Source organism: Corvus kubaryi, unplaced genomic scaffold (assembly GCF_017639235.1).
Source record: "Corvus kubaryi isolate FWS band 111438036 unplaced genomic scaffold, C.kubaryi_AGA036_p1.0 137, whole genome shotgun sequence".
Lineage (NCBI taxonomy): Eukaryota > Metazoa > Chordata > Aves > Passeriformes > Corvidae > Corvus > Corvus kubaryi.
In genome coordinates, this window is record NW_024580671.1 from 23,669,309 (window position 1) to 23,731,692 (window position 62,384).

The 62,384-nt window shown below is 39.5% G+C and overlaps 4 protein-coding genes across 12 annotated transcripts in view; all 4 read left to right on the forward strand.

Moving 5' to 3' along the window:
• The window catches only part of MAPK12 (mitogen-activated protein kinase 12), a 32,740-nt gene extending 31,458 nt beyond the window's left edge, over positions 1 to 1,282 (forward strand). For all 3 annotated transcript variants that reach the window (XM_042018207.1, XM_042018210.1, XM_042018208.1), the window contains one exon: positions 1 to 1,282. This exon is cut by the window's left edge and continues 1,391 nt beyond it. The gene's annotated coding sequence lies outside the window, so the exon portion shown is untranslated.
• A 13,683-nt stretch (positions 1,283 to 14,965) lies between these two features.
• LOC121659457 (secreted frizzled-related protein 2-like) lies at positions 14,966 to 18,596 on the forward strand. The gene is made up of 4 exons (XM_042017560.1): positions 14,966 to 15,265; positions 15,800 to 15,969; positions 16,859 to 16,951; positions 18,025 to 18,596. Exons 1-4 carry the CDS (start codon positions 14,979 to 14,981, stop codon positions 18,333 to 18,335), a joined length of 861 nt encoding a protein of 286 aa, XP_041873494.1. The 5' UTR covers positions 14,966 to 14,978; the 3' UTR covers positions 18,336 to 18,596.
• A 1,139-nt stretch (positions 18,597 to 19,735) lies between these two features.
• Positions 19,736 to 36,263, forward strand: HDAC10 (histone deacetylase 10). Of its 5 annotated transcripts, none has more exons than XM_042018211.1 (21): positions 19,736 to 20,057; positions 20,400 to 20,473; positions 20,987 to 21,121; positions 21,429 to 21,525; positions 22,170 to 22,267; positions 22,345 to 22,449; positions 22,648 to 22,716; positions 23,348 to 23,474; positions 23,946 to 24,011; positions 24,373 to 24,432; positions 24,817 to 24,906; positions 26,135 to 26,241; positions 27,830 to 27,897; positions 28,384 to 28,654; positions 29,286 to 29,376; positions 30,779 to 30,864; positions 31,350 to 31,403; positions 32,032 to 32,116; positions 32,550 to 32,735; positions 34,521 to 34,680; positions 35,391 to 36,263. In XM_042018211.1, the coding sequence occupies exons 2-21, from the start codon at positions 20,409 to 20,411 to the stop codon at positions 35,414 to 35,416; spliced, it is 2,046 nt and encodes a 681-aa protein (XP_041874145.1). In that variant the 5' UTR covers positions 19,736 to 20,057; positions 20,400 to 20,408; the 3' UTR covers positions 35,417 to 36,263. The 5 variants fall into 5 exon arrangements, with proteins under 5 accessions (XP_041874145.1, XP_041874148.1, XP_041874150.1 ...); XM_042018214.1 differs by having other exon boundaries at positions 28,543 to 28,654; XM_042018216.1 differs by having other exon boundaries at positions 20,400 to 20,469; positions 21,429 to 21,529.
• A 351-nt stretch (positions 36,264 to 36,614) lies between these two features.
• Positions 36,615 to 60,503, forward strand: TUBGCP6 (tubulin gamma complex associated protein 6). 3 transcript variants are annotated; one of them, XM_042018217.1, is made up of 27 exons: positions 36,615 to 36,701; positions 37,308 to 38,119; positions 39,611 to 39,774; positions 41,170 to 41,380; positions 41,920 to 42,093; positions 43,149 to 43,270; positions 43,593 to 43,668; positions 44,134 to 44,243; positions 46,062 to 46,153; positions 46,248 to 46,387; positions 47,991 to 48,140; positions 48,777 to 48,858; positions 48,934 to 49,022; positions 49,197 to 49,312; positions 49,930 to 50,068; positions 50,155 to 50,271; positions 50,512 to 51,823; positions 52,247 to 52,302; positions 52,563 to 52,755; positions 53,032 to 53,200; positions 54,522 to 54,663; positions 55,639 to 55,833; positions 56,084 to 56,216; positions 56,444 to 56,657; positions 57,747 to 57,946; positions 58,735 to 58,897; positions 59,676 to 59,762. In XM_042018217.1, exons 2-26 carry the CDS (start codon positions 37,373 to 37,375, stop codon positions 58,884 to 58,886), a joined length of 5,295 nt encoding a protein of 1,764 aa, XP_041874151.1. In that variant the 5' UTR covers positions 36,615 to 36,701; positions 37,308 to 37,372; the 3' UTR covers positions 58,887 to 58,897; positions 59,676 to 59,762. The 3 variants fall into 3 exon arrangements, with proteins under 3 accessions (XP_041874151.1, XP_041874153.1, XP_041874152.1); XM_042018218.1 differs by lacking the exon at positions 36,615 to 36,701 and adding an exon at positions 36,961 to 37,205; XM_042018219.1 differs by lacking the exon at positions 58,735 to 58,897 and having other exon boundaries at positions 59,676 to 60,503.
• Positions 60,504 to 62,384: the final 1,881 nt, after the last annotated feature.

Sequence of the window (62,384 nt, forward strand, 5' to 3'; positions counted from 1 at the left end):
AAGAAGACATTTGATATTAGCAGGTAGTAACTGGAAAAAAAGAAGAAATTACTTGAGGGTTTTTTGCTTTAATATCCTATATAAACCATAAGTTTAATAAAGGCACAGTTACTTTATTTCTTTCAATGAATGTTTGAATTAAACACCTGTAAATATTAGTGTTTGTTTAAAAATTGTTTGTGACGAGCGTTGATTAGCTGAGGTAGACACCTAGAGAGACTAAATAGTAACAGAAACCTTAAATTCATGTATTTGACAAGTCATTAAAAACTACAGTTTCAGGAATGTGTGGAAAAAAAGGCAAAGAATGTGAATTGAATAAAAAGGTTTTTCCAAACTACAGGTTCCTCACAGAGGAAGGCACACTTGATAGTCATACCCCATTTTGCACTATGGACTATGCTTGGTCTACACTTCTATGTTAAATAGAAGCTTTGATTTTTACAGAATAGATGTTTTCTCTTAGGATCATGCTCTGTGGTCCTCTTAAAAGTCATGGGAGAAAAGTGCCTATTGGAATTAGTGGTGTTGGCAGACCCAGTCAGTGGGAAATGAAAAATGTCAAACACTTACTTGAAAATGCTGCCTCTGTATTTTAAATGGATTTCAACATCCTAAATTGTAGAAAATGCCTGAAGTCTGGAGATAATGCAGATGGCTCAAATGTTACTCAGACTCAGAGGGAGCATTTTTTTAATTGAAAAACTGCTTTGCATTTTCTTCCTAAAGGCCAACACTTCAGTGGGCATTTCCACAAAGTCAAGCGCTGAAATCCTCCATTGGCTGTGGTTACCTTTGCCCTCTCTTGATTTTAACTTAGCATTGGAGAAGCAGCCAGCACACGTGAGAAAGACATAAGAAGATAATAGTTTTTCTTGGTAGTGGAGAAATACAGAACTCTTAAAGTAACTGAAGACCTTGGTGCATATGTCAGCAAAGACAGAAGTACTGCTGTGCCATTAGCAAACAGCAAAGGCAACTTCAAGTTGGTCAAGCAGTTTCTCTGAAGAGATTGAATTCTGCAGAAATGGCTCCGGATGACAGTAGAGCTCATTAAAAGAACTGTGAGGTGAAAGCAGAAATAATTTGCAGCAGAAGCAGCTGCTACTCCAAAGGGAGAGAGCAATTCCTGTGTTTTTATTTGCTATTCTTACTGGTGCTAAGCAACTCAGGTATAAGAACTCAATTTCTGTTTGCCTTAAAAGAGAAATGTAAATACATTCTGCATGTACATGAAATGTGTTGTGACAAATAAAGGTTGGGAGTTTGTTTTTTGACACAATAATGGTCTTATCTTCCCCGTATGTACTGCCAAATGTATAGTCAGTACTGAAAATATTATTTTTGGTAAAGGGTGCTATATGAAGTAGGGTATGAAAGGGTACCTACTAGTAGTGTAGGTACATTTCATGCAATATTGGCTGCTGACGTAGTTTCTTTTGGAAGTTAGTCAGATGCTAATCTTTCTCTTATTTTCCAAACTTGGGAGTTATCAAAGAGCTGATCTGACTGTACTACTGCCACCAAATTATTTCTTAACAGCTTCTTGGATTTCACCAGGCATCTCTGCTTTGTTCTGAAGGACAGGATTTTGGTCCTTAAATGCAGTTGCATTTCTCAGCCTGATTTTAAAAGCCAAAGATTGATGGTCATCAAGCATGTACATCTTTGAGTCGGACAGCGAAGTTTGAGTTAACAGTGTTCCAGAAGGATATATGAGGCTCACGTGTTCCCTGACTGTTTCAGGGAGCAAGATTGTCCCCTTAAGTATTAGTCTTTGTTGCATTGAAGACTCACCAAATGCCAAATTTTGATAATGCGGTGTTGCGGGCCAGATGTGGTTCACAACTTCCTTTCTTGACTATTTTCTCTTGTTTTAAACAGGATATTACTGAGGTACATGCTAATGTGTCCTGCAAAATGTGCTCAGAAGATGCACTTTGTTCTTGATTTGGAATTACTGGGCATATGAGCTGGGTGGGGTTCTTTGAATTTCCTACTTTCTGATCTGCTGTTCAAAAACGAATACCAGATGCTTCTGGTCTGTTTCAGCTAAGGTTGTCAGAGAATGAGGCATCTGTTAGATGCTATCAGTCCCTGGATCTTGGTATAAAATAGCCATGTGTTTTGACAGTCCCTGTAGGTACCACAGAAAAGAATAGGGGCTCAAAACACCTGCTGTCCCTGCTGATTAATTCTCCATCTCCTGCGTACTCTGGGGGCAACTGGTTGTATAAGTCAAACAATACCAGAAGCAGTTTCACGCACAGCCGTATTTTAAATCTCCTGTCTTCATAAGAATTCAGAAGCCTGAGTTGGAGAAAGATCAAGGGAGGAGGACTTCCACCATACAGATATTCTTTGAAACTTCATGGACTACCACTTAATGAGCAGCTCTTGTGCACAGGTCATTTGCAGCCTGTGGAATAGTAACATCTGAAAACTGCATTTTCACTTAGCAACCACCTGCAGCTCTGAGGCGTGGAACTGATGTATGCTTTTTAGCTACCAGAAACAGCATCCCACAAGGAGGTGAGTGAGGACAAGGAAAGTGTTTTAATGATTCATAATTTTTGTCTGCTGCTGTTCTGCTCTGTAATGGGAGCTCCTTTATGCTTAACCTCGTTACTTTTCCAAGCAGGAGTTTTCTAGTTCGTGGTCTGCTTCATCAGTAAGCAACAAGGTGCATTTTCCAGCAGTTAGAGTGATCCAGGCATGCAGCTCTTACACCTTCCATTGAAGCTTTCTGAATATGCTGTTATCTTTGAGAAGTAAAAGTGACTGCCGGTGAAACAAATGAAATGCAAGGAAAGAAATTGCTAAGGTCCTGTTTGAAAATGCTCTCAAGTTTTGCCACGCAATGTCCTGGGAGCACTCGCTCCTAGGGAGCAGGTAAAGTCTGCTGTGTTTGCGTGGTACCAGCAGCCATGAGGCTCTTGTCAGAGTGACACTTGTAATACCAACACAAGATTGCCACCTACTCCAGTTCAGTCTGATACTAATGGGAAATTCATTATTACTGTAACATTATTATATCACTGATAACAGTAAAATTTTACTGCTCAGAAGACCATGGACATCTAGTCCACAGGGGCCTGGACCATGGCAGCTTTTTTTTAGGTATTTTTAAAGTCACATTTATACATGATAGTTCCTGCTGCCAAGTAGTACTACTTTGGTATGTGCCCGGACATTTTGCTGTTCCTAAATGTAACTCCTTACGTTTTTGGGTTTGAGTCAAGTTTGACTTTTCTTTTTCATAAAAATGGCACTACTGTAAGGAGAAAAAACACAGCCAAGAAATGTAATCAGAAAAACATTCCCTCAAGTTTTCTCTAAAGCAGTAGATCCAGCAAAGTGCTGCAGGCATGGTTCATTTACTAGCACTGACATGGCCACAGAGCCAACAGTGCCTGGAAAATTGTGCTCAGCCAAACTGATGGGTGAATAGGCTGTCATCTCTTGTCTGTTGTTCTCCAGCCGTAAAAGAGTAACAATACAGCCTTTGTGAAGTAGTTGTTTGGGAAAGCCTGATGGTGAGCTCTGCTTGTAAGGGTTATGAGAGCATCCACAGGAGCTCACGAAGCTTGGGCTGCTGGGACTGGGGGCCAGCTCTGAGCCAGTGCAGCCAAGGGTGGCCCCTTTCCCATAGTGACCTTGGGGGCAGGCTCCCAGGCGCTGTGGGGCCAAACCCTGATGCAGGGAGCTGCTTCCAGCTGGTGCTCTTGCCTTGGCCCTGCCTGAGCTGCAGCTCCTCACCACCCCACAGCTGTGTCCCTGGCCATGGGTCCTACCAAACCACCTCCACTCACAGGCTGATGTCCCAGTCTGGCCTGTCCTCATCCCCAGGGAGGTGCCCCACACCCAGGGCTGGGGTTGTCCCCAGTTGCCCCCTGCCATCTGCCCTGACCTAGATACGATGGTTTATATTAAATTAGGTCAAGCTGTAAAGATTTATTGGCAGTGCTCCATAATAAATGGAATGAATACATATTTCTGTGCCATTGGCAAAGCTACTGTAAGTTGCTGTGAGTCTCCATTTGGACTAAGTGTCAGGACAGCATCATAATGAAGTTTTTCATACATTATGCATTTATGCAAAAGGTAAGGATTAGATAGGAAAGAATTACTGCACAACAGCACAGATTTCCTTTAAAGAAAGAAAAGACAATGCAGGAAGATTTTCTTGAAGGCATTACTAATGTTGTAAATAAACAATTAGACTCATCAGAGAAGTAGAACCACAGCAGTGAGAATACTGTGAATGGTGAGATAGAGTCCTGCATGCTGGCAGAGTGGGAGGGCTAGGTCACCAGGCATACATATAAACTCCAGGTCTCATGTCACCTTACAGACTTCAAACATGACTCCCCCATGGCTTTCAAGCACTCTGGTAATGCTTTACATTCAGGCTGCTGAATTTTCAGAACAGATGTGAAATTACGGTCATACAAAAATGAGTGAGTATTTGGAGATTCAATGACACAAGTGTGATTCTCTTAATGAGCAGCTCACTATAACTATAATTACTTTATCTACTCAGTATTGCCATTGCAAGTCTTTAAAACAGAGCATTAACTGTGTTTCCTTAGGTTTCTCAATGGGTTTTATGGCCTTTTATGCTTTATGGCTGGATTAGTGGTTTTGATCACCTGGATTTGATATGATTAATGTTATGAACTTGCTGCATGTCTTCCAGCTTTTGAATTGCTTTCCATAACTCGTGTTTGGTATCATTAGAGTAATTTGAGACATAAATTATTTATGTACAGGGAAAATTCCCTTTATGCTGTAACTTCAGATCTTAGCAGTGGGGTAAGCATGACTTCCCATGAGAAAATGCTCAGGAAAGGCTGAAGAGCTGAGCTAAGCAATCAGAGAGCATCGCCATGTCCCAGACACTGGCTTGCCTTAATGTACCCAATTCATACCAGTGGATGCCTGAGGGCTCCCTTAGGGTTAATAAAATCTTCTCTAACATGGTAATGTGACATCATCAGCTGGTTCATACATCCTTTGTGATCAACTAGGAGTTTTAAAGAAGACTAAATCTCTCTCTTCTTGTCCAGAAACATTAGACCTTAGCAAACATGGGCATGACAGTAGGGCTGGTTGTGAAGGGCCTCTACCACAAATGATCCTTTTCCCTTGGAAAGGAGAAAAATGAAAACTTGGAAGTAGGCAAAATTTGAAGCACTATTTCCCCTCATTTTTCTGTGTTAGTTTTATCTACTCAAGCAGTGTTCTTACCAAGCAAATCAAATACTGATAGTCATCAAAGAAAGAAGTAGCCAAGTGAATGTCCTTGCACATGTGGACATGGACCCAAGCTGGCTTTTCCCACTGGAGTGTTGGGACAGAGTGGCTAAGGACTTCAGTAAGCACAGGGGCAGAAGCTGTTTGTTCTCTTTAAAGATTGGCATATGCATCTGCAGCATCCCTTGCTGAAACCAAGATACTAGAATAAGGTTGCTTTATTGGGCCAACCCTATGGCAGGGAAAGTACCGCCCATATTGAATGCTTTTTCAATATCATGGACCAAAACCAAACATTTTATAGAATGTCCTGAAAGATAATTCACCAAAAAGAGTGAGTGGCCTGTGTACGTTGGCCACCTTTGTCAGTTTTGCTCACATAAAGGTCTGCCATGAGACACTGACATCAATAGATATATTCTAACACTCAGCATAAGCAAAACAGGCAGAATCTTGGCTTCCAGGGTATAGTCATGGATTATGGAAACTGCATTTGCCTTCCTTGGGTACAGAATCTGTCAGTAATTCCAGTATCTGTTTCATTTTGCTGGAATACCAGGGAGAAAAATGCTACTCAGTATGAAGAGAAACACACAGCATTTTCTCTGGTTGTTTCTAAAAGTAGTTTTCTCTCTCACCAAACAATTCAAAGGTCTCCTGTCCTAATACATTTAACATTAGTAATGCTGTAGTATAGATGTAGATGTAACAAGGCTTATGGGGAGTGGCAATATCTTTTATCACTCTTATCAGCTAGATATAAGAGCAGAGGAAAAAAGCTAAGGAAGCTGTCAGGCAAACATGCTCCTTTTATGGTGTGAAAGTAGACCTGCAATCACAAATCCTTTCTCTCTGGATCCTCCAGAGTCTAATTTCAAAATACATTCCCCTCTAAACTATTTGTTCCTCTATGGTTTCCATAATGAAAGGAACCTCCTGTGGAGACTGTTATCAATCTTTGATCACTGCAACCAGCATGAAACCCTTCCATTTCATTAGAGAATGAAAATGGATCCTAATACCAAAAAAACCATCAGCCTGTCCTGTCTAAGCTTAAATTCAATTATTTCTCTGGTTGTGCCTCCCTGTGCTTCATATTCTAATTAGAAGTAAACCATAGTTTTAGAGATCATTTAGGTTCTGTTTGATTTTGAGCTATTTCTAAATGATTGCTCTACATTTTTTCCTATTTACTCAGCTCTTCTTGTTGTGTAGCTATTTAGGATGGACTCACCCATTTCATTTCCCAGTAGCTCCACTGGAAGAAAATGGTTGCCCTGGAATGAAGGTAAAGGGCTGTGAAGACCAAATGACATAACATTTCACAGGCAGGCCCCACAGTCTGCACCCAGATTAGCAAATGGGCGCTGAAGTCTCCGACCCTCTAATCCTGGCCTCCTGGCTCAGCGGCTCTGCCCAGGTATTGAAATCCAAATAGGGTTTAATCATTAGGGTGGAGACTCCTTTATCAGTGAATTTCTCTTCAAGATAGGGTAATAGAAACCAAATGTCTTTGATGTCAACAGAGGCAATGTGTGCAACATAAGCCACCACAGAGAAAGGGAAGGAGTCTGCCATCTGCCCTGAGGCTCAGAGGAAGACATTTTTTCTTCCCCATCTTTTTGTATAGCATATTGCATCTATGCTTTCTGTTTAAAGACTGATGTGTGGTTTGTTTGGTTTTTGTTTGGGTTGTTTTTTTTTTTAAATTGAATCCTCCCCCTTTGCAGAGGATTTAAAGCCTTTCATGAATATCGATGGAGCTGTCGACAAAACAGACGGGAGGGGATGAAGTGGTTGATTCTGTAACTCTCAGGCCTGCTGTGGAAATGGTTGTGGCAATATGAATCTTCTTTATAGGAACAACTGCTGAAGTTTTGCAGATTTTGTGGGCCCAGCATCAGTGTTACAGGAAGGCACTATGCATTCACCATTAAAGTGCATATAAGAAGATTTAATAAGTATACAAGGTGCAGAATCTATTTACTTTTACAAAACTGTTCTAGATGTCTTCTCAGGCAGACAAAAAGACTTACACACTATTTACAGAGATACCATCCTTGTACGATAACAGAGAGAAAATCATAAAGGTTCAAATCAAAAAGCAGTGTCTGTGAAACCCTTATCTCATTTGAAGTCTAGACCTGCCCATGATGATCCACCTAATGGCTGGCATGGTCCTGCCAGTCGTCTGCCACAGTGCTGTGCTCCTGCTGTCTCTCGAATTCTTCACTCCTCACACAGAGGTGTGATTTGGCTAAGCATCTGTAGTCAAAACAGGTTACACAAAAGGCTGGTTGCTTCATTAATTGAACCTTGAAAAATCTTTTGAGTTTCTTGATATATGAGGAATACCGAAAAAATGTAGATTAGTGGCAGCTGCAATAGCAAGTGTGTCTTTTATCAGGATAGGAAGGTGCCTTAAAGGCTCCAAAAGGCTCTTTTTTGTGGTCATCCTTGTCCAAAAGGTGTGTGTAAGGTAATGTTTAAAATAGGGAGAGTGAAAAAAAATATTCACACTGTCCACACTGTCAGTGAGTACTCCTTAGCCTTTGAGCACATATTCATGGCGCAGAACAGAAAAGAACTATTCCCATCAAATATTTGTATAGCTGTCAGGCAAGAATTATATACATACCCTATGAATGGACACACTGATTTGTGAAGCAGTTACTCTTATAATTTGTAATTGCCACAGTTAAAAATATTATTTTCTCAAAATCCCGAGAAATTTTGGAATATTGTCTATGTACACATTAGAGTTCAGGACACAACTGTTTGTTTTTAATAGAGTTTAGTATGCACCTCTGTACTCGAATGAAAAAGTTTGCAAATTATTTTAGTTAGAAAGGCCAAAATAATAAATCTCTTTCCAAAACTATGGTAACATAGAAACCTAAAGCTAGGATTTATCAAGAAAATATATTTTCTTTTTGTAATTTTAAAATTCCATGCTACAGCCTTAAAAACAATATGAATCATGGTTTGGAGAGAAATCTGTAACACAAAAAAAAAGCTGCCAGGATTCTAATGATCAGAATCTCAAATTCATGTCCAGGGTGTAACTTTGACTATTTCTTGACAAGTCTTTGGTTTCACCAAAAACATTTGTAACAGGAACATTTGCTTTGATTATTTAGATTTAAATACATATTCAGTGTCTGGAATGAGATTACATTTTACCATCAAGGTGTGCCAGAGTAGGTTTACACTGGATATGAGGAAATACTTCTTCATGGAAAGGGTTATCAGGCATTGGAACAGGCTGCCCAGGGAAGTGGTTGAGTCACAATCCCTGGGACTATTCAAAAGACATGTAGATGTGACATTTAGGGATGTGGCGTAGTGGGACTTTGCAGTGTTAGGTTTATGGCTGGACTTGGTGGTCTTAAAGGTCTTTTCCAACCTAAATGATTTTATGAATCTATTCAAGAAAAAAATTATGCAAATGCCAGAGGGAATCTTGCTTAGAGGAGATTCGGCCATAATATCTAATTCAGATATTTGAAGCACATCTATGTATTTGTGAAAAGTTACAGAAGTTATTTAAATTTTGCTTATTCAAAAAAGTATTTAGGCTGAAGTTTGCCTTCTAAACAGGAGCTTCAGGTCTGCTGCTTCCCATGGTGTTAAAGTGAAGCAAGGCCTGCCATGTGTTGTGAAAATGTCAGATGCCAAGAGCATTTCCTGCGGGTGGCTGGGATTCATAGAAGTTAAATGCGAAATACTGCCAAGCGACTTAAAAGGGATGGGCTCCAGGCGTGCTGGAGTCAGCAGAGCACTCTCCCGGAGTTTTACTTGCTTAACTGATAGAGCTATCTCTAGTGGCAGCTAGAAGCCAGACACAATTTTCAAGACTTAATGTGTTTCTGTCTTATCTTGATGATCAGTAGTTGGCTACAGGCCACAGACAAAGAAAGATTCGAGAGGGGGAATAGACAAGGTGACGGTGTTTACTTTGTCAATGGACTACAAATAGTTGGTATGTAGTGTTTACTTGTAGCCCAAACAGCTGGTGCCCTGTCTCCCTATGAAACAGCTCGAATCTACTTGTATTCCCTTCTGTTCACAGAGGTTTAGAAACAATTCAGTGGGCTCTGTGTTTAGCTTCACTTTTTATTTCATTTGGAGCTATTTGTGACAGACAATACATGACAGGGGACTCAGCTATGGCAGAAATTTGATAGAGGGAAAACCAGCATCAGCCCCGTTGCCAAAAGACTGCAAAAACCGCTTAAGTCTAAAAGAAAAGAAGAACTTTTCTGTAGAGCAGAAATTGTGCCTGAAATACATGATATTCCATTTGTCAAATAGTCCTTCTTTCACAAAATTAAATCAAAGCAAAACTAAATTGAAATTCAGTAAAGCTGACTCAAGACTAGAAAGAAAGATAGGCAGTATTAGCCAAAGCAGCAAACCAATACCAACCAAGGAATAAAAATATCCAAAAACATTTAATTTTTTACCTGGGGGAGAACAGGGAAGAGGGGCTATTACTACTGGCTGTTTGTGGAAGGTGCTCATCTGGTACACGATCAATAGCGTAAAACCCTAAATTCAGACAGACTGTATTTTGCTCCCACCTGAAAGCCATTATTTGGAATTTGCTTACCCCTGGAGCAAAACCAACAACACTGGTGATCCTGCCATGGTTTTTATGGCTGAAAAACAAAATTCCACTTTCTTAATGACAACTGTGCCAGCATTTCTTTCCTCCTTTCAGCCTCCTTGAAAGCAAACAGCTTCACACAGCATTTAACCTATGTGGTGTTCACCATAAGGCCCTGACATGCAGCACACAGGACACGGCCTAAATGCAATTTTGTGAGTGTGCCACTAGTAAGTCAGTACTGGATTTCAGTTCTTCATCTAAAATCACTTTACACAAATTATCCTGCTCTGCAGTGACAAAAATATTGCTGGGCAGGACCTCCAGAAGCTGAATGGGTCAATGAACATTGTGATGTCAAAGCTCAGATTTGTATGCCTGAGTTAGCTGCTGGCTGGTTAGCAAGTCACCTCATCTTCTTGTGTCCTTTTTTTGGTCCTGACTGACTTGGCCTACTTAGAAAATGCTACTTACCCAATTTTTGTATGGTATTCAGTACCCTTGTGCTTTGAGTGATACTCTTGGGATCTGTGTGGGTATTTACATGCCCCCTCCCGACTCTTGCAGCATCTGACCACTTCATATTTGAACATGTTTAACCCCAGCATCCCCCCAGCATTGTTAACCAGGACAATCTGTGTGTGCAGGAGTACAGTGCAGCAGGGTTAAAGATTCCAGAAGAAATGTGGCAGAGTCAGAAACTAAGTTTGGGTCACCCAAAGCATCGAATTTCTCTTTCACTATTAAAACAAACTTTCCTCTGATTTAATCGACTGACAGTAAAAAGGGCGGTGCTGAGCATGCCAGAGCAGTGAGCCTGTAACAATTTCCATTACAGACTTATAAGGAAATACAATATTTCTGTCCTTTAAAAATTGAAGCAATGCTAAAGCCATTGTGACAAATAAATTAATGAGGCCTTTTCAAAGGCATTCAAAGGCATCCATGGCTCTGTCTCTGCTGTTTTACAGATACCATATGTGGCCTAATTATTTTTTTAATAAAGCAATGGAAATGTTACGAAGTAAATCCTACCCTGCAGAGTAAAGATGTTAGTCCAGCAAAGCTTTCATCAGGGCAAGGACTACCTCTCCCCTGCCTCCTTTTGCCACTTGGGGTGCATGGTTACAGGCTTTGATCTTTGTCTGGGAGCCTTGCATCTCTGCAATTGACTCCAGATAAAAATGACTCCAGCCAAATATTGCAACAAATGTTCAGATTAAAACCAAAAATCCCTACATCTGCAAATTTGCTCTCAGGCCCCTGCTTTCTTTGAAGAAAATGTCAGTCCTGTTTCTCACTGAGCTCTGATGGGTGGCTCCTGGCTAATCTCTGTCTGTCTCCCCGGTAACAGTCAAAGGAGAGGACACAGAGGTGGGCAGGGAGAGAGCCTCCAGCCACTGTTCCTCTTATCATGGTCCATCAGCAGGTGTCCCTTGCTCATATCCAGGAACAATAAATACAGCCTGTAGCTAAGGGAACCACCACACAGCTTTCTTCAGAAGTCTCAAAGAGCAGACTCCAGATTGTGACATCTCTAACTGTATGCAGGCACTGCAATTGCCACGATCGTTTGTTAAACTAATCTTTTTTTTTTCACTTTAGTCAGCCTTTGTTCAAGCACCTTCTACAGACATATATCACTACAATCAGAAATACTGAGCCACCAGTTTTTGTGCAATCTGGATGTTTAGCTGGTGTGGCAACAGTAAAACAGTTTACTGTGTTCATAAAATCAATCTGTGTGCATATTTGCTTGATGTTTTTTCCCCACCATGAAATGACCAGCTGAGTGTTTGCAAAATAAAAGGAGAATGTATGACAGAGCAACATGGGTGCCACAGATTACACTTCTGCCAACATCTGACTGACCTGTAGCACTCTCCAAGCAATGGCAATCTACTCTGCATGCTCACTTTTAATAACTGTTCTGCAGGACTCCTACTAAAAATTAAAATTATAACAGCTTGCTGTCAAACCAAGTTCAAAGGTAACGTGCTCATGAAGAACATCAAAATAATTGAGTCTGAACACAAGCACTTTCCCCTACTTAAAAGTGACCCATGAGTGTAGTGAAAAGGATGTCAAATTGGTAAATTCCTTAGTAAATGATGATACTGAAAATGGCACAGGATAAGGAATTTGACCCACTTGAACTAAGTCACTTCCAGAAGAGAATCAGAAGCTCCCATAAATTATTCTCTTTCCTGACAGAACATGACTACCAAAAATTACTGAATTATGGATAATCTGGCTTCAGAACCATCCTTGGACCCAGTGCAGTCACAGGTGTCCAGCAAAGGCCTTTAGGCACATTTTTCTCTTGAAACTGGTGGCAATTCTTCAGCCCTCGAGTCTACCAAAAGTCAGCTCTTCAAAAGCAAAGCATCAAAAGATAGTTGGATGCCTCTAAGACATAGCTGAGACTAAAAGAATCTTTAAAGCACGGCTCCGCAGTGGCTCATAAATGACCTACTCCCCGGGAAGCCTGGCAGGAAACTGACTCAGGCAGTGACAATTACTCACAGTTCACAATTATTTATTTCCAAGACAGCTCCTATGGAGACTAAGTTTGCCAGGATAGGTATTAGCTCTTATTAGATGATCTTTGTCTCACACGCTCTTGTGACACTTGCCTCTGTTCTGTCCATCAGTCGTGGCTCAGAGGACCTCTCAAATCAGCCCCGCTGGCTCACAAGCCAGCACACGTGGCTGTGGGTACAGCCAGAGCTTGGCCCAGCACAGGCCTGGCATGGGCTGGTTGTAACGCAGTGGTGGGAAGGGGCACAGCAACCCTCTCTTACTCCATGTTTTATACCATTTAGAAATCTGCACGTAATACCATGCTCCACATGCAAGAGAAATGCTTCTTTCACCAGAGATCTTGCCACCTCCTTTCAGATAGCAATCAGATGAAGGAAGTATTACAGAAGAATATAATTAGAGACAGAGAGGAATTTGATTAATTTCATAAAATTACAAAATGACTTGGTAAAAACATCAGCAACATGGACAGGTGCAGAAGCCTGCTGCATAAGGGGGACACTTGTCCAGTTTCACTTCAGTTACTGAATGCCAAAGAGACTCAAGTGAGACATTACAGTGTCTGCAACCTCTCTGGAGCCTGTGTGAACTGAGCTCTGTGCATGGGGCAGAGGTGTCTCTGCTCGGGAGGTGGAGCTCACGGTTTTGCTCTGGGCACAGGTGGGATGCACAAAGCACTGGGGGTTCAAAGGGCTGTGCCGCTGGCTCTCCTTGGGTTAAGCAGCTTCGTGCAGTCGTTTCACTGCAAAATGGTAGCAGGAGCAGCTGTGTGAAAGTGTGGCCCGCAGACATACCTGCCCAGACTTAGCAAGAATGGGACTTTTACTGACTTTTAATAAGGCTCTAACTTCTTAAGAAATACATGGAGCACCTGTCAAAAGGAAGCTTTTGTCAGGCCTAAATCAGCCTGGTTAGGTATTCAGTTCCTGTGCTTTGAGGTGCAATAATGGATACAGAGAAACCACATTTGCTGGGAAAAAACACCATTCTGGCAACAGGGCATGAGAAGAGGAACTGAGAGTTGTTTTAAATACATTTTTAGTTCCTGGGACCCTGCCTGCTGTCATTTTTTTCTACCTATTTAAACAGATACTGTAATTTTACCAGTAGCTTAGACTAAAGAAGGCAGCTAAGGAAGAATAAGTAGGGGGTTGTCTTTGGCTTCAAAGATGCTAGGATTAATAACCTAACATTAAAGTATAAACATGTAAATTATATGTAATGCATTGTCTAAGTGTGCTACATCTCCATATAAGCACAAAAAGCTATGGTTTCTGAAAAAACGTATTTCAGTCAAGCGTCAGTAATACTGGATGACACACTATTATGAACATACTTATTTTAGCCTAATATCCAAGACAGATATTTTACAGTAAATCCACTTGCATATTATTAATAGCTAAACATTTCTGCTGGTAAATCATGTAACCAGATGTGGAAATAAAAATCAACACCAATAACTAATTGGAAAAAATATTTTCATCAAATAAAAAATTTCCACGAAATGCTTTGTTTAGATCTTCAGCTTTTAAAATTCATAATCTGACTCTTCTATTCATAATAGGTAAACTATGCATTACTCAGACCCTCTTTCATCTTAATTGGTTCCCAACTTCTCTATAACAAAGGGCTGTACTAACAGTGATGAGGTACTCATTCAGAATCCTGTTACTTTTAATGTAAGAAATTTAACACCATTTTTTGTGCTATGGACAGAAAAAGTACACACCTGGTATCATTTCCTTTCATATGCCTTAATGTAATTATAATTTATTAATAAATAGTTGAAATGCTGCATTATTTGAGCAATTTTAAATGTAGACAACTTCATTTAAAATAATAAAAATGTGTAACTGCTTTTTTCCTGAATAAATACTGATAGCCACAACAGTGCTACAAATTCAATTATGTATTTTCAGGTGTCTATTAAAATTAATAGAAATCGGGACCTTTAGCATGTCACAGAAAAGGAATTCAAATTTCCAGTCAAAATACTTGGTTAATAGCAGATGTCTGTCCCTTATATAGTGCTTGACCAAAGAAAGTGCCTCTTCTACATTGTAAAACAGTGGAAGAGACATGGGCCATTAGCACAAGCAAAACATTTTCACTTGATAAGTCAATCTGGGCTGTTTTTTTCTGTCACATCAGCAGTGTCTGAAAACAAAGGAGACACAGAAGCCCCAGGAGACAGCATGTCTGCCCAACCCTGTTTCTGGGGGATCTCTTAATTTGTTTTAGAAAGCACATAGTGAACCTTCCAGGTGTCAAAATTTAATATGCTACATAGCATGCTGCAGCCACTGACACTGTGGGACATGCGAAAGGCTGTTCCAAATCAGTGTCCTTGGGGAACATACATCTATACTTTTTCTCCACCTCCCTGGCTGTCACAACAATCCCTTGATTAGGCAATAAGACCTGGTCTTGTCTCAAGTGATTTGATAAGCAGTTGATAACCAACAGCTCATTAAGCTCCTGGGATATATAAGCCACAAGGTTTTCAGCATGCCTCTGCACTTGAGGGGTTTGACAGCTCCCTGTTCAGCAGCCCAGGAGTCGCTGGAAGATGTTACTGACTGCAAAAATACTTGTTTTTGCTGTGAATGGTTTCCTAAGAGTGGCAACAGGCTTGGACATTGGATTATCCACGAAATGTGTAGTGATACCCAAGGAGATGGACATGTGCCACGAGATTGGATACTCTGAAATGAGACTTCCCAACCTGATGGGACACACGAGCATGGCAGAGGTTATCCAAAAATCCACCACCTGGCAGCACCTTGTACACACAGACTGTCACCCCCACGTGAGGACGTTCCTGTGCTCCCTGTTTGCACCCATCTGTTTAGATACGTAAGTATCACAGCACAGTACAAATCTCCAGCCTTTATTTGCCAGAATAGGAATGAAATCAAAGGCATGTTTATCATAATCTAAAGGTGACCTCCACTTTGTCCAAAGTAATTCTGTTAGCTTTTTTGTATTCATCAGGAAAAAAAGTACTGAAAACTTGTTCCACTTCAACTTTAGTTTGCCTTGGGAACATGATTGGTGTTGTCAAAAGATATAATGTTTTATTTTGTTACAGCTGAACTTCACTCATTCATTTAGGGTTGAAGCACCTACTGTGAACAGAATCAGGCTCATACTGAATCTTTTCTCAGGTTGTCATAAATGCATTTTTAAAATCATAGCTAAATCTTGTAAGCTCAGTCTGTACACAGACCGCTTGCATAATTTGCACAGCTGCTGCTTCTGGAATTGTATTACTGTTGAAGGATGTTAAATATCAGCAGAGATTATGTACTTTGCAGAGGAATCACTGTTGCAATAGTTTTCCTTAACACTGAGCTGTCTGACTCAGCCTGGTATTTCCTCCGACAACAGGTTTATCCATCCCTGTAGGAGTATGTGTGTTGCTGTCCGTGACAGCTGCGCCCCCGTGCTCCTGTGCCATGGACACCCCTGGCCTGCCAGCCTGGACTGCGACCGATTCCCTGGAGATGAGGACATGTGCCTGGCACCCCTTACTAAGGACTATAAATACCTGCACAAAGGTAGCTCGAAGGTGGCAGAGGGGAGGGTGGCCATATCCTGTGTTCCAGGAATCGAGGAGATACAAGGGACATTGTTCCCAGACATTCTATGATTTTGTAATGGAGTCAGGTCTACCTTTACTGCTTCACGTGTTCGTGCAGATGGTGGAACAGTGCCAGTGCTGGCAGTGCAAGCTGCAGCAGCCCTGCGGTGCAGTAAGCCAACAGTGCAGCAGGCTGTGCTCTAGATCGTGGAGGAAGGCAATTATCACCCTGCACAGCTGTGGGCACTGTCATACCCACAGCAGCGCACATAGAGTTTTGAGGTCTCTTTATAGACTTATCAGTGGCCCTCATGACAGAGAAATTTATGTATACAAGTTGGTTCTCAGATCAGCTTAGGAAAGTTGGGATGATTTTATCTGATTTTCCTTAAAGAAACATGAGCTATCATGGCATAAATGTTCAAATCTTCAAATGCACTCACACTTACTAACTTCTGTGAAAAACAGTAGGATTGAGTTGCTGCTAGCACACACAAATTCATATATATTCACAGTTGTACCACAGCTGAACCGAGTGACTGATAGAACCAGCCACCTAACCCCTTACCACCCACTGTAGCTGTGTTAAAAATAATACTGTATTTGTTACTTTATTTGTTGCTGATAATCGATCTTGTGAATCTGAACAAGGGCTGAATGTGCATGGAAAATGAAACTCCTTTTCATCCCTAGCCATGTTTTCAGAGAAGTGTGTTGACTTTTTACCTATTATCACTGGCCCTGTCTTTGATGTGTATTTTCTCTGTCATCCCTGTGGTTAAACAGTGGGTTCTTAGCTTTGACAGCCGAAAATTAAAACAAATTATTCAAAAAGATAACAGTGAGACTTTGTTATTTCTTATCAGTCCTACCAAAGCCTACCTGCCAGACCTGCCCAGCAGTGGAGGAATTCTTTACACACAAAAGAGTTCTTGAAGTTTTCTGTGACAGTAACTTTGGTAAGTCCTTGCTAATGTAGCTAGTGTTAAAGAGACTAACAACTCTTCTTCTAAATGCTTTGAAAGTAGGATTACAATTAGTGACAGTTTCTCCAGGGATTTCAAAGGATTAAGAGTTTGGCTGCTAACTTAGCTTTAGGTTGGTTTTCAGAATATGTTCTTTCTAATCTAAATACAAGGAGGATTTATTGTGCGTGAAAGATTTATTAATGATCTGGTTTCCAACCAAATAGCTATTCTGGTCTAGTTGGCTACAACATGCTTTATGGAAAATATTTCTGTCAAAAGCAGCCAAATAAGCAAGTTTGCCTTTTATTAGCATTTAAACACAAAGTAAAGCTTTGGTGTTTTACCAGTGTACGGTGTATCTTTGCTACTTTTGTGCACGAGACTTTTGTGATACCTACCTTACTGAAAAGGAGAATCAGAAAATCATGTCAGCAAAAGGAATTCTTACCTCCTATTGTCTTGTTGGAGTGATGAGTGGAGTTTGCCCTAGAGACTTCCTGGAAAGCCCTTTGATGTCAGTGCAAAGACTTTCAGCAACTTTGTCTAGTGTTAGATCAAGAAATACAGAAAAATGTCATGCTGAAAAGTGTTGGTGGAGTCATGTGGGGTGGGTAGATGCCTATAATGAAAAGGGAATATCTAAAAGGGTGGTATCAGCAAGCTATTTTTGCCTAGGGATTCCACACATGGACAAGGTGAGTTTCAGGAAAATTGCTTGGGCAATTGCTGGGCAGCTTTGTGATGCAAGAACAACACCAACAGCTTACAATATGTAATTACCCAAAGTCTGACATAACACAGTGATGGTAAAAATAAATTACTCATGCTTGTGAAAATATTTTTTCAAGTCACCTATTTCAATTGAAAAAAAACCCCTTTACTACATAAAATTTATTTTTCAAAAATGTTTTAAATTTTAAACTGCTGCTGGAAAAGGCCTCGCCATACTCTGTCAGCAAAAATTGTGAAGATATTTTTAAAGAATTATCCTGTTTTCACCTGTAATGTTTCTTTCTGCATTTGAGAAATGGAGTGACTTGCATTTCCTTTTCTTTTTTCCTCAGCAGTGAAAGTAAAGCTGTCCAAGAAGAGAACAGCATCTGAGGACCAAGAGTATAACATTGAATGCCAGGTGGAATTCACTAGCCAGGGCTCGCTCTTGCCTTATGAAACTCAGAGTATGATACAACAGTGGCTGCTAATTAATGAAAAATGTATAGAGAGGATGTCTCCAACCCACCGTCCCATGGTGTATCTCCTCGTGGGGAATATTGAAGAGGGCATCATTTTAGTAAACCAGGTTTATCGCTGGCAGAGGAAGGACTCCCAGCTGACTTTGGCCACTCAGAAGTGGAGACACCATAAATGCTTGTAAATATTTATCACGTTATTTGTAGAAAGATGATTATACTTCTCATCCAAACCTATCTTGTAAATAGGAATGTAATATAAGTTGAATATAAAGCTTTAATTTCCTTTTGAATTGTATTTTAAGTTGAACTCAAACCCCAGTGTTATCAGGGTTCCTTTCGGTAGTGTTACAGCTACTCTCATCCAGTTTGAACTTGGACAGCTATGGATAAATGTTTCTTTGAGTTATGATTAAAACAAATTGTAATATGTGCAAAAACCAGCACAAACCAGTTTCAAATCCAGCTGACTACTTTTAATGCGTTTGTCTATACCCCCCACTCTACCATTTTCTCCAGTTATCTAAACCTTCCCTTGCCTAATATTTCATGAATCCACCTCATTTTCTCCCGTTGGAGTACTTTGAAAGGAGGCAGCCCTCTGCTGGTCGCTTTTGCCGGAATCAGAGCGGAATAAAGAGAAGACTAAGTATCTGTAAACACGGTATGGCTGGCCCCAATCGCAAGAAGATTTGGTTACTGGGTGTCATAAATCAGATCCCTGCTACTGAAAAGTCCCTTTTCATTTTCACACTCATTAAAAAGGTCAATGTATAAACTTTATTCATTCTCTAAAAGGTCTGCAGGGAACTAATGAAGTCAAAATATTAAAAAAAAAAAATTACAGTAGGAACATGATTAGCATCCTCATGGTCGGTGCAATACACTGACATTAAAGACTACATGAAGGTGGACAGAACCAATTATACAATTTTAGTTGTATAAATGCGTAGAATAAAGACAGTAACAAGCGGAAACACATAAATTAGAAACTATTTCAGTAGTACAGTGCCTATTATTGTCCTATTTTTTGGAAACAAATACAAGGAAAGTTTATGGGCAGTAGATTTCTAGAATTCGCACCTGTAATGATCTGGGTTTCTGATACATTCCCCAAAAGTGCAGGTTTGTATCAGGTTATCGAATGTGATGACACCTGTTCCATCACTTTCTACCATGAACTGGGAAACTAGTAGAAACCGAGGAAAAAAGCGGTCAGTAATCGAAGAAGCTGGGTACCCACGCGTGCCGGCTGCCCCGGCCCGCCTCGGGCGCGCAGGAGAGGCATCAGCCCCAGGCTGACCCGCCCGGCCACATCACTGCGGAAATGAAGGAGTGATGCCTTTAGTTCAGGTTCTTACTGTATTTTTCCTTCTGTCAGAGGATGCCACACGGCCCGGGGCTGTGGGTTGTTTTGCTCTTGGGTCAGTTCCACGCTAAAACCCTTCCAGCGGCTGGACTCCCCGGGCACGGCCCCTGGGCCTGCCCCGCAGCACCGCCCAGCGCGGCCGGCGCAAATCCCCCAGCGGGATTCAAAGCGCGCTCCAGCGCGCCGGGGCGGGGCTGCGCTCGGCTCGCCCACAGGAAGGCGTCGGCCGGGCGGGGCCGGGCTGGCTCCGTGAGAGGCGCTCGGGGGCTGCCGCGCTTCGCGGGAGGCGAGCGGCGGAGCGGAGCGGGCCTGGGGCCCGGGAGACGCGGCCCTGGGACCGGCAGTGCGCTCGCATCCGCTGTCCGCGCGTCGGCTTCTTTATCCCTCCTCAGTGTCTCTCTGGGGCTTTTGAAAGACCGATAAAGTTCTAAACCAAATGCATCTCTGTAAGTGTTGTGCGCGTGGTGTATGGAATCCCGTTGTTCCCGCTTAGTGGCTTTGTAGCTCACGTTCTCCGCAGCAGCTGCTCGGCGCACAGGTAGGTGTGTGTGCGCTGCAGCCTCGCCTGCTTGTACGGCCCGGGCGGGGCGGGGGCTCGGCAGCTGCGTGTAGCCCTGCACCAGAAATGCCAGCGCCCAGCTCTGCAACGCTCGGGCATTGTGAGTCCTGCCTGCCCGCACCCAGTTTCGGTGGGTGCAGTTTTGTCAGAATCTGAGTCCTAAATATTTTTCTTTTGATTTCATTCTGTAAGAACGAAGTCCAAAGTGCAAAACTGTCATGCAAGCAGGTATGCTCTCTGTACTTATATTCTCACTATCTAGTGAAATAGTAACTGGTTTAAGTTGACTTCTAGTGTGTAATAATGTTTTGTTCTGCTCAGTCTGTAGCAATGGCTTCAGGAACAGCGCTGATTTATGATGAGGAGATGGCCACTCACAAACTACTTTGGAGTGAGTAAGTCACTGCTGTTGTTTTTATTAGTAGATTCTTATTAGCAGTCGTGAGGGCAGTACCAAATAAATGCATTTTTGGTAAATGTAATAGGAAGTACCTAATGATACTTCCTGTCATTCTCTAAGTAAATAGAAAGCCTTTCCTTTAGGAGAAAAAATATTTTTTTTTCCTAGTTTGTATCTAGATACAGTAACAATCATCTGAAACTGGATTTGAGGAGCTGTAGTCATCCAGTCTGGGAGGCCTTAACAAAAGTGTTAGGATGAGGCATCTGAGTAGCCCCCTAAATAACGTGTTTTCAGCTAATTAAATAGTTTATAAAGCTAAAGTATCATTGACCTTGGATTTTGACCACTGACCACTGAATATTTTTTTTCTGTTTATTCTCATGTATCTCTCTTTTAGGGTGATGCATCTTCTTACAGTGGGGAGTTAAAAGCTAGGCTTTATGAAGTGTGTTAGCTACCTGTGCTGGTATAGTATGATAGTAATATAATTATTGCTTATTTTCAGTCCCATCTGTGATATTGAAGTGCCAGAAAGACTTTCATCCTCCTATGAGCAGCTTAAAAGTTACCATCTTGTGGAAAGATGTGTCCCTGTGCCTGCCAGAGAAGGAAGCGAGGAAGAGATCCTGTTGGTTCACAGGTCTGAAACTCAACTTTCATTCAGATTAATTCAATGAAACAGCAGATGTCATATCTCCAGATTATATTTTGATCCATTTGAAAAGAGTGCTCCAAAATTCAATGGCTTCCGTTAATTTCAATGGAAAATGTGTCACATTGAGTATGGCATAGGTGCTGTGTTATGAATCTGCTATTCCACTAAATCTATGTTCTCATTCTGTGGGATCTTAAGCAATGAATGCTGATTTATACATAAGAATAAAAAACTTCTAAAAAATATTTATAGTTGCTTACTTAGGTGTTGTGTTAATCTCTTTATCCTGCAGTTTAGAGCACTTGGAAGTGGCAAAAAGCACTCAGACAATGAATGAGGAGGAGCTGAAAAGAGTCTCTGAAAACTATGATGCTTTTTTCTTTCATCCGGTGTGTAAATTAAACTGCTTCCTCTATTGGGAGTTACAGCTATTTGTGTTAGTGCATCTGAGTGGCATTTTTCTAAGTAGGGGAAAATTAAAAATACATTTTTTGCTACTTACGTAGTCTCATATTTATTTATGATATTATTGTTATCTAGTTTAGTATAATGCTGTAACTTAAATTGGTCAAATGTCCTGTCATCTATTTTGTAGTTGTATCATACCAGTACAATGCACTACTCAAATTCTAGCTCGATTTTTGTCACTTAATGTCACTGTAGACCATTAGTGACCTGCAAATCACATTTTGGTAACAATTGCTCTCAAATGTTGTGCCATGAAATGGAGATGAAGTCTTCTGTCTTACGTTTCTGTAGGGTTTCATTCCTTATTTTCAAAGATGCCGTGTTGTTCCTCTCCCTATGCCCATCTCACGTTTTTTAACTGCTCTGCAGAGAACATCCTTATAAAGATTATGGTGATCACTGGTAATCCTAGGGGAAAGCACATTGGAACCTGTGCTGCAAAGTTGTGTTTCAGCTATCTTTGTACAGCTTCAGTGAGGTAGAATTATGCCAAGACAGTTTGCAGCTGGGGTGCTAAAGCCTGTCACATGTGCCTTGTTTAAGTTGATGAGTTTCTCTTTCTCAGAGCACTTACCACTGTGCCAGACTTGCAGTAGGGGCAACTCTGCAGCTGGTGGACGCTGTGATGTCAGGAGAAGTGCGCAATGGAATAGCACTAGTAAGGTAAGAAAATACGTGAGGAAGTTTTCACTTAGCAAAATTTCTTTTGTTGTGAATAACTTAACAAAACTTTGGTTCAGACCTCCAGGTCACCACAGCCAGAGAAATGCGGCTAACGGGTTCTGTTTGTTCAACAACGTTGCTATTGCAGCAGAATATGCAAAACTGAAATATGGTCTACAGAGGTAAGTGTATGGTTGGCTCCAGAGAAGCTCTTCATATGTAAATATCAGTCTGACACTGTACTTGGTTGAGATTAATGTCTAGAGCTTTCTGGGTGTCATCTTCCTTTTGGTTCAGAAAAACATTTTCCATTTATACCTTCTGTAGATTAAGATGCTGTGGCTCTTCCTCTGAATGTTTTCTTTTACTGATCTGTACAGAATCCTAATTGTTGACTGGGATGTGCACCATGGGCAAGGAATTCAATATATATTTGAAGAAGATCCAAGGTTTGAAGGATTTTTTTTCGTCTTTAATGCCAGCTGTTTAAAGATTGTTTGCCTCTCTAGAAAATAAGATTTCTTAAACTTCTAAAACTAGAATCTTGCAAAACATTCACCTTGCTATTTTAGTCTCTCTGTTTTTCACTTGTTACAAAATAGAAGGAAATATCTAAATCAAGATAAAATGCAAGTCTGTTCTACTTCAAAGAACAGCAAACAAAATACGCAATGTGATTACCTTGGTTTGCCAGTACTCAGGTAGTACATCTATTCTCTATGCATGAATCTCTCAGTTAAAGTCTTCAAGTAGGAGTTTGATAAAATACATGAGCTTTATATTTCTTTTGAAAAAGCTACATAAGCAGGTTCTAGAAACAAGTCTGCTGTTCTGAAAATCCCTTGTATTTGATCTGTATGGAGTGCATGCCTACAGGACATTTTTAGCATGTTAATTTTTAGGTTAATTTTAGCATGGGACCTACTGTACCAATTTTCACAGTCTAAATACTTTGAGAGAACTAAGGAGAAAGGACAGTTTTATTTTCTTGCTTTCAGGCAATGCAGTCACCAGATTCAGGATATAAAGTCACTTCCACAATCTTTTTGTCAAATTGGATTTTTTTTTTTTTTTTCCCAGTGTTTTGTACTTTTCTTGGCATCGCTATGAACATCAGGAATTCTGGCCATCACTTAAAGAATCCGATTATGATGCCGTAGGTCTGGGAAAAGGAAAAGGTTTTAACATAAATTTGCCTTGGAATAAGGTAGATATTGTTTACAGCACAACAAAGTAAGTGCAATAGCTTTGTATCCCATCCTTTCTGTCACACTTTCTGAGTAAGTGCGCTGCTTCACGTGCTTGGCAAATGTCTTACACAGTGTATATCCTTCCAGTCGGGGAGAGTCTGCTGGAAAATATGGCTCAGAATGTGATTGTTTTTCTCTCCCTTTTATTTTTCAAAAATTCACACACTCTTTTTACTTGAATATCTTGCCCAGCCATCAAATCAGAAAGTGCTTCAGGAGACAGTTACATCCATCCTTGTTTAGCAGAGAACTGAAGCTCATTAACATTAAAAATGGTGGATATTTATACACTTTACTTAAATTGAGGGTATTTTACTGTACTTCGTAAGATTCCCTCAACTTTTCCTGTGTTTCCGTAAAGTCTTGAAGAACCTTAGAAAATTTGTCATTACAACAGGAAAACATGACCAGTGGTTCTCATTTTTCAGGTTGGGATGGGAAATTCAGATTATCTTGCAGCGTTTTTCCACGTGTTGCTTCCAATGGCTTTTGAGGTAATTTTTTACTGCCAAAGAGTACTTCCTAAGTGTTTCTTAAGCAGGTACCATTGAATATTTTACAGAAATGCAGTAATTGCTAGTAGTAGAGTTAATACATTTATTCTGCTGGTATGATGTTGCCCTGATCAATTGAATAGTATTTATGGAATTTTAGCTTTTAAATATTCAACATAATTATCTGCAACTTCTCCAGCAGGAACGAAGATAGTGTAAAAGGGTAATGTATTCAAGGAGAATCCTTATTTCTGTTCATATTCTAACTGAAATAACAGCTGATCGTGGTACAGTTGAAATCCCATAAAAAATTGAAATTAGGACGTAGAGATGTGCTACAACTGTCTCTCTTCTATAACAGTTTGATCCTGAACTGGTTATTGTCTCTTCTGGATATGATTCTGGAATTGGTGACCCTGAAGTAAGTAACTTGTGGTCTTTGTGTTGTCAGTCATGAATCTAATAGGAAAATATTCCTGCTGCTTTAATGTCCCGTGATTGCTAAGTGAAATTCACTTTGATCAAGCTGAAAATACATGCTTGAGTCTTTAGGCTGATGCAAGTTCATTAAACATTACAACAAGACATGTAAAGACAGATTATCCCATGTGTGTAATTACTGTATTGTATTTTTCACCTTCCTTAAATGCAGCATTCTGCATGGTTCAGCATTCTGTTTGATGTAATGAGAGGCAAGTGTTCTGGTATTCCAACTCAGACTGGGGTATTTTCAGATTTTGTTTGGGTTTCTTACCAGTATTTTTGAATCAAGGTGTCATCTCTTAAAATTTTTTCTTTGGTTTAGGGTCAGATGAATGCCACTCCTGAGGTTTTTGCCCACCTTACCCATTTCCTGATGCAGTTAGCTAATGGAAAGCTGTGTGTCATCCTAGAGGTAAAGACTTTTGAAATGTACCCCAGGGGAAGGTCTCGGTATTAGAGCCATTCAGGGCAAACTAGAGGCTAGGAAGCAAAACTCCTCAACAGAATAATTTCTTATCTTTCTTTTGAGTATCAGGAATGCAAAAATGGCTAAGATTCAACAGCGCTCTTACACTTCAGAGTTTTGAAACAAAGGAACCATATGTTCATCCAAGAAAACTTAGCCTCCACAAATCTGTTCAATTCTTGTGAACAGTGATTAATCTACTGCTCTTGACAGTCCCAAACTCATTAAAATGTATTTAGTGAACAGGCTGTATTACCAATGTTATTACAAGTGTATCTTATTCCAGGAGACTTTACAAAACCTTTAACCTAAATATCCTCTTATTTAGTAATGGAGCACTTGGAAAATTCTCTCTCTTTTGATTTAAAGACTGTATGCAGGCTCTTTAGGAGCTCTTTTTTTATTCTTTTTTTTTAAACAATTAAAATGTTTTCTCCTTTTGAAATCTAGACTTCAACTCCCTATTTCTGTTGCATGTTAGAAAAATGGTGGCTTTTCAGGTAAATAATGGTGTGGAAATACTGCTGCCAACAAGGTCTTCAAGAATGAACTGTGTATTAATTGATTCACTTGACCTCTTGTTTTGCATAACCTTTCTTCATCATCCTTCTCTCTAGCAGGTTATTATAGATATATTTACCTATTAGCTGAAGTGCAGGTAAACATTCACTCCTCCCACAGGTGGTATGACTGCTCCATAGGTGATAGATGGCTTCTTGCGTGCCACCTAGCAGTCTTAAATCCATCTTGTTCTCCAAATTCTGCCAAACTAACCACATCTTAAAAGTGTCAGGCTGTGGGAGATTTCTCTTGTACAGCCATTTTAGAGGACAGACATTTGCTTTCTAAGGAATCTTCCAGAAGGATTGTTGAAGATGGCATGTTGTAGATAGGAATGGAGAAGGCATGTGTTTTCATGGCAAAGTGATGACTGATTTCTGAAGTTACTTGAACTATGACAGTGAGTTCAATCATAAGATGCTAGTGAAGTTCAGCAGGTGGCCACTAACTTACCATTTTCATATTGAAAAGTCATTGACTTATAAATACTTGCATATCATCTTCTGCTTCTGTAAATACACATATATTTCAAAAGTATAGTTTATTTTCTATGTTGAAATTCAGAGAGATATTAAAAGTACTTGTCCCTTAGTTGACACAAAATACTTCTTAGGGTGGATACCACTTGAAATCATTGGGTGAATCAGTCTGCATGACTGTAAAAACTTTGCTTGGAGATCCTGTACCTCAAATAACTGGAGAAATGGCACCTTGTCTAAGGTAAGCATATAAAGAATTTTAGAACAACTAATGTGTTTATCAAAGAGACTTAAAGTCATGCATACTTTGAACATCTTGCTGAAGTAAGGTTTTAATATGATTGTTTATTATTTTCTTCTTTGGATAACTTACATTTTTAGAAAGTCATCCAAGGTACAGTTTTATATACTTACATTTCTGAAATTATTTCAAGTTGGGAGATCTTATAGCATAAAACCATAAGCCATTTTATCCTTAGGCCTTGTTATCCTATAGGAATCCATCTCACTCAAGGCTGAGATAATCCTGCTGTAATCAAGGCAATACCAGTTAACTACAGCCAGTATTTGAGAAAGTATGCAACCGCAAGGATTCGTGCTGCAGACCCCAGAGCCATTTCAGTTGCTGCAGTACAGCAATAGCTGGAGCTCACCTTTCTCTCATCAGAGAGAGTTGATGCTATGCAGAGCCAATCTTGACAAATACTTGTGTTTCTCGAATTGGGAGCATCGAGGCCTGGGGTGCAAAAGCACTTGAGTATGTAGAGGTGAATCAAGATAATTAAATTTCAAGTCTAACTCCTTTTCAGAGACACTAAGACTGTGTTTGTACAGTGGTGAGTCTGACCTAGTAAAGCATTCTGAGCCTTGGGCCTGAATCAGTCCCCTATCTAAAGAGTGTCTTTCTCTCCACCTGTCTGCACTATCTCCTCCATATCTCCATGTTCTGTCCTCCATTTTTCTCCCACCTCACTTGCTGTCCTGTGCTTTTTCCAGCAGAAACGCTCCTCATTCACTTTGGTGGCAGCGCCTACCAGTTGGCTGCATTAGTTAGAACTCAGAGCTTGGATGAGTCAGGGAAGCAGTGTGGATATACATAGGCTGAGGGCTGAGTTGCATTTGGTAAACTGATGGAGCAAAGCTGCTTATTTTGTTCCTAGCACATCCCATAAGCCCTCTGTGTCCTTCTTTTCTTCTTTACCAAGTGTGGTATCTCAGATTGCTATCATCCTATGTCATAGAGAGTTGATTACCTACTTATCCAAAATATCAGTCCAGCTCCTGAACACCTTACAAGTAATCTGCAAGTACTTGGAATTTCTTCTGGATTTAATATGACCTGCATTACATTTTTATAATAGGTTATGTAATGGGACCACTTGCCCATAGTGCTGCAAATAGCAGTGATAACAAAAAGGAGATTTCAACACAAAGAATAGCAGGGTATGTGATTTACTTAGTTCCTGAACAGATTGTCTTGCTTTTGAGTCAGTCTAATTAAATCTTTACACTGTATAGATAAAATCTCTTGGCAAGACACTGACAAACGGGAGAAATTTTTTCTGAACTCAGACAGGTGTGCTTCTTCCAACAACAGTGTTAGGATGTCACTCAATGTGTAAATGTGTGTACTTTTCTTTTTTGACTCTTTAATCTTCTCAAGCAGTCTGCCCATTGATTCTCATTCTCTTTAGCTTTCTGTTTTGCATTCTTGGAAGACATCAGTTTGTTCATTTTCAGCTAGATTTTTTGGTTTTGCTTTTTTAAGGTAAGTTATGACTCCTCTATTTTCATTATTGCTGATACTGTTAATCTGGTTTCCTTTTTAGTGCTGTTGAATCTATTCAAAATGTGAGAGCAGCACATAAACCCTACTGGAAGTGGTTGGCGTATGAAGGTAGTTTCTCTTTATTCAAGCAAATGTGATTGATAAATGGATTTATACAGAAATGGAAAGTTATTAAAATTAATACCAGTGGATTAAACTAATTGAACGAGCAGTTATTCATCAAATGACTGGCAAAGCAGTATGAGGCTTCATTCAAGGTCATGTCTTCAGCTGGTCTGAAAAGAACTTTCTGAAGCTGGCAAACATCATGCCAAAAAGTAGCGTTTTGATATCTTTGTTTGAGGATGCTGTTTTCTGTGTCAAAAATATGGGCATAAGCTTTATTTCAATATATGACCTTTCCCTAGATTAACACAAATGTAGTAGCACTGAAAAAATAACATCTGTGTCAGGAAACCCTGTAGCCAGTGCATGGGAGTAAATATGCATACTATGAATACAGATGTATTCTATTTTGTAAATAAATATATCCAAATATTAACACATTGCTTAGAAACTAATACCTGTGAAACCCCTCTTTTTCTTTTTCTCTAGATACATCATTTTTACAAAATTTGAGCACCAAATCACACTTACTAAAGAAGGCTAATTCAAATATCTCCACAGAACATGAAACTAAGATAACTAACAACAACAACACTGTCAAAGTAGAAAGGTTTTTGGAATTGCACATGAAAAATATTCTATTTCCAGTGCCTCCCATCAAAACAGCAACAACTGGCTCTGAAGGTTCAGAGCATTTTCTCTCTGAACATGTTCAGCTGGTGAAGGAAATGGACAAAACTGAAATAAAATCTCTTGTCAGGTTGGTCCTATTTATTTAATTTTCCGCATAATTAAGGGGATGAGGGGTCTCTGTATAGACTCATCTAACTGTCTGCCTTGGTCATCTTTTTGGCCTTAGTCTACTCAATTACAGCCAGAATTTCTTCCTTTAGAAATAAAGAAATTTGTGTTGTATAGCACTCATAGCCTGAAATCCTTTAAAGAACTAAAAAGAATACTTTTCTCTAAAACTCTTTCAATAGAGATAGGACAGCTAATGCAAATGTATTAATTTAGAAAGAGATCTTGCTAGGAAGCTGTCTTACAGCTCTGTACTCACTTTCAGCTGGAAAAAATACCAAACTGCTCTGATTTGAGGAACTCGGTGTTTCATCTTGTCTTCATGTAATTTTGACAGAACTCTGTTTCCTGAATATCATCAGACATTTTTGTTTTCTTTCCAATGCAGAATGCAGACAGGTTTAGGGAGCTGAAGACTGTCAGGCACCGGTGTTGGCATCCTCCTGCTAGAACAGGTTTCTGGGAATCAATGTGTAGCACCTATACAAAATGTACCCCATGAATACTAACTGCAGAGCACTTTATCAGTGTCCTCTTCAAAGACATTAATGCCTCTAACCTAGTTTTTCTTCATATAATTTATTTTACAGTGGTTTTTATGCAGACCTTGTGGAAGAGGACAAAATTTTGCTCTCTCTTGGCAGTATGTTGGCAATCCTAGATAAAATACTCAAGAAGGAGGTAATAATATATTGCCTTGGTCTTGGGGGTAGGGGTGGAGTTAGAGTCCTCTGATTTTTTGCTTCTGCTATATTGTTGTCCAGATTTTAGTTACTGTTTATCTCCCAAGTCCACTAATCTCAGCTAGAATGTGTTTAGCTATGAGAGTGAGCTTGCAAGATGAGAAAACAACTATTTAGGGATAGCTGTTAACCCCAAGCCATTTTTCTAAGGCAAGTCATTGTCCACACTTTCTGCAGGTAGTCACAGAATATGAGTCCCTAAGAACCTTCTCATTGTTCTCAGACCTACAGGGAAGCCAGGCATTGGCTCTTCAGTTGAGGGGAGCAGAAGCTGGTGTATCAAGCACCAGTGAGCAGCAGCAAGAAATCTGAAGCAGTGTCAGTACTTTTCCTGTCTCAATGTGCAAAGTTTACACAGAGTAGATTTTGACTTACATGTGCATGCACACACACACTCTTTAGTGGTGTTTTCAACAGCTCTACTGTATGATCTCATTCTGAACAGAGTCATTCTAGTTCAGTATTTTGATTCTTGCAGGGTCAGGAATGAAGAGAGGGCAGGCTTAGAGGGTGCATCTTCGTATTTATATGTAAAAACTTGGAGGAGCATTGAAGAAAAACTGAAAAAAAGTTTAAAATATTATATCATAATAAGTCACTCTTCCTTTGAGTGAGAAGATCTCTTCAAAAGTACCAGGCCTGCAAGGAAGTGTAGCTACCACAATGGCCTCTTTCTTCTAAGACATCTTGCTGTTGGAAGTCACATATATAGATCTTGGGGACCAATTTCTGACATTATAAACTGCACATAGCTCCAGGAGAGCCTATAAATAGATTTTAAAAAATGGTTACTGGCAAAAAGAAATAGAACTTTTAATGAGTTGCAGATGTAAGTTTTTGTGCTGACAAAGAGGAGGAGTGAGGGGAAACGCATCTTTTTGCCTAGCTTTCATGTGGAGTTCAAAGCACTACACACCACAAATGAACACTGAAGGGTTGACTGAGTAATACTGCAATTGTATTTTCCAGAAAAGAATAGCTTGCCTAGGTTAGAGTCAGAATATTCAGGAACAACCTCCTTTTCATAGGGTGTATTTTTCTGCTGCAGTTTGCAGGCTATCTAGAGAATCAGTAAACATGGCCTTCCCCTGGAAAAGCTGTATTTAATTTAGTATTGCACTATACTTTTGAAATAATAGTGCAGTTTATGGCATAATAATAAAATATGGCCTTTCTGTAGCAAATGAATTGATAACATTTTCTTAATCCTTTTCTTCTTGTTCCTAATCATTAAAATCTCTTGATACTCATAAACAAGCAAAAATACAGTTGTTACACTTAAAAAATGACGTGATATTCTGCATCATTAATTGCTTCTGAATGAAAAATGTATTTTGTAGGTGTGTAATGGAATTGCAGCATCGCCCACAGCTGCTCTTTCTGCTGCTGTTGCACTAAGACATTCTGTTCTGTTTGGATTTCAAAGGTGAATTTGTGTGTTTTGCATTTAGAGCCCTTTGACAAAATGTTACAATCAGATACTTAAGTGTGGCAAATATGGCAAATTGCCTGTGAAACCTTGATTTTAGAACAAATAGCATGCCCACACACACAGCATTTTCAGCATGTAATCCAGGTAACAGCCTATACGCCAACAAAAAGCTTTTGCCTTTCCAAAGGCAAAGAATTTGTAAGGGTGATGGCTGTACTAGCCTACACATTCTTTGTCAGATCTTAATTGGCTTTGACCTGATGCCAGTTTCTTGATTTTTTTATTTTTCCTCCCCAGTATTTGATGGGAGAAATGGGGTTCCCTTGAGCTGTCCTAAATGTGTTTATTTCTACTTTTAATGGACTGAATTCAGTATACATTCTTTTTAATGCTTCCAGTTGACATGCAAACTTCTATACAAATTACACTAACTGAAAAAAAATTACTTGTGAAAGTATGTATATTTTTGTTTTCTGCAGAGTGCTTTGTGTATTTGTGGGAGACATGCAGATCACACCAAACACAGAAGATGGGTGAGGTCTCTCTTTACGTTATGGGGTACAGTCCCAAGGGCTTTCTAAATGTTCATAAGTGTCCATATGTGTGATGAAAACTGTACTAAGGAGATCAGTCATAAGCTGGCATTCATTAAATTTAGCTTGACACATAATACAACACATCCCCAAATACATCTTCAATGATAAATTATTGTCTCTAAATGCTACTTTATGCCTTTAGTGGTGGGTTTAAAGTATAATCCTTCTGTATTAATTCAAATTTAGAGTGTTACTGAAAATTGAAAATAAAATGTAATAAAGAAGGCAATTATTAATTATATAAGATCTATCTCCCCTATAACTGCAGGAGGCACATATTGCTGATGCAGAGTTCCTTAATGAAAGTCTTCTTTATTTATTTATAGCTTTTTTCCACTTCCTCTTTTTCTTAAAAGTAATTTGCCAATAGTCTTTAATCCTCTTTTTAAAAATACCATAAAAAGAATTTCGGTTTTAATTGTTTACATTTTGGCATGTACTAATGCAAACAGTTATTTGCTCCTGTATTATGAAGTAGTATTTAAAGAATGATGAAAGAAAAGATCCCATTTTTATCTCATTGGGAAATATTGTTTAAATACTCAAGTGGGGGTTTTATTTACAGAAAAATGCTCATCATAAACATCTGTGAGAAAGAACAGCCTGGAAAGACCAGCTGCAAACACTATATTTCTCTAAACTGGAAAGAGGTAAGATTCACTTCCTGGAAACAACACAGGAGAAAAACCTTTAAAACAGGAATAATAGAATATACTGAGAAATTTATAAAATTACGTTGAGAATTACATCCCTTACTCCACTTTGGACCTTTAAAAATTTTTCCTTTTCTTGCCCTTGCCAGATTACTACTCCTTCACAGAGCTTTAGAGTGTATTAGAATGCATAGGTTTGAGGAAGCCTCCCATAGTTACTGCAGTTTATCTTCAGCAAGGCAGAGTTACAGTGCAAAGCCACTAAGGAAAAAATAAAGAATCCTGCATATTTAATATAAAAATTGCTGGGAAGATAGATCAGTATCCTGCTTCCTCGGACAATTAAAAGCTTTTTGAGATTCACCTTTCTGTTTTATTTCTGGAAATTTGGGCCTTTATATTTGTGCTAACCAATTTCTTCTTGTTAAAGGATGCTGAAGGAAATGATTTCTTTTCTGCTGTACTTGGATTCATTCTTCCTGTAGCATACAGTTACCAACCAAACCTAACAGTAATAGCTGTTGGACCAAACAGGAGCCTTGGAATAAGTGGGATTTCTCTGCTTGTTGCTTTACTACAAGGATTAGCTGAGTCTCGAATTGTTGCTGTGATTGAGGTAAGAAGGGGTGCTAAGCCGTGGTATTTCAAAGTGTCTGGGAGAGACACTGGCATGAACTGCTTCAAGCTGCCTAGTAGAACATAGTGGCTCTATATATCCTGTCTTTGGAACCCCTGAGTTCACAGCACAAGCTGCCCAAGTTTCTTTCTGTCCTGAGAACAAGACAAGACACAGTTGCACACCGAGCTGTAGGCAGCTGTTGGCAGCCTGCACGATGGAGAAGCTGGGGCATGAATGTAAGCCCATGGTTATGTTATGTCTGTGGACCGTAGATGTTCTGACAATTTGCTACAACTTCCATTTTTGTGTGGGATCCGCAGCTCAGAGTTGTCCCCTGAAAAGAGGGAGTTCCTGTCTGTTAAATCATCTGGCCTCTTTCCATCAAATGTGATTGAAAGCAGCCTGTTGTCCTGTCATAACAGACCACTAAATTTCCTCTTCTCTCCCCTGTGCTGTACTTTGTCACACATGACTTCCAGCGTGCAGAACATAAATCAGAATGGCACATATCCTTCAACTGAACTTAAGTGGGATAATAGATAATTGAGGGCCAGTCTACCCCAGCTTTGTGTTTCTGGTAGAGAGCATGGGAAAGAAAATAAAAAAATAGGGACTTTTCCTAGGCTAGCTTTTTCCATATGCTACCACATTAAGGATGCCTAAATCTAGGAGTTGGAAGCTGTATCCAGAGCAGTGATCTGTGTCAGTGAGCATATCTTCCATGAATTTGTCTAATCACATAACTCAATTTACACTCTTGGCCTCTCCAGCATCCTGTGGTTCTGAGTACCACAGTTTCTCTGTGTGATCTATGAAACCGTTACTTTCGATTACTTCTGTGCCTTCTAGCTCTTCTTCAGTGAGAAACAACAAAAAATTGTTCATGTATGCTTATTCTAATCTGTTCCCCAGCAAGTATACAATTAAAGCCACGCTATTCATTAAGCTGCCAATTAAGTGGCTTTTGATATAATTTGTTCTGTAGTTTTCTCAAATGTTATTTGTTTTAATTTACAATGCTGATACATAAATTGTCTAAGCTAAAATAATTTGTACATTGATATGCAGTATCCATAAATAATGTATTTGCACATTACTAATTAGGAGCATGAAATGGAGAGAATTATTGATATTCTGAAGTGTAAACTCAGACAATAAAAGGATGTTAGGCATACATGTTAAAAAAAGATTGATACTTTCATATTGGTACTCTTCAGGTAGCTCCATAACATTTCTAATGCATGTTATTGGCTTTTTAGAATATTTGAAAAAATACTTCTATCTTTTAAAAACAAAATAGGGTTACAGTCTTCCAAAAATAATTTTCATATAGCATCAACATTTCCAGATACAGTTTCTGCAAGGAAATTATATTGATTTAGACTGTGAGAAGTCCAAAAGAGTAAATTTCTTGATTAAGCAAAATATATCACTATTTTCTACTCACAGAAAATAAATTATGCATGAAGTAAGCAAGCTCCATGCTCCCCTTACCTCATATTATTTTCTGTCCTTAACCCAGCATTATTTCTCTTCAGTCGTAAAGGGAAAAGTGAGATTCTTTCTGCATTTGAAAGAAAAAAGCTTTACAACAGATAAAAATTTATTTACATTTTTCAGAGAAAAACTCCATTTGAACACATCTTTATTTGAAAATGGGAGGTTGCTCATTCTTGCTACTAATGCTGGCAATTTAGTTACAAAAGCTTGTTTTAAAATATTTCATTTATCACTGAAACAAAGAGAGCTTGGTTCACAGGGGTGTTTTTTCTTCCTAATTAGGACACAGAGATAAGTTTATTGCAAAGTGTAGCCAAAGCATTAGGGGGTGCTTCTACACCTCCCTTTGGAATTTATGTACCTCCTACCCAAGAGAAAGTAAAAAAAATAAAAGCATTAAGAGACCAGTTTCAGCAGGAATGGAAAATGCTTCAGTGTTCAGGTAAGTTGTCTGATTTTATCTTAAACTCTTACATACTATAAGTTTCTGAAGAGATTATATATAAATACAGCAGGGTCCTGTAAGTCAGTGGGACATTTAAAGTCAGTGGGACCAGATTGATCTAGTGTTAAAATGGTGAAGTTCTGAGTGCTTCTAGTTCTGCTGCTTGAGCCAGAAAGCACCACATTTCTTAGCATAGCAACTGTACGCTTGGGACTTGGAATAGTTCCTCCAGAATTCTGGAATGAAGTTACCAAAGTACGTGCTTAAAGAATGGGTAACAAGATGTGCCCTGGCTCTGATTGCTAATGTGTTTTCTGAATATAGTGCCAAACCAGGTGATATTTTTAATATGTTTAACTTATCCACAAATAACTTCACGTAACTCAGTAGTGATTAATCGTGCTGCAAGTACAGTCACAAAGAGCTGAAGATCAGGCGTTGCATTTGTATAGGAATCAGGCTCGACAGTATGTATGTTTTCAAGCATACTTGTCTAGAAACATTTCTCTGCTGTATGACTTTCATTTTTCAACAGAAAAAGCAATTATAAAGGTGGGCATCTCTCTCTAAAAGAAAATTACATGCTCTCTTTAAGAAGAAATGGCCAGTGCCAGGGGTCTGGTTCCAATAAAAAATGTTCTTGTGGAGTCAGGAGTTGTGGTATGAGCTTGATTAATAACTGGTTTTCTTACTGCTGTTTTTTTCAGTGAAGGATGGGATTTCAAGAAATTGATTTCACTTCAGAATCATTTTACAAAGAAGAGGAACAGGAAAGGATGAGAACTTCACTCTGCCCTCTTTTCAAACATAAATTGTCTATGTAATAAATGAGAATTCCAGACCTCCAGAGATTTAGTAGTGGCCTAAGGCTACATCATGTCAGTTCTCAAAATTAAGCATCCCAAGGCAATAACCATGATATGCCTTGTTTTACAGTATTCCAGGTATGATTTAGGGATCATTTTCAAGAGAATTTTTCTGTTATTGTGACTTCAGTAACTTGACGTTTTGATTTCAGACACTGGTGTTGCTACTGGGATCAGCTTTGTATCATCTGGAATAACTAAATCTGTCTTGGCAGTTGTCTTTTTTAATTGTTCGCAGTGTTTCCCTTCCCATTTGTTTGGTTTTCACATATTGCTGGAGAGGAAATTATACCCATCCTTGAGCATTTTGAAATTAAAACGTTTTTCAAAGGAAAATAAAAGCTATGTGAAAGATTTTTCACAGAGAGGAGCTGAAGAACATGAAGATGTTCTGTTTCAGTTTAGAATTGCTTTAAACTGAACTTTGCAGTCCAAAAAAGTATTTAAATTGGAAACCAGCCAATGGCTGAACTCTAGCATTTTTCCTAACAGAAAACACATCCTAACAGGAGATTTTGCCATTCTCCTCACCCTCCGCCTTTATTTTTTTTTAAACTCAGCATTTTCAATGAAAGAGCATTTTCTGAGAAATAGCTCAGCTCTTTCCCCTCTCCCTGCCTTTGTTCAACGGAATTTATAGTGTTTGAATCACATAAATGTTGCATTTTGATATGTATTTTTCTAAGCCTTTATTAAAACATTAATTAAGCGGGGGAAAAAAGTGTACTCGTGGTAGAATTTGTTTGCGAAGAGCGTCAGAAGGCTGCAGTTGCCTCCTGCAGCTCGGGACCAGCGTGGTTCATTGCTTTCTGGCACTAGCGTGTTGTTATATTTTGTCAGCTGAGCGGCGGCAGCGTTGAGAGTGAGTAGCGCAGGAGCGGCTCACAATTCCCGAGCGGTGCCTCTCGGCGTTCGCGTCTCGGCGTTCGCGTCTCGGCGTTCGCGTCTCGGCGTTCGCGTCTCGGCGTTCGCGGTGTCCCTGCTGCGGCCGCCCTGCGCCAGCGCTGGGCCTCAGCGGCGGCCCCGCTCCCCGGCCGCCGGGGGGGGGAGCCGGCAGCGGGGCGGGCCCGGTCGCGCTCGGGTGACGTCGGCGGCGCCGGGAGGAGGCGGCGGCGGCTCCGTCCCGCTCCCGCTGCCCGGGGAGCGCCGCAGGTACGGCCCGGGGGAAAAGGGCGGGATGGGCGGGGGACAGCCCCGCGGGGCGCTGCTGCTGGCGGGGGCTCGGCGCGGTTGGCGCGCCGTGCTCGGGCCCAGCCGGATGCTCAGGGTGAGCCGCGCCGCCGGCAGCTCCTCCGGGGGTGCCGCCACCCCGCCTTTCCTCTGCGGGGGCTCGGGAGTGCCCCAGTGATGGCGGGTGCCCTGCAGCCCAGCCCTGCGCTCGCCGCCAGTCACCATCACCACCCGCAGCTTGCCCACGTCCTCTGGGCCCCGTGGCTGCGGCTGAGGGCACCACTGCGTGGGAGGGAGGGGGCGGATATCTCCGGGAAAAGGGTAGAGGTGTTCCCGCAGGAATCCAGGATTAGATCAGGACAACTTTCTCACGTCTGTTTCAGTCTGCCGGGAAAAAATGGGCATCTGGAATTAAGCTTCCTGCACCATCACTTCACTGATGATCAAAGTGTGGTTTTTGTAGCTCATGTCCTAAATAAGTGGGAGGTCAGTTCTCTTTCCTTTTGGGCTATCTCAGTTTAAGTTAAAGCATACTCACCAATTTCTTATATGCCTTATGAGTTTCTTCCTTTTCCTGATATTTTTCAGGTCTTCCTTCCCATGAAATCAGAGACCCAGACTGTAACTGCCGAAACCTGACCGTTTCATTTGAAATGGAGAGCATTACACAGTTGTTCAATGACTTGTGTGAAGCACACTTGACAGGTTTGCCATGGAAGGTTCACTTAGGCAGGCAGAAGATCAGCAAGAGAAGGGCTAAGCACAATCTGAAAAGGGTTGCTTATAATGCCCTGTTCATGAACCTTTTTCAAGATGAGGCTCGTAAGCTGCAATCAAACGTTTCCAGACTCCCAGTGAAAAACAAAATTTTGATGCTGTCTTTCAACTTGAGAGTTGCTGGCCTAGGTGCTCAAGCAGATAGACTGGAGAATCTTGTGGAGGAACTGGAAACAGCTGAATGCTTACCATTTACTGAAGTTAATTCTGTCTTAGATCTTTTAGTACAGCTTGCTGGAACAGGTCCTCCTCAGCTGGTACCACAAAAAAAGGACTATTTTCTGAACAACAAATATGTTGGTAGAAATGTCAAATACCAGGGTTATGATTATTATGATGTAAGTGTGTTTGAAGCTGACATACAATCTCTGATAACAAACGAAGAATGTCAGTTCAACGACACAATTCAACAGACGCTTCAGATCATGGAGGCTGCACCTGGCACGGGGCTCCCTGCCATGGGGCTGTTCTCACAGAGCTGTCCTGCTGGGGACAAGTTTGAGAAAGAAACGCGTGTCTCCCTCTTCGGTGCCCTTGTCCACAGCCGTACGTATGATATGGACATCAAGTTGGATTTACCACCAGTGCCTGACAACGCGGATTTGTCTGGACTTGCGATAAAAGTACGGTATCGTTTGTTTTGGAGTAACGACTATATGTATGCTTTCATGTGCCACTTTGAAACTATAGTTTAAAACGTAGGTAATCGTTTAATTGGTTTTAGAAGCATACAGCACTGGAATTTAAGATGGAGCAGTGATCCTTTGCTTTGCAGAGAACCAGATAAGCTTTTCGGAGATGTATGATAACAAAAACCTTGGTCTTGCCCTGTAGCTATGTCAAAACCCATCATGTGGCCATAGGCTTTATGATTTTAAGCCATTGGCTGTACCTGTGCCTTCCCCACCCTAGCAACCTTTTGCTTGCGTTTCTGCCTGCTTTGTGTATTGAACTCCTCTGCCTTGCTGCTTACTTCTCAGTGCTCAGACTGACTGCCTAAGCATCCCTGTCTGAATTGTATGTGCTTTGCTGTTCAGATTACTATACTAACTTGCTGTATTGTTGGCTTGTTATATCTTAAAGCATTTTTTCTGTTTAGTTTTTTCCTCCCCCATCGAATGTCCTAGTTCCTATTGTCCTTTTACCCTTTCAGTGTGTTCAGTTTCTACTGTATCTTTTTCCCCCTTTTGCTGTCCGTTCTGTTTATTTTGCTGGTTTATTCTCATTGAAGTACTAGATACACTTCTAGAGGTTTTTTCTTTCTTTCCATTTTTACTGTGTGTAGGTAGGCTTATTTATAGCCTACCCTTAGATCCTTATCTTGTTCCTTTTACTTAACATATGGATAGATCTTGCAATTCTCTTAACTCAGGATCTGAATTGAAACTTGAAGGCAGACACATTAAATAGAAAACCCCTGTGCCATTCAGTGTTCACATGTGGATGTAAATTGTAACCTAGAGGAGGCAGAACCTTTTTGAGTTAGTGCTGAACTCTTTCCATCAGACTGGAAAATTTGCAATTTCTTGAGAAATATGCTGCTTTTTATATGGGTGTGTTTGTCTTTTACTAAAATTGAGGACAATTCTGCACATATGGCTCCTGTTGAGAGGGAGTTGAGGATGTGGTATATACACTGTTTTGACACTTAGAGATTTTCTGTATATGAATTAAGGAACAAACTACGTTAGTCATAGTTAACAAAATGTTTACCAATTGGAAGATTTGGGGTCTGGATCATTTGCCTGGAACAAATGGCAGAGGAGTATGATTTTATTAACACTACATATTGTTGAATGTCCATACCTGAGATTCTCAATTTGTAGAACTATGTGCTTGCCAAACAAGGAAGTTTCAAGTTTAACACCAACAAGCATAGTATGTTATTTTGAAGGTGGTTGGTTTTTTATGTGTAGGCATTAATACCTGTAGAGACTCATCAAATGAAAAGAGTGCTTACAGTAAAAACTTAAAATTGATATAAAGGGAGGGTAGGTGAGAGAGCTTGGGTCACGTAGAGTCACTTGTTCACAAATGATAGCAAAACACCTTTTTTTAAGTCTATGTATCTTCAGTAAAATGTTTTCATGTCTGACATTTGAACTCTTTGACAGGTTCCCCAAAGTATAGACCAGTCAGAAGATGAGGGATTCCAGTCAGCATCCAATCTGACTCCTGATTCTCAGTCAGAGCCAAGCATGACTCCAGACATAGACTTGTGGGATGCAGTGCTTACATACGGACCCAGCAAACGAAGATGTTGGGAAAGAATTGGGTAGTATGTGTCTGATCTTACTGGTAAACTTACTATGCCTCCTATGCAAATGTGTGAAGGTGCATTGCATCTTAGTTCCAAATGACCTCAGTATAAATAGTGAAATGAGCATGGTTAATTCACAAATTTCAGTACACTACATTAATAGGGATAAAGGAATAAAGGTTGTGTGATTTCAACAAACTTGTTCTTAGAGTACAGCAGTTTCATAGGAAGCAATAAAATCATCTTTGTCAAAAAACAAAGGGATTAGGAAAATGCTGTTTGTGTGAAATGCAGCATTTTTCTAACTATTTTGTTGTCTTATGTGCTATGCAATTTGTCTCAGTCTAAAATGATTCCGTATTTTCAGTTTTAAAAAAGATGGTGGTAATTGTAGAGCTGTAGAAGAATTAAACAAATCTCTCCCAATATTGTAGAGTATTGTATTCCTTTTCCTGTCCTGTAGACAAACCAGAAAATTATGACAGATTTCTTGATAGTCTAGTTAGACTTGTAGTTCTTTTGGCTGTTGAGTACAAGATGCATCTCCTGAGAGAAAGCTCTCTACAGTCCTGTTAAGGCTTCCTGGCTTCCCTAAAATGGAAGATAGAAGAAAAGGCAGGTATGGCAGGTATCCTTACCTTTCAGATGGACTGTGGTGTGCCTGATTCTTGGAGAAACTTTGCTCTGTATGTTTTTTGTAATTTTAAATAATAATCTAGTGGTGTGCTGTCGCAGTGTTAAACAGTATTTTTTCATCTCAGAACCTTAGAAGGTCAGACACTCAGAAGTTCCCTGTTCTGATTTTTCAAAGCCACTGTAGCCCACTTGAGCTTTTTTCCTAGTACTAGACAATTTTTTTTGCTACTCTTTAGACTGTAAGGGTCTAAGAGTCATATATAGACCATATGCCTGACAGATTTTTTTGTAATACTGTTACTAGAATTCAGAACTTTTGGAAGAATTGGAAACAGAAATAGTTTTGGAGGGGATAGTAATCTTCACTGTGAAGAGGTAAAATATGTTAATAAAAGTTCATTCTAGCACTTTGAGCATATTTCTCTAACTTATTTGAATATTAGCATTAAATGAACCATGGTATATGGTATATATTTGCCTCGTTTTCCTGGTATGAACACTGGATCAGGGAAGGCCACAAAAGCAGCTGGTAGTTCTCTGTCAAGGATTCTGTCTCTGATCTGATGTTTAAATTATCTATGTATTTCTTGTCTGTACTGAGTTTGAGATACAGTTTCATTGGCTGAATGCACATTGCCTTAAAAATGTAGTATGTTACAAGTAACTTCTGTGTGAAGAATTCTGTGTCAAATTCTGAAATGCTTTTTTCTTTCTATATGAGATGTATTTCCTCTTTTGGTGTAATCACCTTGTAATGTTGTATTTACTCTGACACAGCCCACCTGGTAAAAAAGAGGAACCATATCTTACTGAAGCTGGGAGAGAAGCTTTTGACCAATTTTACAAACTGCGAGAAGGGGAATTGCAGCTGTTTACTAATACTGTACTTCAGCTTCCTCAGCTGGTGCTGATGAAAGAACCTGAACTGGTTAAGGATGTCTTGAATGTCCTCATTGGTGTGGTATCCACTACATTCTCACTCAATCAGGTATGGAAGATTTTTATCTGCACTTCTTAGTCAAATCTTTTTTGGTTTTTTTCTTCAAAGGGGTTTCCTCTTCAATACATTTATTTCTGCTGACATCTTGCAGTTGTGGCTAGCATTAAAAAGTTGAATGTTGCCTAATGTCAACAAGGCGGTATTTATATATTGCAGTAATTATGTTACTGGAATAGGCTCAGAGTATTTGTAGTTCTCTAACAGGAAAATAGGTTTATGAGTACTTGAAAATAGATGTGGAAGTAATTTTGTAGATTGGATTTTCTTTAAGGAATTAGATAATGAGTTGTCTTCTGTATATTTGAAGGCATCATTCATACTCTTGCAATTTTGCTACAATTCAGTGTTTATCCAATGTTTATTCAATGTTAATCACTATCCTAGCTATATAGTCTCAGTCACCTGAGTATCTAAACTGAAAATTTGTCTGCTGTTATTTTTGTCTGTAAATTTTTGGTATTTTCAATCAGAATACAGATACAAAAGAGTTGAATCTGCCTTTTTTTTTTCTCTCTGTATCCTTTTAGGCTGCTCAGTCATTTGTGATAAAGGAGGGGGTGTATGTATCTGGAACATCACCAGAGACAATGCATAACCTGCTCTCAGAAGTTGCAGAGTATGGAACCTATTACACACGGCTAAGTCGTTTTTCTCTTCAGCCAGTTTTGGATTCCTCATACAGCAAAGGACTTGTGTTTCAGGTAAAACAACTGTATTAAATCAACGAGATTTAATGGGCCAGCTATCTGAGGTAGAGAAGGTGACTTTGACTTCATGTAAAGCTGGGATTTCTGCATTCTGCAAAGCTGCAAAGTATTTTAAGTGTTATGCTCCATCCCAGGTCAGCAATGAACAGTGCCACTGAATTTAAATCAGTGCTGTCTGTGCTGAGGGCTTGCTTGCACTGAAACATGCAGTAAAATGTCTTTGTTACCCAAAGTGTGGTTTGTTTAGTCGTGGTGTCTTGTTGTGGACTAAAGAATTACAATTTTTAAATGCTTTAAAAACATCACGTATTTATATAGAAAGACGTATAAAATTAAAATACAAAAACTTTCTTAGTACCCTGTGTGTGTGTATATATATATATATATATATATAAAATATTTTTCAAAAATAAAAACTGAGGTAGAGAAATATGGTATTTAATAGCTTTAATTACTTTTCCTTGATTCAAAATTAAGTGCAAATTTTCCGTGTCAGTCCTCTGTATATTATGTTGAGCTGTATGTACACTCTGTAATATCTGCTGACTTAATCTCTTCCTAATGCATAGAACTAAGTTAGGGTTAGTTATGAAAATGTATTCATCCTGAATATTTGATTTACAGCAATGTTATTCAGTTAAGAAGGTCTCCTTGTTGGATAAAGTTCTAGATAAGTTTTTTGCAATATCCAGTGTAGGCATAAAAGTAAGGAAAGAGGTTTCCCTGGGTTGGTATTATAGAGAATGAGGAGCTCCTCAAAGGGCAAGTCAAAGAGGCTGAACCAAGGTGTTTTATTTCACTGTGCATGGGTACAGGCTCTGTGCACTGGATGTATGAAGAGTATAGAGGAGTCCTCTGGCTCATTGGAATGTCTGAAGTTGCTTGGACTCTCACTTGCCCCTTACTTTGGTGTGCAAGTCCCCCTTACCTGCATATGCAATTTATTTTATTAAAAGGTTTGTTTTCATGCTGATGCAATTGATATGAGGCATTGCTAGACTGTTAACAACTTTCACAGTAAGATTTTAAATGTTTTCTGTTCATACCAGGCATTCACAAGTGGACTGAGAAAGTACCTTCAATATTACCGAGCCTGTGTTTTGTCAACACCTCCTACTTTAAGTCTTCTAACAATCAGCTTTCTATTCAGAAAATTGGGTCGTCAGTTGAGGTAAGAGAATGGAATTGAATGTTTAGGCTTTTTATAGCAGAAAAAATGCATTCTCTTCATATACACTAAAAGAGACCATATTACATGGGCATTCTTAGTTAGTCTATCACTATTTTTCCTCTATTTAACAGATTGTTATATATCCAGAATATTCTAGGGAACACATATAAGGTCTTTGTACTCAGTTTCTTTGTTATCCCTGTTATCATTCAGCAGGTGCAGTATGATTGTTGTACGATACTCAAATTCAGCAAAGTTCATCACTGTGATCTTGGAGGCTTCTGGTTGAAATTTTTATATATGTTTTAATACTGTTTTTTAGGTATTTAGCTGAGCTTTGTGGCATAGGAGCAACGGCACAGGGGATCAGTGGTGGAGCTGGTGCTTCATTTCCTACGGTGATTTTTTGTTTGATGTTTTTATGTTTGGTTTGGGTTGGGGTGTTAATATTCTTCAAAATTATGTTGGATTTTATATAAAATACATAGTGTTGGTCTCTCTGCTAGCAAAGCTGTGATCCGTGACCTCCAGTTAGAACACTATAGTCCTTTCTCCAGATACTTAAACATTTGGAATTTTGTCCTGCGTTTTCAATTCCTAAAACAAACAGAGGGCCCAAAATGAGCCTTCTAGTCACGTGAATCCAACTCTAAACATACCTGTTTCACTCTAAAGATGATAAAGTGAGCTTGAGGTAACTAGCTCAGGTAAAGTGATCTTAACTGCAGATAGATGGAGGAGGTGAGATGAATCCTGCCTTCTGTGTCCAGTGAAACGTGTAAAACCATGTATTTATGAGTCTTCTGTTATTAAAGTTGTAGTGAAGTTTGTTGCCTAATGTTAGAATATTTTTCATTTTTTAGGGTGTTAAATTGCTTTCATATCTGTACAAAGAGGCTCTCAACAATTGTAGCAATGAGCATTATCCAGTTCTTCTGTCTTTGTTGAAGACAAGCTGTGAACCATACACAAGGTGTGTCCATAGTGTTCTCTGCATAATTGAGTTTAAGAGTTATGAATTGGTAATCTGGTGAGTAAGTCTGCGTGTTTAACAATGGCTTCTAACGTTTTCAGAAAAAATGTGTCTGTATCTGCAATATATATTAAAATTAATTAATTTTGCTGTTCTTCCCCTCTCTTTCAGCTCAGTAACAACAGAAGGGGTTTATATGGCTAGATTAGTAAATAAATACATGTAAATAAGACTTATTTCTTGCTCCTGGCTGTGGAAATTCATACTGGAATATAAGACTTAGATAAACTTTTTTTTTTTCTTCTCATACCTGAGTTAAAATCCTTCAACTGGAAACTGACAAGTTTCCCTTGTTCTGCGAATTGGGGAAATAAATGCTTTTTTCCACTGTCTGTTCATTGTGGGCTTTTTAGTAAGCAAAAATGATTAAAATATCTGTTGTTCATTAAGTAGATGTAACTAACTGATAATAGGAGTAATTAAAAGTAGAGTTCCTTGGATTGCAGCAGTTTTATTAAGCAGTGCATATCAATTTAGGATTATTAGTTTATAGACATCTGAAGATATGGTAAATTTTTTTTAATAGCTATTTGCAGGAATTATAGTTGTAGTCCATCATCAGTTTGCAGTGTTACTTAATTGATATGTTACTTAATAATGATACTTAGAAGAGAAATCAAAAGTCTGTCAAAATGCTCTAAATTTAAGATTCCTCCCATGGCCACCCTTCTTGTGTTTTCTTCCTTCTACATGAAATGACAAATTTAATTTCAGATTTACCAGAAGCCTCACTGAAATATCTTCACAGCTGCTACCCTGCTATTTATAGAAGGAAGTCAGATTTCTGAAATACTAAGGGCATCACATGGAACCTAAAAAAATCTGAAAGTATCACAGTAGTGTGTGATAGTTGCTGCATTGATTCCTAAATTTGCTGCAGATATCTGTTAAAGCATCAATTATGCATGATCAGGACTGGCATGGAAGGAAGCCTCTATTGTCTGCAAAAAGTATTATCCTGCTCGTTTATTAACCTGAAAGAAATTAAATAATGCGAGTTGTTGTTCAAATCATAGAAGCATCAGATTTAATACTTTAAAAGTTCTTAACTTTTTACTTAGAACCTGAAAGTTGAACAGTGGTTGCTGTGTTAAATGCTTCCTCTTTGTTGCACAGTGTTAACTAAAAACAAAAATATCTTCAAGGATCTCTGAGCCTTTTTATCTATAGCCTCAGATTGTGTCTCATAAAAAATTGTGGTTTTTTATTTCATCAAAAGTTTGGCTCACACAGAGAAAATATGAAAAGCATGAATAAATATGCCAAAATAGTAGTTCTCATTATTGCATGTACATTAAAAATGCCTCTAGGTCTGGGGAAAAAGTGCTTGGTATTGCATCTTTGTTTTATACCCTTTTAGTTTCTCCCTGCTGAAATTGCCTCTATTTAAAACAAATCCTTTCTGCTTTTCTCTCGCTGTGCCCTTGATGTGCTGCAAAGTTTTCTATACATTTTTGATATATATTTAGTAAATTGATATGCAGAAATAAAATGATTGTTTTAATTGAGGCACTGTTCTATTATCTAAACCAATTATCACTGAAATGTTCTATATAAAAATAGTTAAGGAAAAGTGTAGAGCCACAATCTCCTGTATATTTAAAAATCAGTGTCACAGCACTTAATTGCTGGGTTTTTCATCCTGCCCATAGCTTGTGTCTTTTGGGATTTTAAAGAACATACTAACTGTTTGGTTATAATAAAGGTGAGAAGGCAAAAGGATTGATTTTCAATATTGTACAATTTTTTTTTTTTTAGATTTATCTATGATTGGGTATACAGTGGTGTATTCAGAGATGTTTATGGAGAATTTATGATTCAGGTGAATGAGGATTATCTTTGTTTCAGAGGTACAGTATATATATATGGAGCATTTCTAATTTGTATAATTTGTGCTGTTAATTAAATAACTGATACATATATTTTCATCTTTTTGTTACATAGATAAACATTACTGGACTCATGGTTATGTTTTGATTTCAAAAGAAGTAGAAGACTGTGTCCCTGTATTTCTTAAACATATTGCTAATGATGTATACATATGTGGGAAAACCATAAACTTGCTCAAATTGTGCTGTCCTAGGGTAAGTTTTGGGTTGATTCCTTCCTATTACATGGAGAAAATCGTGTCTCTAGAGCAAGAGTCTAGGTTTTTAGCAAGTTCACTCCTTTATCAAAACCCGGTATTGGATAAGTAGGAAAGGCAATTACTTGCTCTCAGATACTTGTGAGCTGATTCTCCACTCCGCTTTCTACCACTGCACTGCAGAAGTAGACATTTTAACACCATCAGGTGTATTGTATACAATGCACATGCTCTATTTCTTTTCTTTGTATTGAGAGCAGAAACGTCCAAGCAAGTGCCTTCCACTTCTTGCACTACTCTTTTTTGGTTTAAAGCTGCCTCACCTACCAGATCTTGGCTCAGTCCTGCGTAGCTCTTCCAGCTGTATCACTACATTTTCAAGAAGTGCTTAAATAGTTCTGTTTATTGGTATTTTGCAGAACAATTCTTGTCCCTGTTAAAAAAAAAATGTTCAGCTACTTTGTGTCTTCCCTCTTCTCTCTATATGTCCAAAAATAAAACAACTGGAGAGGTGTCCAAAGTCTATAGACACTCCCAGGTAGCTAGTATTCTCTTTAAGATCGGAGCTGCTCAGTCTTGACAGAGCAGAGCAGCTCATTATCAGCTGTGTACTGTCAGGTATAAGCCTGATACCTCAAGTGAAATGTCCCTCTGCCAGTTCTCCTGAGTCTGCTCTGATAACCATTCCCAAGCCATGACTCGGGTGTGCCAGTAGTACTGGGCTCTTTAGAAAAGTGTCAGCAGCCATCGCTTCCATGGCAAGTTACAGCTTTATGCGTCACTAAGGCGGTATCTTCCCCCAGGTCATATGGCACCCAGGCCCAATCATCTTCCATGTGTCTCGAGAGTGCCAGGCACATTTCATCCCTTTTTGATAATGCCCTCAAGAGCTGGACCTTCCCTTCTGCTTAGGCTAATACAGTCCTAGGAGTACGGCCCTGGGAATCCCATCTTCTGGCTTTTACCAGTAGACTGGGGGAATCCAGTGTGAGTGTGCTTGTGCTCTCACTTGGTTTTTTCCTTCAAGCTCAGTTATCTGTTTTCTGCACTTAATAAAATAGCTTCAGAGATTTAGGGATGTTGAGGCAGAGTAGGAAGACCTGTGATGTGCACTGGCTGTGGTTTTGAGAGTTTTGTCTTCTGCAGATCTCTCCCCTATAGGGGTGTTAGTTCTGTCCTAGAGAGTTCCTACTGAGTGGAGATCTGTGGGGGATGTAAGTGAACAAAACCTAACTTTTGACAGGAGAGATGCATTCAGCATTGAGTTACACATGCTCAGTTAATTTGGATATTCAGAAAAGGAAAATTTGAGGCATTTAGAACATGATTAGTATAAATGTATGTATTAGATTTTCAGTGGCGAAGACAGAACTCTAAGAATTCGACCTGTGATCCAAGTTGTGGACTGTTGTACCTTTGTCTCCTACTTTGAGTTACATAAATGCTAAAAGATGATACTAATAAAAACCTTAGATCCCGTATGGATATTTGTGTCAGTGTCTTGAAGCATGACTAAGTTAAAAAAATATATAATGTGAACTCATAATACAAAATTTTACACTTCAAACAATGTATTTAAAAGGAAATTTCTCATTTTTCAGCATTATATATGTTGGTCAGATATACCTGTTCCCCGGATTTCAGTTATTTTTTCACTTGAAGAACTGAAGGAAATAGAGAGAGATTGTGCAGTGTATGTAGGTCGAATGGAAAGAATTGCCCGATACAGTTCCATAAGCAAGGAGGAAAAGGTAAATGAATAAAAGAATGAATACCTCATTATGATTTTTTTTAAAATGCTCAGTTTTCATTTTTGTTAGAACATCTAAAGAATTTGTATTTATAGTCAGAATTTTTTCATGGGTTAATTGCAGTTTTAATAGCTATTGCAGCAAATAAACTTACTTAATATAGCTTTTAAAAGTGTAGGTGGTGTGTTGACATTTTTGGCCTTTTCGTATATTAAATGAGTGTTAGACTTCAATCCTACTTCTTTGCAGCTGGAGATTTGTCCTCCTACTGAAAAGATTGTTTAATTCTAATTTAGCAAATGAGAAGCTAATTAGTAACCAGATAAGACTATTTGTAATTTTTATAGCTAATTGTTTTTTCAGAACATTTTAGCTACAAAGAGACTTCTGGCCTTCAGATTCCATCAATTTAGTGTATATATCAAATGGATTTGGTTTCTTTTAAAATATGGAGTATTAACTTTCAATACTAGTTTGTAGATTTTCCATTTACTTATTTATTTATATTTCTGTATTGTATTAATTGATTAATAACCATTATAAAATGTGCATCTGTCTTCAGAACAGTGTATTTCAAGTCTAAAATAATAGAAAAATTCCACCTAGGCTTTTTGGTTGGGTTTTTTTTTTTTTTAGGATTTGCGTATGGAAATAGCCAAACAAGAATTAATTGTTCATGCGAGGGAAACTGCTAGCAAAGTGCTAAAAGCCATTAGTGGTAAGTTATAGTGGCATTTTATGTGCTTTCTGTTGGGTTTGTTAATGTAAACTAACTATCTTTATTTTAATACAGACAAACAAATATCAGAACGAATGGCTTTGGATGCAAAGAAACGGGAGCAGTTTCAGAAGCTGAAAGAACAGTTTGCAAAGGACCAAGAGGTATCCCTCTGTGTTTCTAGAGGCCAGCTGTATTTCTTAGGCAAATAAATGAAAGGATATGTTGTACTGAAGTTGAATTAATAGCTCATGGGGTACAAATAGGAACGTCTTGCAGAAATGTGCGTTTCAGATGGTATTGAGAGCGGCTTTTAAAAGTGTTAAATATTTATGCAGCGTCGTCTTGCGATAAAGCAGGAGGAGATTGATGATGATTTCAGCTATGCCCGAGAGCTCAGAGAGAGAGAAAAAAGACTGAAAGCTTTAGAAGAAGAACTGGAAAAAAAGGCAAGGTAAATGTGTCTGAGTAGTCTCCAAAACAGTCATCAAGACCTCAGGAAAAAATTACTGTATGTTAAAATTTATGGTATTAGTACTTGCCAGACATTGTTCTACAAGGGTAATGTCTGCAGTTAGAAGATGGATGTAAGGATTTTTGTTAATCTGTGAGCAATTTTGTTAGGAATGATTAGTGGCCAAAAAATCTGGGACCCACTCATTTGTGCCAACCCTATCCAGTCTGGGTTTTGTTATAATCAAAATTTCAGGAAAAAAATTTAGTTACATCTTATAATTTAAAAGCAGAGCCCACAGCAAAAATGGTCACATGTATGTCAAAGCAGAAGTAAAAAGCAGATGGAGTTAGATTGACACTTTCTTCTGCTTCATCTAAAATTACTTAAGACAAATGAGTGCCCTACTAAAAATAGTTACAGAAATACATGTTGACTATAAGAATACAGTCATGTGTTTTCCACCTGTTTATTCTTTGTGACTGAAGCCTCTGGCTTCTACATTTTAAGAACCGGTTCTCAGTTCTGAAGTGCTAAAAAGTCATACTCTTTAAAAGGGAAGATGAAAATCAGTATGCAAAAATCTGTAACCTAGCTTTATTTTTACCTTCATTTAGGCAGGAATTAATTGACCATTATAGCAAACTTTCTGATGATGCAGCCCGTAGGGAACAAAGAACATTATGGAAAATCCAGCGCCACAAATTGGAAACAGCCCGTCTTAAGTTTCTGTTAGAAGATCAAAAACGCATTGAGGTACCTCCTAAAAACATTTAAAAAATGTAATTCAGAAAATTTGATACTTGGTACTTAAAGACTTCTGTCTTTTTTTTCACTTGTAGGAAATGCTTGAAAAACTTCCAGATGGAAACTGCAGGAGAAAATTAGATATTATTCCTTATAAACAGTGCCAGTTGGCTTTGGATAAAAACCCTGTTGAACAAGATTCACCTTCACAGGTCAGTTAATTTTCTTACATAAACTTCAAGTTGCTGTTCCAGGTTTCCCTAAAGGGACTTCATTTCATGGTTCATTTCAGTTCAGTAAACACAAGGCTCGCTGTAACAGCAAGGTGAGCAGTTATCATTTATAGAACATCAGAAAAATCGGAAAATCTTTTATCCTGTAATAAAGTGATACCCTAATTAGTAGGTTGATTATGCGACTAACCATACAGTGTAATAATTATTTCTTTTTAGGTGTCTTTTGTGAAACCTCTGCATTCTAATGAGACAGTTGGCAGAAAAGAATCTGAGCCTGAACAGGAATGTGCAGCTTCTGCTGACAAAGCACTGCCCATGCCAGAGCCAGCAAATAATAATGCTGATGAGCATTTTCGGCCTAAAGCAACAGGATCTGAAAGCAATCTCCAAAATTCAGACAAAGTATGCAGTGCTCTATACAGTGCTGACTCCTTGCCTGAATCCAATGTGAATATAGAAGACTTCTTACCAAAGTCACAAGATGAGCAGCCTATTGCTGTTAGGATGCAAGGATCTTTGCTAGATGAAGCATTCCGAAATATTAACTCAGATCTTTCGGAGACTTTGCAAGTAAGTGAAAGTCAGCCTGTCTTGAGAGAAGCACCAGAAGAGGACAGTGCACCATTGCATCAGCAAAGCGAGTATGATTTTAATACAGTTCTCAGACCATCTGCAGCTTGGCAGGGACATGTTAGAGTTGGGGAAAATGTATTTGATGTGGATGAGATAAGGCCTCGGTGGAATATTCATGGACATGCATCTGATGCCAACATGAGAGTGGGAGAGTATGTACCTCAAGTGGACACTTACCAGCCACGTTCAAGTCCTTATGGGCATTCTTCAGACTCCCACATAAAAAGCAGCAGCTATACTTCTGAAGTTGAATCTAGACGACCCCGATGGAATATTCATGGGCATGTTTCTGAAGCTCATATTAAAATTGGGGAATATGCTTCAGAGATAGAGACCTCAAGGCCTAGGTGGAACATCCATGGACATGCTTCAGAAGCCAATATTAAGATTGGAGAGTATGTCTCAAATGTAGCTCCTACACGGCCTCGATGGAGCAGCCATGGTCATGCATCTGATGCCAATATCAAGATTGGTGAAAACGTGTCAGAGGTGGTCTCAGCCAGACCTCGTTGGAACATCCATGGGCACGCTTCACAGTCGCACATCAAAATCGGAGAACTGGTCTCGGATACAGAGCCTTTGAAATGCCGTTCGAGCCCATTTGGACACGCATCCCAGTCAAGCATCCAAATAGGGAATTGGGCCCCCTCTACAGAAAATGATCCCATACCTCATCGTAAAACCACTTTGGGTTCTTCATCTGACTCCACAGTTCAGACACTTCTGTACAGTGATGAGTTATCCCCTGCTGAAGGGAGCAGAAAGGAAGCAAAACCATCACAAGTTAAGGAAGAGACTTTGCCACAGTCACATGTATCTGACAGTGTTACAGACTTTCCTGATGCTAATATTAAAGATGATAAAAAGGAAAATACAATAGAAAAGAAACAAGAAGGTAAAACAAAATTAGGTTTATTCAGTCAGCATTTGTTTAAGGGCTTGTGAAAGTAACTGAATGTTTATTTTTCTATATGGGTACTTTCTTCCTTACTTATTCCACTTAATTCCCTGCATAACTTTTCATATAGTGCTAGAATTCAGAGGAAAGAATTTGAGCTTAACCTTATCTCCTATGTGCAAGAAACAGAACATTAAAAAAAAAAATCTACCCTGAAACTTTGTGAAACAGGACCTTTGGGGTTCTTAAGTAGAGAACATGCATAAAACTGCTTGTGTGGGGCTATGGGAAGGTTATTGGTGTGGTTGTTTCTGTGATCATTTGTACAGGAATTTTGAACAACTTTAGGAGCAGGTCTGAGGTATTAACCAAGTGTTACAAGTAGGTCTAAGTAAATGCTGACTTTAATTGTATTTACAGTAATTGCAGATGTTGTCAACAAGGACCCTTCTCCAGATTCCTCACGGAGTTTACAGGTAAGAAACAAAAGTAGTTGTTGGGAGGACTTATTTGTCCTTCAAAGAATTGAACACACTGGTAGTTAAGGTAATAAATTTCCCTGCTAATCTAGTAGTCACTGTAAAATCATATTGTTTTTACATGTCTGAAACACACAGGTGAGTAGGCTCTTCTCTTTTCATTTGGAATAGCTAGGCAAGTTACCTGTAGGAACACATTAAGCCTGAGCAGACAAAGCCAGCATCTCTCACAAAATTTGTCCATTTATGAATTTTAGAGAGAAGAACCTGAAAAGGCCATTCCACAAGATACTCTGCCTCAAGAAACTTTATCTTCTGAAGCTAATGCTCCCACAACTAAGGAGGAGGAAGGGGAAGAGGAAGATGTATGGAAGAAAGAACAAGCTTATTTGAAAGCCTTATCGGATCAGTATTGTATTGAAAAGTATCAAGATAGTTATGATTTGATGTGTGAGTAGAACTGTTGGAACAGTAGATCAATAGATGATGTGGTAAATTTCAGCAAGACAGCTGAATGCCAACAAAACCCATGACTTACCAGTAAATTACCAATGTTATGAACAGCAATAGCCAAACAATTTGCTCCTAGGCACAAAGATGAGAAATACATTTTGACATTTTATGATTTTCTAACCTAGAGGTGTTTTTATACAGAGTTTAATAGGAACGTATTATTAAGCTTCTTAAGTATAAGAACTTACAATGTTTGTATATTTTTAAATTTAGCAGAACCACCAGTTTCTCATCTCTTGCATCACGTGATACCAAGATCGTACACGTTTCCTGTGGATCCTGTGGTGCAGTCTGCAACAGATGAAACTGCTGTACAGCTGAGTGAGCTCTTGTCTCTGCCAGTGCTGATGAAACGTTCTATTACTGCTCCACTTGTATCTCAGTGAGTATTTGCTAGGAATTTTGCAATTTATTTTGCAAATAATGTTGTGTTGTATTTTGAGACCCGAGTTGCACGTAGATCTTTTAAATTTGCTCTTAGTTCCTAGAAGTAGTTCAGTAAATGGTCTATTACTAATTTAAAAGTTCAGATCTGCATGATAAATAGTAACATAAACTTAGACATTTAGGTGCAAATTAAAAATTTGAGTGTCTGTTTGGAATATAAGGGCTCAGAGGGAAGTGTTCACTCTCCAGCTTGTAGAAGACACAGCAATGATTTTGACACCGTTAGTTTCATTGTTCTTTTGAAAAGAAGGTGTATTCCTTATATGATGTGTGCTAGTTTTTATGTGAAAGATGAAAGGTAAGGGAGTAAAAACAGAAGAATCTTTTGATTACTTGAAAGCTCATCATATTGATCAGGGTGTATTTCATGTTTCTATGGGAACTCCAGCTTCAAGGCTGTTTCAAAGTATAATAGAAGCTGTTCTTGTTATTATTGGGATAATATGGGACACTACATATATGTTGGACTGTTTAATTAGTATATCTAGTAGTATTTTAAATAAAAGTTTTTGTTACTTAGTGCAAGACTAGCTTTTGTCATGAAAACAATTACTCACAGACTCTCCTTTCAGAATCTGCTTTCCTGCAAGTTTGCATTTCCATCTGCTAGCTCTGAGTATGCTATACTCAAAGTTTGGTGTAATGTAGAAAGTTGTTATTGTCTAACTTCATTTTAAACATATGGTTGGCTACCAGAATGATCTGCGTACAGATCCATGCATCTAGCAAACCAAAAGTGAAGAGCCTGAGTTGTGTGCTGCCAGAATTAGCCTATTCCTGATAGGCGAGTTAAATTATTTAAAGCTAGGTTGAATACCTACACTATACTGTAAACTGTAGTACAGACCTGCCCTTAGTATCTAGTGACAGAGCTTTATCAATTAGTATGTTCTTACTGGGGATTTAATAGTCTTTCTTTAATCTGTTTGTGTAGGTGACAGAGATAAGAAGGCTATTGATAAAATGTTGCTGCCGGCCCAGCAGCATGTTCTAAAGATCATTGTATGTAGCCAGTCCTAAAATACTTCCCCAGTATTGTTCAAAACTCAGTTCCCTGAAGTGGTAGGTTTTAATTCTGGTATATTCTGGATGAAGATTTTTTTGTCTCATGTTTTTTGCTTATATGAATAACATCTTGTCTTAGATATCAGAGTTAAGTACTGGAGCATTAATCTGATGTAGCCACAGCTGAATGTTAACAGTAAGGAAGGAGTTGCATGTAAGTATAATACCTTTTCTGTGTTTTTTATTCTTAGTGTTTCTCTTGTGAACAAAGCAATAGTTGATTACTACTTTGTGGAGCTGAACGTAGAGAAGCATTTTGAAACATTGAGACACTTTTTGTTAATGGAAGACGGGGAGTTTGCTCAGTCACTCAGTGACCTGTTGTTTGAGAAGGTATTTGCTTTGTTGTCTTAACCCTAGTGTTTGGGTTGCCTGCTTTACCTTGATGCTCCTGAATTGATTTGGATGGGAATGAGGGAATGGTGTGAATTAGAATCCTGGCTTGTGGGATTTTCCTCTTTTGTACTGTGTTCAGAAGTCTGTAGCAAGGAACTCTGTGAGTGTTGTAAGGATGGAGAAAAAGAAGGTCTTGAACAGATAAGCATTCGTGGAAGGGTATTTCACTCTTTGCTGTGAAAACTGCTGCACTATCGCTGTCACCTCCTGTCTGCTGGCAGCAAGGCTGGAAAAGCCTATTGCCATTTGCTAAAATCCAGTGGAAAGGCCTGTGTTGCAAGCTATCTAGTCTTACCTTAAATATCCTCAAGTAGAGAGCAGAGGGGAGGGCATGTGAAGAGAGCGCTTTGCCCACTGGTGAGGCAGTATTTTCATGACTTGCTGCTTACTGTGTTCATGGGGAAGACAGCAAGGTAGGGGGGATAGCCTGGATTGATATAGATGGTTGCCCATGGAGGTACACAGCTGTAGGAGAGTTAATGCATTTCTCTGAGTCCTGAAAAAGCTTTAGACCCAGCTAGGGAAAACACCTAGACTGGATGAATAGCTTTATTTGTAAACCTCTGAGAGTACTGAGGTGATGAGATAGGGAGATTGAAGTCAGATAAATTCCACTTGGGTCCCTGACTTTCTAAAGACTGTTCCCTGCAGGAGGAACTTTTAGCAGCTCCTGAACCACAGCAGACATATGAAAATAAATCAGTGCAGGTATGAGATTACCTTCCTGCTGTGAACAGAAAATAGTTCAGAAGTTGCCTCTTACGCTGTTCATGCATCCCTATGGCAGAAATAAAAACTTCCAATCAAGGCAGGGTAGTCACCACTTTACTATTCTGCTTTAATTGACCTGTGTTCAGGAGCCAAGACTTTTTACTAATATGGTGTAATTAGGTTGGTTTTTTTTATCCCTAGCTTGGATCAGGACAAACACCTGGCGAATTGCTGAATCCACTGGTTCTTAATTCCATCTTAAATAAAGCACTACAGTACAGTCTTCATGGTGACACCCAACTTGCTTCCAATCTTTCTTTTGCCCTCAAGTATCTCCCAGAAATGTTCAAGCCCAATGCACCAGATGCTCTGAGTTGCTTAGAGCTTAGGTACAAGGTAAGAAAACATGGAGCAAGGTAGAATACTGCAATTATGCCATAGTTCTTACGTACAATAGTAAAGTGAATATGAATGCGGTATCTAAGAATGGAGTAAAATAATTGTGTAATGGAAACTACGGGATTTACTTAGCCTGACCATTGCATTACATTATTAAAATACATACTAATTGTTGAAATACTTGTATTTTAAATAATCTTACAATTTCTAACAAAAAATGTATGATCAGCACTGTTATTTCTTGTAGGTTGACTGGCCTCTGAACATTGTCATTACTGAGAGCTGCATGAATAAATACAACAAGATTTTCTCCTTCTTGCTTCAGCTGAAGCACATGGTGTGGACTCTCAAGGATGTTTGGTTTCACTTGAAGCGCACTGGTAAGTGTGATGAGTGAATGAGAGAGCATCCTCTTTAAAAGTCTTTCAGCACCCTCTGCAAGACCATTGCTTATACACACTCATGTCAAACTTCAAAAGCCACAATTTTCTTAAAAATCTTCCTTGGAATTTTAAACAGACTCTACTAACAAAAGCCTTCATTCCTTAAAAATTCTGATTTTAGATGGTCTCTGTGGATGATAATATATTTCTGCTTTTATTTTCAGCTTTAGTGAGTCGCGCATCAAATTCTGTTCAGTTTCGACAGCTCCAGCTGTACAAACATGAGATGCAGCATTTTGTGAAAGTAATTCAAGGTTACATTGCTAATCAGATTCTTCATGTTACATGGTGTGAATTTGGAAACAAACTGTCTTCTGTGGGCAACCTAGAAGAAATTCACAGAACACATGCTGAATACCTCAACAAAGCAATCTTCAGGCAAGCTACCATACTTATTTTTACTTCAAATACATGTTAAGGGAGTGGCCAGTCCTAGCCTAATGTATTTGTGCAAAACTGACTTTTACATAACACATTAAGTAGTCTTTACATATGAAAGTGTTCTTATGTAAGAGACAAACTTCATGGCATCTTACAAAGTCTGTACTTCGGTACTTTTTCTCAGCTTTCAATCCTTTTCGTTTCCCTGGACTGCTTGTGTTACCTCGCACTCCTGTTCACCATGCCTCTGCAAGTTCCCAGTCTACTCAGGACAGCTCTGAATGAAGAGCCCTAAACTAAGGGCACACTTGCCACAGTTCTTTTTCTTTCACCCTATCCTTGTTAATAGCCTTGTAAATTACTGCTGTTTCATTCTTTGTGAGTAGCGTGCAAAGTAAGCCTTGCTAAAGGATGTAAAATGCATCTCCTGTACATTGCATGTGCTTTTAATATATGTGCAGTGACCAGGGCTGGACTTGGAAGGGACAAAAAGATGCCTCTGTCCAGATTTATGAGCAGTGCAAGAGATACCTGTCTTTTAGGAATCACAGGCTTTTAGCCCCTTGGTTACTGTATGTGATGCAGCAGGTTGGTGTGACTAAAAGGAAGGAAGCTAGAGTTTATTTGGTTTCTTCTTGAAGAGTGTACACTGAAATGATAAATTGGTGAGATAGAGGGAGGTGATAAGGAACAGAAATTAGAAACAAGAAAAGAAATCTCTCATGTCTCTCTTTTTCCGTTTTAATCAGAAAAGACTTGCCTAGAGCTGCTCTTTGGATAGCAGGTGGTAGGATGAGAGGAGATTAAAGTTTAAGGAAACTCAGAGCATGTTGTTGTTAAATGTCATCTCTTTTGCAAATACAGATGTCATTCTAGAAATCAGATACACCAGGGCAAGTACAAGTTTTTTGAAAGCGCAAGTAAACTGTGTTAGATTTAGGCACCTTGTTTAAATATGTTGGTGCATCTTGGGGATTTTTTAAAGCAATTATCTTTAACCTAAAGGATTGTCACTCCTTTGTATTTGTAGTCTTACAACCAATAAATTACATCAACTAATTTCTGAAGTTGTTTTTGTTCTCTTAGGGGTCTGTTGACAGAAAAGGCAGCCCCTGTGATGAACATTATACATAGCATCTTCAGCCTTATTCTGAAGTTCCGCAGCCAGCTCATCTCTCAGTCGTGGAGCTTCGATGCGGGGAAGCAAATGGCTGTTCATCCCAACTTTGGTCTGATGCAGCAGTCATACAATACCTTCAAGTATTACTCCCATTTCTTATTCAAAGGTAAGAAATTGCATAAATTCTAGGTAGAAGAAAAGGTCAACTGACAACCAGAATGTTTTGGTAGTATAATGTAAAAGTAGGAAGATATGTATACTTAGGGAGTGTTGGAAATGTAGTTCTCAAGTTAAAGCTGCATTATTGTGGTTTGCAAAGATCTGCATATACATCAATTAAGATGTGCACACAAGAAATCTAACATACTTGAAAACTGACTGTAAGTTTTTGCTGACTCACAAAATAAGTATTTGGTATTTAGCTGTACTTACATGCATACATTTTTTTCTTTTCTCTGAAATTGAGTTCTGGAACTTTTTATTGGCAACAATGAGAGATAGTTAGATACCAGTTAGAAGTAATTTTAGATATATATGCAGTAGTTGAGTTTTGCCACTGGTATGAGATTTGAAAATTCAGATTCCCATGTTGGCCTAACTCAGAAAGCCTCCTAGCACGTGCTCCAGGCAAGTGTTTTTGAACTACATGGATAATTTTCCAAAAGTTCTTTCCTTTATCATGATAAAATTTCATCTCATTGTCAGCTTAGGCTATAACATGATGAAATGGTTAGCTTCCATTTGTCTTTCATATCTTGCTTGTGTTTTTAGTACATTATTTATCCTTCCTCTAGTACAAAGGTGGTTCATGGGGTTTGGGTTCCTTTTTTTTTTTTAGAAAATCTTGAATTCCTCAAGGAGGTGAAACTGCTTTTCTTAGATCTGTTCTTCTCGAATATTTTCTAGTTCAGATTATATTCTTCAGGAAATGAGCTGCCCTCTTTATTCTTTAAGGGTGTCCAAAAATGGTGTCAAAGGACCAAAAACAGATATTTCAGGATGAGTTAGAATGGCTGCTTCCAAATTCTACAGGAAGTCAGAACACCTGTGGGAGCCACCTAAGCCCATACTACGAGATCTATGGTTGCTTCATGGACAGAGATTAATAGACCGTTCCGTAAGGAAATCTGATGAGTGACCAAGTTGTTTACACCCTCTATTAAGCACTACAGAACAAATATGTGCTTGTTCATCTCCACTTGTACCTTCAGTCACTACATATTGTAAAATGCTCTCTTTCCACAGTGGGTTGACCCAGAATCCATTGAAAGCCAATACAAAGTTGTCTGGACTTCAATGGCTTTGGCTCGGGCCCTAACTTCTAATAATACACTTCCCATTCTTCCTTGCATGCTGCTGCTGCTTGCTGATTCCCTTTATGTTAGTGCATGGGATGTTTGTGAGCTTAGGGAGTTCCTATTGGCTTTTTTCCTTTGTAATTAAGGAAATGTAGAGGATGTTTAGAGCAGTCGGTTTGTTTGTTCATAGAGCTTGAGGGCTTTGTCCTAGGAATTTCTCTGCTTTTCTCTCTCACAATGGATTTTGCTCAAGAAAACTTCACCAGAGCTGCTTCTTTCACAGAGGTCGCCTGAGGACTTAAACATGCTTCCTGGTCAGTTGAAATTACGATAAGAACACACCATCTTATTGTGAAAGATTCTATTATTTCCATGTTTCTATGAAAGCAACTTGATAAGGAAATGCTTTGGTAGAATAATGCATTTTCACTTAAAACTGACACGTAGTCTTTCTTTTGCATTTATTTCTATTGTCCTCAGATTTCTGCATTATGCTTTTTTTTTTTTTTTTTAATTAAAAGGCACAAATAATGTCAAGGATGACTTTGCAGTATGAATCTTAGTTGAAGCTTTTTTTTTTTTTTTGTTTTCTTCCAGTGGTAACAAAGCTTGTAAATAGAGGATACCAACCACATTTGGAGGACTTTCTGCTGCGAATCAACTTTAATAACTACTACAAGGATAACTGAGCTCTATAGCGTAAGGATCACTGATAACACAGTAAAACAGAAGCTATATATATATGCTTATGATTTATAGAAGCTTATGCAAATGCCATGCAAGAGGCATTTTTCTTCAGTGGAATAATCTGCCATCTAAAAGCTTGAAGAATACAGCCACCACATACAGAGCATGATGATGCTTAAAATCCACCAAACCTGCCAGTTGTTTGATCTGCTGAAAATTGATGTTGTCATTATTGCAGAGATAGAAGAGCTGAGTGCCTGGTCTTAACACAGGAGAGAGTGCAGAACTGTATATCTGTGAATGTGTAAATGTTGTATTTTCAGTGGTGTGGATTTCCTTCAATGTAAATACATGTATGTGAAATAAATTAACAGATACTTTCTAAAACTGTTGAGAGATGGGTATGAGGTACCAATGTTCCCACAGATATTAGTACCTGTTATTTGATGTGGTTTATTTTCAAACTGACCTTAGTTCTTAATCTAAATATAACTAATTCTTCACAACTCTTAGTCACAGTAGAAGAGGACATGATAAAAACATCTTATGCCAAGGTGATCTGCTAGGAGATACAATATTTGACTATTCACGCACTTGGTAATTGTTGGAGCACTTGTGCCAAACTTAGTTTATTTATCCTTAATTTAAACTATGCATTTTACTTTGTGGTGATTATTTAAAAAGCCTAAAACAGAAATTCAGCATCACTAAAGGAAAATAAAACTGTAATTCCCAATATATTCCAACTGCTGCTTTCAACTGAAGGATCACATTTTCATAATTTTCCTTTTCCCTCTGTTTTTTTCCCTTATGTTGTGAAAAGATACAATTGAAGTTTGAACATCATGGTATGAGAATGTCAGAGAGGGGCAGTCAGCTTTGAAATATGTTGGTTTTGAGATCCTGGAGTTACGGTTGCTTAAAATGTGGGTATATTCATGAGGAGCTCAGTGTCTGATTAGGGCACAGTTACGTAAAGCTACAGGCCTGGCTCGCATGTTAACATGAATAACATTATTTTGTGATGAAGTATAGGTAGTTTTACGATTTTTTTTTCTGAAATAGAAGTATTTCTGAATAGAGTATTTCTGAATTAGAGGCAGAATACCAACTGTGAAGTTGACCTGAATGTTTCTGCTCTGATTCTAAAGTCAGTGTCAAAACATGGTAATGCACAGTTGTAACATGCATCTTCTGTGCTGTTTTGTTATCTGTGCTGTATTTAATTAACTATCTGCCTTCTGCTCTACAGAAAAGGGGATTGCAAGAGCAAGTGGCTTGCAGACTGAGGTGTTTTGTTGCCCAGGGAGGCAGAGAGCTCTTTGTTTATCTGACTTGTTCTTCAGGAATTTACAGAACAGGGTGTGTATGTGCCAGCTTGGCTTCTGGTGCAGACTGAGGTATTGTCCTGAAGCCACTGGACTTCCCACCCAGCGTCTTCAGGGAGCAGTATCTGATGTTTGGGACCTTGTTGCTTGGCGCTACACTGTGACTGTAGAAAGACCCATCGAATATTGTCTGAGCCCCGTGGTTTGCCTGGGGCAGGCCTTTAACATAAACACAAGCAGTAGCACACAACAAAGATGATCACGGAAGCACAGGTTGGAAATATTTGAGCACTCTTAGAATTCCTCCTTCCAGCAGTGATGTTCGGAGTAAGTGAGCCAGCCCTGGGCAAAGCAAAGAAAAATATTATTCCTTTTGAGGAAAGTAGTTCAGACTAGCGTGAAAAGGGAAGATGGAAGAGATCTGGTTGGTGGCAGGAGCCTGACGAGCCGGCCTCCGAACCGTGGGGTTTGGAGCCCTGTCCTGCTCCCGGGGCCGGGCCGGGCCGAGCCGTGCGGGGGCCGCGCCGCGGGTGCAGTTGCGGGCAGCGCCCTCGAGGTGGAACCTTCTCACCGAGGTGGAACCTTCTCACCGAGGCTGCGGCGGGCGCTCCCGGGCGGGCGGTGCGGCCCCGCCGGGGCTGCGCTCCCGCGGCTCCGCGGGGCGGGCCGGGCGCTCCCGCCGGGCGGCGCGGGGCATCCCTGTGCCGTGGTGGTGTGCTGGGCAGCCTTTAGGAGAGGAGCGAACTTCCAGAGCCTTGCGGCGAGGTGCTCCCGGCTGTGTCCCTCACCCTCCGGGCTGGCCCCGGCTCCGCGCTGCCGAAACCTCCCTGGTGCCTGGGGGTAAATGGGAACTCCGCCACCCGGCATCCGAGCTGCGGCCCAAAACCGGGGACGGGACAAAGAGCGTCGGGAATCTTATCCCGTGTCATCGATCCTAGGGCGGGGGACACGAGTCCGCGGAAGGCGGGGTGGGGATGGAGGCCCCGCACCCTGGGGGAGACCGCATTAAACAGACCCGGCCCGCGCCGGTGACCCCTTCCTTGCTCCCGCTCCCCCACTGCCACAGCCTCAGCCTTACTGGCTTCCCCCGCTCGGAAATCCCGCGGCACGCGTTCGCCGGGCACCGCGCCCCGGGCGGAGCGGGTGTGCCGGAGGAGGGCGGTGCCGACCGCGGGCGGGCGGGCCCGGAGCCGCAGCCCGCGACCAGCTGGGGATTCCGTGCCGTGCCGTGCCGTGCCGTGCCGTGCCCTGCCCTGCCCTGCCCTGCCCTGCCCTGCCCTGCCCTGCCCTG

Coding starts and splice junctions, on each gene's coding strand:
- HDAC10 (XM_042018211.1), top strand. CDS start 20,409: ATGGCTTCAGGAACAGCGCTGATTTATGATGAGGAGATGGCCACTCAC. Junction 24,433..24,816: donor CTGGAATTGGTGACCCTGAA/GTAAGTAACTTG, acceptor TCTTTGGTTTAG/GGTCAGATGAATGCCACTCC. Junction 31,404..32,031: donor ACACCAAACACAGAAGATGG/GTGAGGTCTCTC, acceptor TTTTATTTACAG/AAAAATGCTCATCATAAACA.
- TUBGCP6 (XM_042018217.1), top strand. CDS start 37,373: ATGGAGAGCATTACACAGTTGTTCAATGACTTGTGTGAAGCACACTTG. Junction 52,303..52,562: donor ATTCCTCACGGAGTTTACAG/GTAAGAAACAAA, acceptor TATGAATTTTAG/AGAGAAGAACCTGAAAAGGC. Junction 53,201..54,521: donor ACTGCTCCACTTGTATCTCA/GTGAGTATTTGC, acceptor TTTTATTCTTAG/TGTTTCTCTTGTGAACAAAG.
- LOC121659457 (XM_042017560.1), top strand. CDS start 14,979: ATGTTACTGACTGCAAAAATACTTGTTTTTGCTGTGAATGGTTTCCTA. Junction 15,266..15,799: donor GCACCCATCTGTTTAGATAC/GTAAGTATCACA, acceptor CTCCGACAACAG/GTTTATCCATCCCTGTAGGA. Junction 15,970..16,858: donor CTATAAATACCTGCACAAAG/GTAGCTCGAAGG, acceptor ATTTCTTATCAG/TCCTACCAAAGCCTACCTGC.